The 70307-nt window shown below is 41.6% G+C and overlaps 5 protein-coding genes across 14 annotated transcripts in view; 2 read left to right on the top strand and 3 right to left on the bottom strand.

Moving 5' to 3' along the window:
• prr5a (proline rich 5a (renal)) overlaps window positions 1–8044 on the bottom strand; it is a 10818-nt gene extending 2774 nt beyond the window's left edge. The window contains exons 1-9 of the mRNA XM_044036605.1: window positions 7805–8044; window positions 6100–6230; window positions 3418–3543; window positions 3254–3334; window positions 2897–2945; window positions 2713–2770; window positions 2526–2617; window positions 2284–2424; window positions 833–968 (exon numbers count right to left, since the gene is read on the bottom strand). Coding sequence (XP_043892540.1) covers window positions 833–968; window positions 2284–2424; window positions 2526–2617; window positions 2713–2770; window positions 2897–2945; window positions 3254–3334; window positions 3418–3543; window positions 6100–6230 — 814 coding nt within the window. The 5' untranslated portion in view covers window positions 7805–8044. The remainder of the gene's footprint in view (window positions 1–832; window positions 969–2283; window positions 2425–2525; window positions 2618–2712; window positions 2771–2896; window positions 2946–3253; window positions 3335–3417; window positions 3544–6099; window positions 6231–7804) is intronic.
• Window positions 8045–9687: 1643 nt separating this feature from the next.
• Window positions 9688–14485, top strand: rad52 (RAD52 homolog, DNA repair protein). Its single transcript, XM_044036607.1, has 12 exons — window positions 9688–9892; window positions 10096–10151; window positions 11182–11283; window positions 11450–11543; window positions 11631–11698; window positions 11816–11934; window positions 12024–12099; window positions 12193–12398; window positions 12811–12989; window positions 13147–13218; window positions 13325–13582; window positions 13718–14485. The coding sequence occupies exons 1-12, from the start codon at window positions 9883–9885 to the stop codon at window positions 13783–13785; spliced, it is 1308 nt and encodes a 435-aa protein (XP_043892542.1). The 5' UTR covers window positions 9688–9882; the 3' UTR covers window positions 13786–14485.
• Window positions 14486–16105: 1620 nt separating this feature from the next.
• LOC122776188 (serine/threonine-protein kinase WNK1-like) lies at window positions 16106–42255 on the bottom strand. 7 transcript variants are annotated; one of them, XM_044036592.1, is made up of 29 exons: window positions 42051–42255; window positions 39145–40379; window positions 30827–30999; window positions 30128–30348; window positions 28314–28471; window positions 27029–27117; window positions 26723–26942; window positions 26529–26630; window positions 26013–26376; window positions 25724–25890; window positions 25346–25423; window positions 25049–25084; window positions 24522–24653; window positions 24178–24273; window positions 23164–23240; window positions 22915–23077; window positions 22636–22752; window positions 22355–22468; window positions 21626–21674; window positions 21370–21513; window positions 20305–21281; window positions 20136–20210; window positions 19841–19960; window positions 19378–19702; window positions 19080–19254; window positions 18777–18970; window positions 18518–18658; window positions 18188–18417; window positions 16106–17230 (listed from the first exon to the last, which is right to left on the bottom strand). In XM_044036592.1, exons 2-29 carry the CDS (start codon window positions 39928–39930, stop codon window positions 16844–16846), a joined length of 5910 nt encoding a protein of 1969 aa, XP_043892527.1. In that variant the 5' UTR covers window positions 39931–40379; window positions 42051–42255; the 3' UTR covers window positions 16106–16843. The 7 variants fall into 7 exon arrangements, with proteins under 7 accessions (XP_043892527.1, XP_043892532.1, XP_043892533.1 ...); XM_044036597.1 differs by having other exon boundaries at window positions 18518–18622; XM_044036598.1 differs by having other exon boundaries at window positions 18518–18619.
• A 1330-nt stretch (window positions 42256–43585) lies between these two features.
• LOC122775699 (ELKS/Rab6-interacting/CAST family member 1-like) lies at window positions 43586–63419 on the top strand. 4 transcript variants are annotated; one of them, XM_044035792.1, is made up of 22 exons: window positions 43586–43767; window positions 45254–46011; window positions 46095–46283; window positions 49589–49880; window positions 50515–50642; window positions 50742–50816; window positions 50894–51049; window positions 51146–51313; window positions 51450–51617; window positions 51724–51861; window positions 51951–52091; window positions 52296–52436; window positions 52848–53041; window positions 54176–54187; window positions 55095–55230; window positions 55326–55457; window positions 55712–55768; window positions 56868–57028; window positions 57213–57360; window positions 58627–58722; window positions 60082–60267; window positions 60844–63419. In XM_044035792.1, the coding sequence occupies exons 2-22, from the start codon at window positions 45466–45468 to the stop codon at window positions 60979–60981; spliced, it is 3402 nt and encodes a 1133-aa protein (XP_043891727.1). In that variant the 5' UTR covers window positions 43586–43767; window positions 45254–45465; the 3' UTR covers window positions 60982–63419. The 4 variants fall into 4 exon arrangements, with proteins under 4 accessions (XP_043891727.1, XP_043891728.1, XP_043891729.1 ...); XM_044035793.1 differs by lacking the exon at window positions 55712–55768; XM_044035794.1 differs by lacking the exons at window positions 54176–54187; window positions 55712–55768.
• Window positions 63420–65062: 1643 nt separating this feature from the next.
• LOC122775383 (F-box/LRR-repeat protein 14-like) lies at window positions 65063–67674 on the bottom strand. Its single transcript, XM_044035223.1, has one exon. It carries the CDS (start codon window positions 67086–67088, stop codon window positions 65877–65879), a length of 1212 nt encoding a protein of 403 aa, XP_043891158.1. The 5' UTR covers window positions 67089–67674; the 3' UTR covers window positions 65063–65876.
• Window positions 67675–70307: the final 2633 nt, after the last annotated feature.

The following is a 70307-nucleotide window of genomic DNA, read 5'->3' as shown; positions in this document are numbered from 1 at the left end:
GCTACTGAGACCACACCCCCTACATTCACTGTGCATTCCTCCATCATATGCACAGATGATTTCATGAAACCTTAATGACTGAAGCTACAAGATTGAACCCAAGGACTGAATAAAGTCAAGAAAGTTTTGATTGTATTACAGTATAAGGTGGATATTTGATCTATGGTGGTTTCTTTCTACTCACAAATGAATCTGTGTTTTTTTAATTGTATAATTTTGCATGCATGTCTGCTTATGACAAAACAAAATGTTTATATTTGTAGACACAGTTTCTTTGACTTGTCCACAATTTCCAGTTGTTCCCATAGAAAGGTTCTAATTTTCTGGTCATTTTCATTCCCTTTGCAAACCTCCTTAGGTTAAACAAGTTGGTCAAAATTGTCTTTGTCGACTCTGAACTAAGCTCTGAACCTCCTCCATCCACACAAAGCTCCTGCATCAGTTGGTGAAGAAGAGGATGCATCAACACAAGCGCGGAGCTTTGATTTTTCTTTTCATTTGATTTTTGTCTTCGTTAGAGGTTTAAAAAAAGAACAAAGTACCACGAAAAGACCAAAAACACTTAATGTAGCTCATATGTGGCTCTTAGCTCTCTTAAGTGAGTCTAAATATCAGTCTTGACAAATATACAACAGTTCAACTACATGCACATGTGATTACACATTGCAGAAGAGTGTACATTATGAAAGGACGAGAGTATGCCGTTGATCCCTTTGTCTTTGTTTTCATTCTTTTTCTTAGTTTAATGTGTTAATTCATGGAGTGAAACTGCAGGAAACGTTTTTCCATCACATGGCTGCTTATGGGTCAATGCATACATACAAAATCTCACCCAGAACACAGCATTGTGCCTCTTCACCATCTCCAGAGTAAAGGCCGTGAGTGCCCAGGTACGGTGAGACCACCTTCTGAACCAGAGACTCCAGCCTCAGGTAGTCCTCATTCACACCACGTGACTCGTGGACCCCCTGAAATCAAACCCAGACAGTCATTCTACAACTGTATGTTTCCACCTGAAAACTGGGTTTGTGGATGAAAATTGATTTGCTTCCAAACTAAACTCAGAGTTGATACTAACACACAGAAATAATGGAAAACCATTGAGAAGCAATGGTGAAAAGGAAGAACAAGGGTTTCTGTTACGGGACTGATGATGACTTGAAACTGAGTGTGATGAAAGGTGATGTAAACGCAGCTAACTGTGTCATCATTTTCAGTCCAGATTAATACACAGCCCCAGAATTTTCCACCTTTAGTTTCAGGAATGTAAAACAACAATGACACGTATGTAGCTTTAATGGTTGAGACGTTTTTGTAAAAATACCAAAACATTTTATTTTACAGTTGCACACTTGTGTGCAATGACTATGTGATAACTTACCAATAGCTCAGTGGTAGAGCAAGATGACTTTCAACTGGAAGATTCCACTACAATGTCCTTAGGTGAGACACTACACTAATCCCATACTGCTCCTGACAGCTATGTGTGTAAATGTGTAGGAAAGATATGTGGCAAAACTGTAGTGTAAAGCAGCTTTGAGTGGTCACAAGACTAGAAAAGCAGCATATAAATACAGACCACTGTACAATTCTTTTGGCTGCATTTGTCTATTTGTTTGTCTCATAAATTAAAGACCAGCTTTCCAACATTTTCTGGAGATGTAGATTACAGCCCGAGTGAAGAAATAATAATATATTTGTGCTAACCCAGCAGATCCACATTCAGATCTCACTGTGAGAAGAGATTGTGAATATCTTTATGCTGGCATTAGTTTTCCAAAATGTGCCTCTTCAGAGACCGAACCCACAGTTTGGACTAAACTGTACTAAACCTTTGTTCAAACCCACAGAAAACCTACGTGCAGTGCTTGAAGTGGGCTGGTACTGTCCGGTATGCAGTCCTGGCACACTTATTCTTAAACAGTATCATTCGTTTCCAAGGGTGCACTACGTGACATGAGGTTCACCCGTTCTCACAAGAGTCTCGTGTTTGTTTCTAGTGTCTAGACACATTTGTGTCCCGGAGGACATGACAGGACACTCGATCAAATGGACTCAAATCAAAAGAAATGTTAAGAATAATCTAAATATATACGTTGGCAACATGTGTAACAGAATTTATACGTTTGTGAACATCCCTAACATCTTCTGGTATCTTTTATTGACTGAAAATGTCAATAATTTAGTGTTGAATGATTTAGTAATACAGTCCGCAGTCCACTGCACCTGACTTTTCTTTATTAAAACTAGAAAATAAGGAAGCACACTGGGCTACAGACCTACCTGTAGAATAAGCAGCATCTGTGTGACAGAGGGAGGCACACGAGCCCGGGGTCGAGACAGGGCGTCCTCTAACTTTACACTTAAGACGATGGTGTTCCTGAAGTGAAGCAGAGCCAGCTGTCGCACAGAGGGCTCCTTCCCCTGCACACGGTGAAGACAGACAACACAGCAACCGTGTTTGAGATTCATTGTTTGGCCAACAAACATGAAACACATGCTAGACTCGTCACATGTCTGTGTACCTGAACAGGATAGAAGATGGCCTGCAGCATGGAGAGAACATCACAGAAGAAGAAGTCCCACGTCTCTGCCAGAGAGTCCAGCAACTTCTGACCTGCATCGAACACACAGCAGGAAGAAAAATATGAAGGAGTAAATAAAACTCCCTGCGGCGTGTTATTAAACTGTGTTTTACAGCAGCTACGGTACCTTCATAGAACCTTATTTTGTCCCGGAGGATAACCATGCCTTTTGTCAACAACTGGTTCTATAAAAAGAAGACAACCATTATGCACACGTGAGTGCCTGTCACTGGAGAACATGGAGCGCCTCATGTGTCAGTGAGTTTCATGTATCTGAGGTGAGTTTTCATTTCATGCGAGCGCTGCGTTACCTGAAGGTATTCTGTGAAGAATGACCCCAGCTCAGTCTTCAACAGATGTCTGAGAACACACACACACACACACAGACAAACCAGTTTACTAAAACCAACACCAACATTTCCTTCACTTTAGATATAGAAAGCGAGAGCTTTCTGCGGCTTCTGTGTGCATGGAAATTTTAGTGAGCTATAATAGAGGCTGGAGTGATAGAAGGGGACGGGTCTGGTTTGGTAAGATAATGAGATATCTAGCTGGACCACATGACTCCCCTAGGCCCCCACACACACACACAGCCTCATTTAAAAGAAACTATTCAGTGTGTGATGTCATTTAATGACATCACCAGGTGTTTGTGTGAGTAAACTCACCGAACGCCTTCATTGAGGACGAAGAGTTCATTGTCGGCCAAACCTTTCTTCTGGAAGACTGCGATGACAGCGTTGTGGATGCTGCAACAAATCATTCACAAAAAAGTTTCAAACATGACCGTGTGGTTATGTCAATGCTTTTTCCTCATCTTAATTCAATGTACCTGTTCCAGGTGGCGTTGGCGCCCGCCCTCTTCTGCTTCTCCCCTCTGTCCTCAGGAGAACCTTTGTCACTCTTGCCCAGCTCACTGAGGCTGGGGGAGCTCATCAACTTCAGCCGGTGCAGGGTCCTCATGAGGGAGAGAGGGAGAGAGAAAGAGGGAGGAATAAGTGTGTGCAGTGAAGACCGAAGACAGGAGAGGAAAAGAAGGTCAGGAGATTGAGTTTGACACACACAGACAGAAAAAGCACAATGACAAGACAAAAAGCGTCTGGGCGACAAAGAAGGAGAGAAGTAGGACAGGATGGTGTGTAGGGAGAGAGGACCGGGATGGGCGGAGCCAAAAACCAGAGGTGGGCCACGTTGTCACCAAACTGCCGGAGGTCTCAGAAGAGAGGGAAACAATAGCACATGCACCATTGGGGGGGCAGAGTCTTCCTCCCTCTCTGCCTCTGTGTCAGTACAATCCAGCCATTGACACAAACAAACAAACATTTATGCAGAGCTGAGATGCCACACAAAGTGCAGGGTAAGCAGAGTGAAGCAGGGGAGGGGGGAGGGGCGAGGAGGGGGGACGCGTCCGGCTTATTAACAACAACAAAAACACGGATAGGAAGCGGTGACACAATGCAGGACAGTGAGGAAAGCTTTCCTGTTTTACAGTCGTCTACACAGCTGCTGCGAGAGTAGGAAGTGGTGAAATACATGAGATTGGGATTGGGATTAGACTGTTATTTAAGATATTTCTTAAAGGTATAATTTGATATTTGGGGACTTATGTTTAATTCATTTAAAGAATGATAGTGATCACATGTCTGTTTTGTAAATATAAGAGTAAAACCAGAGGTTTATTCGCTTATCTTAGCAGATACAGGGTTTTTTCTAAACTGGGTAACCGGGGCATCTCCTTGTGTGTCCTCTTACTTTTCTCACGAACATTTTTACCCAAATATTATTTATGTTTTAGTCTGTTATTCTGATTGTTCATAATAATGCACTTTGCGTATATGTTGCATGTTCTGTTATCTGCAGACATTCATTCATTCTCAAAAGGACCTTAAAATGTTGTGTTCTTTGCTATTTAAATTTACTCTTTTACCTTAAAGGTAACAATAATTTCCCTTTAGGGAGCCTTAGAATGCCCCCTTTTCACCTCAAATTTTCCAAAACTCCACAGCACACGCTTCCTCCCCATCAGCGTTGCACTCGTACTATTCCTTTCTAGAAAAAAACCCTGATATGGTCGAGAAAACAAAGAGACCCAAACTGAATAATTACTCTTTCATAGCCATAGTTTGTTAAAAACATACAAAAACCAAATAATCTTTCCCACTGATTTGTGTGCAAAGTGCACACAAATTAAATGTAAAAATGTGAATTACTATGCCACAGTGTTTCGTTTTAGTTATAGTTAGTGTAGTCATCATTTGTAATTAGCTTGGTAATAACAATGGAAAATGTGTGTGAAACATAAGGGAGGATAAATATCCAATAAAAGCATTAAGAGGCCAAATAATTTGGGATTATCATTTCAATTAAGAACATGTAAATGGAAGGATTATTGTGTCCTGTTGTCGTTTGTTTTTTTACTGGATTTGTTTGTTGCTTTTCAACATTTCAGTTCTGATTGTGTGGTATTGTTGTTGATATTCTGAGTTATTCCATTAATTGTCCTGGTGAGGCTAAAAAAAGCATCGAGCTTCAGCCTTTTAACACTTATGTGACAGTATGACACTGTAGTTATGATCATTACCAAGCTATTACCTGGATATTACTATTAATGTACTATTACATTATCTCCTTATTATAAGATGGTACTACCATGACATTACGTTCCTATTACCATACTATTACTATGTTTCCACGGCACTGCAGATGTTATTACAATGTATGAACATTTGCGTTCAGTTTTTAAGGACTGTGAGCATGAAATTAAGTGTGACGTAAAGTGAAAATGAACAAAATAAATATTCTTAAGTAAGTTCCTCAACAATTCAGCCATCTTTTTGGCATTTCACTTCAGATGCTACACTGCTGACAAGTGTACTGGAAAGAATGGTCCTGAAATCAAATGAGTATAAAAGATAACAATGTTTTCACTGTCTCACTATACCGTTATGATCCTGATACAGAAGCCACGATACAATGCATGTTGTGATACACAGTTATTTTAAATAATTATCATATCCTACACACAATTTACTGCGACAGCTGCCTTAGGCGATTGTAACGTCAAGTAACTTCCCTTTCTTCTCAGCCAATAACAAGCCTGATCTTGATCTCCTTAGGAACTGAAATTTGACATGATGTGATATAGAGGACCAAAGACTAGCGTCACAGCATTCGCTGCCATACTGAATCAAACACATCTGAAATGATCTGACAATCTTCTGCAGTATCAGGGTTTTTTTTAGCACAGCCCTAGTGGATCTGGTGAAAATGAGGACACTAGACAAAAAAAGAGTCCTCAAAGTCCTCGTCCACACCCACGCACCCAAAAGTACAATGAACAAGGTCTGATGAGCTGGTCACCTGAAAGTATGAGTCAAGTAAACGTGTCATTCTCACCATGAGATCATTAGGTCAGCAAATGCAAAGCTCCAGCATAAAAGATGATGAGTTCTTTTTTCTTTTTCGTTGCTGCATTTACTCCTTGAACATGTTCATCGCACAAACTGAGGCCTACCTCCTGATTGGATGCTCACTGCTGCCGTCCATGTCCGGGCTCGGGGGAGGAGCAGAAAAGGTGCTGAAGTTGAGGGACAGGGGTCGGGGGGAGGACCGGGAGCCATGCCTCCTCCTGAGTCCATCGAGCATCTGGGCAAAGGGGGGGAGGTCAATGTCCAACATCATTTTTTTACTCATGTGAATTCACATTCAGGATCCTTTTTGTTGAACATTTTCATTAATAACTCCAAGACAAACCTCATATTAGAGGTATTATATGGCTTTATGCTTAAAAATCAGTGCAGCCAAAGACCTACATTTGAGAATAAAATAAAACGGTTTCATAATAACAAACTTGTTGACTAAAGACTTAAACTTAAACCCATGCGCATAAACAAATGATTAAACATGTGGAACAGGAAATCAAAACATTGCTTTATACTTATACCCAAATATTCTGTAATAATTAGCTGATGCCAATTATTACAGATGACAAATGATGTCCCATGTGTCTCATGTGGATGTTTGCACTGACACTGTGGGAAAGTGAGCGGCCCTGGCTGAGGTTGGTGCTCTCTGAGTGATTTCTCTAGTTTCTCACTAATTCATGAGGCATCACAGAGAAATATCTAAAGGCCCTGACACAGTCACGATCCAGCTGCTACTGTTTCATCTGAGACAAGGGACGAAACAAGGAGCGATAAAAAAGGCAAACACACTCATTTAAATGTTAAACTTAGGGGGGTACGAGAAGAAAATCGAGGCGTAATCGTGTGTTTTTCTGTTTCCTGATTCTGTTACTGACTGTTATTTCAACACAACATGGAGTGTTTTGCAATCAAGAGCTCAGCCCACGCTCTAGATTTACTACAATCACACACACAATACATTAGGGAGAGAAAGGAGGGGGACATGCATGTGTGTGCATGTAGGCCACTGTGGATCATTCCAGTAAAAGCCACGTAACCATACACACACACACACACACACACAGTATGACATTACAGTATTACAGTATGTTTGGGTGTCTCCCCATAGAAACACACTGCACTGTAGTGTAGTGTACACGGTGAAGCGTCACCCACTGGTCAGAGGAGGGAACAACAGTCTGGGCTGTCACTCCAGACAAAGACACAACACAAGGCTCCCTGCGCTCAAGTGATAAAGGGGCAACCCGTGTGTTTTGTGGAGGGATTGACCTGCAGCACTTTGATCAGAGCAGGATCACGTCTCTCAGTCACACACACACACACACACATATGCAGAGTGTACACACACACACATACACGGCAGTCTGAGGTATTTGTGCTTTAGCTCGCCCCTCCTCCTTGTCTTCCACGGGCGACCACAGTCATATCGATACCACATGTCATTCACATTGGTGTGTGTGGCTTTTCCAGGGCCCGCGTATGTCTCACTGTACAACCCTGACGTGTTTACTCGACATTAAATCTATAATCAGTCGACAATCCACGCTCACGGCACAGAGGAGACAGAACACGCAGTAGTGCGTACGTGGAGCTTTTTCTTCTTCTTTTTTTTTTTCACCTGTATGGATGAAAAGATGTTCGCGTGTCACTGTAAACACCAGCGTAGACGCGTTGTAAACACACTGGCGCAGAGAGACACCCACGTCCACGCAGGGATTAAACCTGTGTATGTAAATGGCTGTAAAGTTGCCGTGTGTCATGCGCCTCTGGCCGCCCACTGTAGCCCGCACTCACCGTTGCTGTCCTGTTGTTGCTAACGGGATGAAAGGCTCATGTAGAACGGATAGGAAATGTTTAGTGTCCGGGCTCATCAGCGGGACTCGTCCCCGCCTGTCTGCGCTCACACACGGGCATCAGGGACCAAGGTGCGGGCGGAGGAAGGGTCAGAGTCCGACCTGCGGTGCAGTGGAGGGAGAGAGACTCATTCATGAGGCAAGCACCGTCGCTCTATCTCTCTCTCTCTCTCTCTCTCTCTACTGCTCGCCCCCGCTTTGTTTTGACGAGATGCAAAGCGAACCTGAGCCCGTGCACGCGGCCTCAGAGCATCACGTGGACGCGCACCGTGGTTGGAACCCATTATTGGAGAGAGTGCGGGACGCGCCTCCTAGTGGGCTATGAAGATATTAAGGTATAGAAACCAATACGCACATAATAAAAAAAATTACAAAAATGTAATTATTTACAATGTGTGTGAATCTATAGTAATAGTAATACTTTGTTCAAATGTGATTTTCCAGCTGTATATAAAATAAATCATATATATATGCAAATATTTGATGTTGTTGTCTTGTGTATTGATGAATTGTGATTTAAAGGTCCAGTGTGTAATGTTTGAGAGTTGTATTTTGGGGGGCAGAAATTGAATATACCAAGCTGTTTGTCTACATGTAGAATAGCTTTAAAATAAAGATAGTTTGGTTTCCATAATAAGGTAATGTATATGTACTTTGAGCAAGGGCCTTGTCTTAATAAAGTCCACCACCTTGTGCCAATGCACATGGTATTATATGTCCAAACAGAAGTTTATAATGCAAATAAAGAACAATGAGATTTTGAGTATTCAAAGCTCACCGTCATACACTGACAGCTGAGGGGGAGGGGTGTGCATTTGTTGCAATCTGCAGTCTCACCATTAGATATCACTCATTGTGACACACTGGCTCTGTAAGGATTTATTAGGGCGCAGAAGAAAAAGTGGGTGTGGCTGTTGTAGTTGTATGCAAAACCGAGGGTTACACGAAAAGAAACGGTAAAAGCACAGATGTGTATGTGCTCTGGACATGGCTGAGTAAGTTGTACTTGAAATGCTGAACAAAGTTACAGAGTTACAGAGTTCCATGCAGGCCCTTGAACCCTAACGCACAAACATATTCCATAACAAACAAGTCAACAGTGAACTCTGCACTATGCACTTTGAACAATGAAGTGCATACAAGTTTGCAGACACTGGAATCCTGCAGGTATTAATGTGTATGTACATGTTGCTTTGACCAATATAACTACATGTCTAGGGTATGGATGGGACAGTTTTATACTATTATTATCATTAGCAGTAGTAGTTTTTCCATCATTTTTATGCTATGATTAAAATTGATATCAGTTTATTTTTTTATCAACCATCTCTGCTGCTGCTTGTTTAGATGACGCTGTAGTTCTATGAACATGTCTTTACTGACTCAGCACTGTCCTGTCTCAAACTATAACTTAATACAAATGTTATATTTTATTTCTGCTCCTGGTCTCTTACTTCTGTCTTTACCTCACATCCCTCTTTCTCTTTCCCCAACCAGTTGAGGCAGATGGCTGCACATCTTTGAGTCTGGTTCTGTCAGAGAGAATTATTCTTCTGTTAAATGGGAGTTTTTTCTCTCTGCTGCTGCCTAGTGTTTGCTCATTGTGTGAACTGTTCGGTTTCTCTTCTCTCCATGTTGTTGTCTATGTACACTGCCATGACACTTAATGCATGCTGTGACAGTTAATCTGTTGATCTGTAACACTCTTATTGGATGAAAGAAGCCTTCGTTATCACATCAAATCATGGACAGTAAGATGAAGTTCATCTCCCTCCATGTTTACATTCTTTGTGTTCAGAGAAAATAAAATTTCAATTCGAAAATGTTTATATTTGATGTGAGAATACTGTTTAAACCATATATCTATAGTCTATGATAGACGAAGCATTCTTTTTTCCGAGTGGCCCTGAAGGTAGCACCGAGTAAACTCCTCCTTCTCCGGTAGTCAGAGCGGGAAGTTACGAAACTGTAGAAAAAGAGTAACTGTGTGGTTTATTTCATACAAAACACAACACGGGAATGATAAATGGTGAGTTTGTGTTCATTCACACACACTTTTGAGTCGTGTCTTAAGTGGTGTTAACTTAGTTTCGGTTCATTTTAGCTTTCTATGACCAGGGTCACGTGTGTGGAGTGTGTTAAAAAGTGGGTCAGAGCTGCTGACTGTTGTTGTTTTTTAGTTATTACATTACAGCATATTAACATATTTTCATTGTTGCCTGTTTGTTTTAGAGACCATGTCCAGTAACGCAGAGGAGAGCAGCTCCTCTGCGCCCAGGTTTGGACAGGTAAGTGCTGTCTGTGCAGGAACAGGTTTAAGTCGATTGATTAGAGAAAAACAAAGCACTACTGCTCAAGTAATGTGTTGTGTGTGTGTGTGTCCATAGTTGTCTCACAATTAACTGTTGCCTAATACTCAGCGTAATTATCACCATGATAATAAGTCTTTATAGTGCAATAAATTACATTTTGAGGGTTGGCATGAGTTTCATTTTTGGTTTGGGTTTAAATGTCCCAGATAAATGAATGTATGGAAGTCATGATAACTGTGTGCGCACGTGTGTGTGTGTGTGCCTCTTTCTGATAGGGATGCACAATTATTGGACTTCTTGCCGATATCTGATATGCTGATATATCGGGAGTGCTTGGGCTCATAACTGATACCGGTACAATATATACATCTTTCATTTTCCCCAACTGTATTTAGTCTCATCTTTAGTGAAATTATCATAATAGTTTTCATGTTCACGTGGCAGCAGATGTAGGTATAACACGTCATTGTGCAAAGTAAATACATTTTAAAAATAGCTGTAGAGGGCACGAGCATAAAAGTCAAGGAGATATCGGCCTATTCAGCCTACTGTCTTAGTCATGAGCCATGTCGGTAGTTTCTTTACATTTTAAAGCCAATTTCTGCCGATACCGATATTGTGCCGATAATATCTTGCATCCCTACATTTTGTCCTTAGTCTAGGTAACAAAGAATAGAAATATAAAAAACAGGGGATAGCAGCAACTGATATCTGCAAAAATGCCAATATCACTAAAACATTTATTTTGCAATATGAAAATGTATATCTATGTCTGCAACATGAGCATGAAAAATATGTTAATTATATACAGAAGAGACTAAAGCGACCTCTGCAGTTAGGCGCAGGGAATAGTTTATTTCTATCCGTATCAGTGGCGGTTAACAGCCCATGCACTCCTGATATATTAGCTTATCGGATAACGGCAATAAGTCCAATATCATGCATTGATAATAAAAAATATAATACAAACTGTGTTTATTGTGTTTAAACTGTACTGTGTTGACAGTGTACCTACACAGCTGAGGAGTACCAGGCAGTGCACAGCGCACTGCGCCAGAGGCTGGGACCCGAGTACATCAGTAGCAGATTGGCTGGAGGAGGACAGAAGGCAAGTCAATATCTCCTGGCGTTTGTCTGCAGCTGCGAAACAAATGAGCACAATTTAAGTGGACTGGAGAAATTTGAATTTCTATAAATCATCACGATGTTCAAGTCACAAGCAAAATCAGGCAGCAATAAAAACTTTAAGTGGCTGTAATTTGGCTTTTTAACAGGTGTGCTACGTTGAAGGGCATCGCGTCATCAGCCTGGCTAATGAGATGTTTGGATACAACGGATGGTCTCACTCCATTTCTCAGCAGAACGTTGGTATGACTCAGAGCTGTTTTTAACGGAGGACACAGTTTTAATGACATAAGCCACCAGAGTAACAGGTGCTGTGCTTGTGTTTTACAGACTTTGTTGACCTCATCAACGGGAAGTTCTATGTCGGAGTCAGTGCTTTTATCAAAGTGATGCTCAAGGTTTGACGATTGTCATCTTTTCCTCTTCTTCCCTTTCTCTGCTCCTCGTGACATCCATGTGACTGTGTGTGTGACTGTGTGTGTGTGTGTGTGTGTTTATAATGTGCTTTCCCCTAGGATGGTTCATATCATGAGGATGTAGGCTATGGAGTTAGTGAAGGACTGAAGTCTAAAGCTCTGTCACTGGAAAAGGCAAGAAAAGAAGCTGTCACTGATGGCATGAAGAGAGCACTGAAGTACTGGAATTTACTTCTCATAACTATTTTATGAAGGAAAAATGATTTAGAGCACTTTATCTAAAATATATTTGTGTTGTCTTGTTAAGGTGCTTCGGTAACGCCCTTGGAAACTGCATTCTGGATAAGCAATACCTCTTAGCCATAAACAAGATCCCCAAACAGGTCAGATACTGCACACAAACCTCCAGCTTTAAGGTTTTCTTATTCAGAAAGTCTAATGGAAGATGAATCTTGTCACTTCTGTTCCACACAAAGCCTCCTCCTCCTGTTGACCCAGCCCAGACCAAGCGCACAGAGGGGGAACCCTCAGTGGAAAAGGCCCGGATGTCCAGTCTGATCAAAGAGGAAAAACGTGCATCTGCTGTCAGTCTGGCCAGGATACCGTTGGAGCCACAAGTCCTGCACCAGAACCGCAAAAGTTCTGAAGTCCATACTCCTAAGAGTGACCCTGCTCCTGACAGGTAGAGTGAGAACATCAGCTCCAGGTAGACATCACTGGTTTCTCATATCTCTTCTGATATCTACTGACAGATATTTAATCTAATATTCATAATTATGTCCTTATCATTGGTTCGAAAATCACCTGAAATTAAGAGTAAGAGTATTAGAGCTCAATGAGCTCTTTATTTCTACATTTCCTGCACTTTCATGTTTCTATCGTGGCCTAGAATAGACAAACCAAACTGCCTCTAAAAGAGACAGTAGTAGTTTCTCCTCCACACAAGGTGAGGGTTGTTCTCACAATAAAAAAAACTAAATCCTGCACAGTGACTCTTTACTGCCACCAAACAGCTCCTCATCATAGTGACTGTCCGTCATCTCTGATCTCCATCCTTCCTTTCTTCCTCCTCCTCCTCCTCCTCCTCCTCCCAGACCCGGCGTGGACTTGGTGGACGTTGTCGGGTCAGACCCCAAACAGCTGAGAAAGCTCCGGCAGCAGCAGCTGCAGCAGAAGTTCAGGAAAGAGATGGAGGCCAAGAAGCTGCAGCAGGAACAGGATCACACCACGTCTGAGGAGGTGGAGACCGCTTCGCGACCAGGATCCAGTAGAGGTAAGAAAGAAGGATGTCACAATTCTCTGTATAATATTGAACTGTTACGGCGTCCACGGTTCAGTATGTGCTAGTGAATTGTGAAAACAAAAAAAATACACTTTAGTCTCACTGTAGAGACTTATAATTTTTGTATGCATCTCTCTTTGTTCCCCAGATAATGGAGGTGGACCTGTAATGAGTGATGGCACTGATGCTGAACCCAACAACAGGGACGAGCATTTAGCAGGTGCTGTAAGCCACCAGCAGAGGGCGGCAGTATGGTGAGGCAACCTGGCTTCCTCCAGCTTTCACCAGTTGTGTTCACTGAGTTGTGATTTTGTCATCCTCCACAGACGATCCTGAGATGTGGAATTTCACTCTGGATGGGATTGAGGACCTGGACGTCCCCACAGCTCGACCGCCGTCCACAGAGCTGAGGCCCAGCACTCCTGGGAATCACCAGATGCAGACACGCAGTAAGACTCCACAAAGACCTCCAGGCAGACCTCCTGACAAGGGTCCAGCACACAGCAGGGGACAGGATGGGTTTCAGTACTCGGCTCAGTACCAGCACCAGCACCAGCACCGGCACCTGCACAAGGCAACACCAGGTGAACTTTCATTTACAGCGTCGATCATTTGTTAACTGACTCTGTCAGGGAAGATTTAGTGAGATAAGGGACTGCACTGCTTTGTCTTTGTTTGAGTTTCTATTTCTATTTAATCTGTACTTTCTGACTTTACAGGCACAGACAATTCCTTTAGTCCATACAGACAAGGACAGTACATGAAGAAACGTCGACTGGACAGCTGAAGGCTTCTGCAATTCAACCATGTTTTTATTTTTGTGTTCATATAGATTTTATAGTGTATACGTTTTGCTTATTTTTCAGTGATATGATGCAGTTATGTGGATTTGTAAATAAAATAAACTTGCCACATTAGTCAGTTGGCTGGAGTAATATTTTGACAAATTAATTTGTAGAACGAGGAGGAAATAAATCCTGAACAAATGCTCAGTTATTCACTTACAAATAAAGATGGCACATGTGGGTCATTACATTTAATTACACCAGTCTGCATGACAAGTGCTTTAATATTTTTATTTGTTTTTACATTTTGTACAATGTGGAAAAACATACACAAAACGGATGAATCACATGAAGTCCATATGTTGGGATCAGAGTTCAACAGATACTACTGTGTGTTAGTGGCCTCACAGTTCTGGACGGAGGTCAATGACAATGACTGATATTACACGGTAACACATTAGGCTTTGTTGTGAGCTTGTGCTGTACAGTGGCCAGGTTATCATATGTCATTTTAAACACCAGTGAAGCCAGCATGCAGGAATCATGCTGACAATCTGATTTCAAAGTTGCGTCTGTGATTTTGATAAATGGCAATTAAAAGACTTTCAGCAAGGCAAATAATAATAATAAAAAAAAGGGTCACGATTATTTCCAATATCAAAAACACTGAAGTCAGTAACAACCCTCATCAGCATGCAAATGTTTCCATTTCCCCTCAGTCTTATAAAACTTTGAACATTGCATATTCTGCATTGCAGTAACTCATTTTTTCTCTAGAGAAGTTTTACTATTTGTCCAATCTATAAGCAGGCAAAGGAGTCACAATGACGACATGGCACTCGTGTGACGTGGTGACAATAGTTGAGCCAGCGTGAGGGCGTGACAACTTTTTTTTTTTTTTTTTACTTTTATATACAGCTCATTTGCTGCACAAACAAATGCTTCAGTGAAAAACAGTTAAACAATAAATCCACAAAAAACAAATGTCAGCCAAAACCATGTGTAAATGAGCCAAATAGAAATTCACAGCGGATGAACACGACCAACACAAATGTAACTAGAGAGTAAACAAAGTGTTTCCACATTAGTCAGTGTGTGCTCTTTTGCTCTGCAGTCCTGCGGTTCCTCTCGAGTCGGGTGTCGCGTTGTGTTTACGGTCAAGTGAACTGGTTTTTCTGCAGTACAGTCACAGATACAGGACTAAAGGAATCTGGATCTCATCATTAAGGAGGATGCAAGGCACTAAAGTGTTGCTCATGTTTACAGAGTGCGTGTAGAATGGATCACCACAAGCACACTCTTAGTGACTGAGCAATACATGAAAGAAAGCATTTACCTCACGTTAACATATGTACAATAAAATAGAAAAGGGGGGCAGGGCAGTCATAGATATAAGAGCTTAATAAACCACAGGAATTCGCCCTGTGAGCTGAGTAGAATACCAATAACAACAACCCTGCAATTGCACTTTTTTTTATATTCGTTTAACTACATGTTGTTTAACAACCTTTAATAGTAATTACAGTGAGACAACATCAAAATCTGATGGCTGAATACAGGTCCATAAAGAACATTGGTTTTGTCTTATTAAATAACGAATACAAAAACAGACCACAGACAGAAAACCCCAGACACTTGTGAGATAAGTGGTGAAGGCTAAATGTTATAATGTGACTTTACTACGAACCTGTTCATCTAATAATGGATATTATCTGTGTAAACACATTAGGAGGAGGAGTCTGTGCTCCCCACACTCACAAACACTATGAACCAAAACTGTAATTCTTTGTAAGATAAAGACTACAAACTGCTCATGGCTGAGCACTAAGTGGTTTCATGTATTAATGAAGGATTCTCAACAGCTTCATATATTTAAAAAAAAAAATCTACAGCAGCATCACCTCTTCAGTTACAAATTTTGAAAGGCGCTCAACACCAGGACAATGTTTTGTTTTTGTCACAGATTCATCTGCTTGCATGTCAGATGCAAAGAAATCATCAGTAATCAGATTATGATAGACACAACTGAAACACTATGACACCAGACCCTCACAAGGACATAAATATATGCTGAACATGGAATCATAACCCAGTGAAGAAATATCTATGTACAAAGTCGATGTCTCCATGTGTTTGGGGATAAGGCCACGGTTACAGGGGACACTTTATCTACTCTTTGCCATTATTGCATTTTACTTAATAGGTAGCCACTGCGATACTTTCACATCCCAACTGTATCCTTTACACTCCAGACAAACTTACTACGTCTTTCCTCTTGTCACACTTGTCTTCCCCATCTGGAACAAACCAAGGGTGCCCCATCAATTCCCTTAATACAGCGGCTCGCCATGGTCCATCTTTGTTCCCACAGCATTTTTTTTCCCTCTCAGTCCCAGTTCAACAGCTGCATTCAACAACTGCCACAGATCTAATTCTCCAACTGTCCCACTCCAATCCTCCACTTACTAACACTCACAGTCTCAATAACAACACAACCTACCACTCGAACTCACTTAAATAGGTCAATGTTTCGTCAGGACAGTGTGTGTGTGTGTGTGTGTGTGTGTGTGTGTGTGTGTGTATACGTGTGTCTGTTGTTGAGTAATTAACTCAACATTCTTCAGTGCCAGTTCAGCTTTACGTCAGAACCAGCGAGGATATCACCCAGAATCCCTCCCCCACCTCCACCTCTTCTTCAAAAAGGGATCACATGACAATGTCTGCTCTCAAAGAAAAAAAAGCAAGCATCTTTGGCCGATTTTGGTTCTGCGTTTGGGTCGTTACATTAGCAGACACAACCGACTAACTCGTCACAGCTCGGATCCACAGCTAACGGCAGGCTAAGTGGGACACTTTCTGTGCCGTGGATGTGTATTGCACTCTCCCTCCAATAACAGATTTTGTTCTGCCTGAGAGGACACAAGTCCACTCATTACACAAAATAATAAAAGAAATATAATAATAAAAAAAAGAAAAGAAGCATGACACAGCCGGCGAAGCTGTTAAGAGAGCTAGTGGTTTTTCGATCAACGACTGTCCCGTCTCTCCGCTCTGACTGGGCTACGTAGGCCTCAAGTTGGGTCCTCCGTGACTGGCTGATTTCTGAGGTGCAGGCGTGGTTCCCATGTGGTAGCCTTGCTGCATGGACACAGAGGCTGTTGTAGGCGGCTGGTACTGTGATGGTGGCTGTGCAGGGTTAAGCATGCTGACCTGGCTTGTGCCTGTGGGTCCTGCCCACTGAGAAGCACTGTATGGAGCAGCAGCATATCCAAACCCCTGGGGAACAGGGCCCAGAGAGCCTGTACGAGGCCCCATAGAGACGGACGGACTGGCTGAGCTGCTAAGGTGAGTGTTGGTGGTGGATGTGGTGTTGGAAGGTGTGGGAAGTGTCGGGCAAAGGTAACCTGGGGCTGAGAATTTACGCCCCATGTTGGCTGGAGGGATTAGCTGTCATAGAGAGAAAGAAAATCTTTACACTGAATTTGTCATATTAATACAGGTGGTAAGCGGTTAAAGGGACAGTTCAGGATTTTTGAAGTGTGGTTATATGAAGTATTCACACATTATTAAGACCGATTTGTGGACTAATTACACGATTGTTTGACAGGGAAAATTAACTTGTGCTGTGTCTCCACTAAATCCTGGGTTAGGGTTCGCCTCGACTCGCCTCTACGTGGTTTGGTTGATTTTAACATTACAATATAGTACCTCCTCAACGTGGGCGGAGTCATCACTGTATGGCTGCATGAAACTACGGTGACTCTGTTTTACACGCTGCGTTTTTTTCTCACCACGAGACAGAGACGTTTCTGGTTGCACAATTATGTTTGTAAAGCACTCACTCTGAACACAGGAGCTGGAGCTGCTGCTCTACTGTTACCACATTTGGTAACATTTTGTCATTTAAGTGAATCCAACAGAACGACGATGATATTCTGAAGATATATTGAAATTAGGAATGCTCCAGCATAATCTACATTCACTGCCTTGTTGCAATTAAGTGCATATATAAAAAACATCTGTAGTTCGCAGAAGATAATCTATTTAAACCATAAGATACTATTAAATAATACTAGCTAAATTCAAATGTTTCCCATATTGCTCATACTAACATAAATGACTTGTTATCAATTTTTAATCTCTCCTCTCATGGGCCACTTGCAGAGGCTTTGCAGTCTACCAGGGGGCCGCAGCCCACATTCTTGGGAATTACTAGACTTGAGAAGAATGAATTTTTGTTACGTGAGCCTTTTGCAAGACTTCTGCACTTGGCAAAGTCTATGTTGATAATGTATCAAAACCTCATACAACCACACTTTAAAAACCCAGACTATTTCACCAAGTCATCAAATGCTAAAAGAGAAAGATTATGATTATTATTTAAAGAAAACAGTCAATGCTTACATCATGTCCCAGTACCGCCTGTGCTCCAGTTTTAGGACCTCTCTTACACTGGGACAGGTTGATGGCGTCTCTGGCCCAGTTATCCACCAGTTGGTGAAAGTCATCAGTGAAGGTGCCTTTGCCTTTCTGGGTGAGACAGCCAGAAGCAGCAGCTCCAGTCACCTGGGTCAGTGAAGAAGAATGGTTCTGACAGTGACCTGAACCGTTACTGACGCTGGATCCAATTGGTCCTGGGAAACGAGAAGCCAGATGAGATGAGACTGAAGGAAATTTAATCAGGAAATCATTTCAAGAAGCTCACTGAGATAGATCAAGTCCTTTTGCACATACCTGTGGAGCAGCCACTGAGGCTGGGCATGGACGGAGAGGATCGTAGCTGCTGGTCTGATCTGCCAGCTGCTTGTGATGATGCCTCTGTTGCAGTTTCGGAAGCTTCTGATGGAGAGGGGGAACTGTGCTTAGGAGACGATCCTGACCACAGCACAAATTTTGATTCACATTAAAAATTTTAATTCTTCTTAAACAGCTTAGGTATTTGATAAAACGTGAACAAATGAGTTAAAAACTGCTTGCAGGTCAGTGTGTTTACCAGAGTGATTGGGACTGGGTTGGCCACTACTGCGAGCAGATTTATGACTCTTGCTTTTCAGCCTACGTCGACCTCCAGCCATGGCCACAGCAGGGGAGAAGACAGAAGGAGGGGGTGGTTTTCCTATGCGGACAAACAGAGCCTCTATCTCCTCCTTCTGACGAGACTGTAAGACCTGAAGCTCCTTCATATGTCTGAGTGGGAGAGGAGACAACAACTATGTTACAAAATGTCTTCTCAGATGAGAAATACCACCTGAAGTAAAGGTAGAGTCATAAAATGAGTGACTGATGTGTGACATACTTTTCTCTCAGGTGGCTAATTTCTTTCTGCAAGGCATCGTCCTCTGTCTCAGAGTCGTCGTTGTCACTGCTGTAATGGCTGTGAGCATTGTGGGGGTCAGAGGATGAGGATGAGGGCCCGTTCTGCTGAGCAGAATCCTGTGATAGACTAGAGCCTGTCGCTGGAGCTGGAGTTACTGAGGGAAATCAAACACATAATCTCACATGATTTAAATATGTAACGATGATGTCTACATACAGTACATGCTCTGTTTCATGCATAATATGCGTAATGAAGTTGCTGTGAACTTAGCGCACACCTGTGACTGAAAAACGTCCCACTTTGGAGCCAGTGGTGGATTCAGATGTGACGTTACTGCTCGTGGACACTTGGAAACGCCCAATAGTCGTGGGCTGACCGACGGGATCGGCAGAGAAAGACAAAGCTCCATTTATGCAGTCTGTTTCACAAGCAACTTTGGGCAAAGATGACAACCTGTGGAGTGTATTCTCTGGACTCGAGGGTGAGGAAGAGGAAGAGGAGGAAGAGGAAGAGGAGGTAGAGGATGGTGTGAGGGAGGAAGAGGATACCACGTTGCAGGGATCGGGAATGCTGCTGGATGAATCATCTGTTGCAGCAGAAACCTGAGAAAGAAGAACAAGGTTATTTTAATTGAGCCCAGTGAGGTAGTGTAGACAGCAGGTGTTTCAAGAGCAGGATTTAGTTTCCAAACAAAAGCACATGTAGCCCTGCATTAAAAACATGCAGTGTCTAAAACTCACTTGGAAACGTCCCAGAGTGAAACCTGCTCCTGGAGGTTGGACTCTGTTTCCACCCTGAACAGTCTCAGGGCTCAGAGCTCTCCTTAACTGTGCATCCAAATTACCCAGTGGTTGATGTGACTGTGGAGTCACACAAACAGGATTCAAGGAACAGTCTTAAGCTGCATTTCCATCACACAATACAAGGAAACAAAAGGTTACAGCAAACCATTGTTGTGTGCATTTCCACCCCTGTAAAAAAAAACTAGCTAACTACACAAATATGGTACATTTGCAGAGACAATGTAGATCTCACCTGATTTGGTCCAGGAAATGGAGGTATAATTTCCAAGGGAGGTGTAGCAGCTTGATCAAAACCAGTAGGTAAAGTCTGAGAGTAAAAAAAGGGAGGTCAAATTATTAATTGTTGCAATAAACCAGATTTTGCTTAAATTTTTTTCTCAAGTGCTGCAGTTTTCACTAACCTGTGCCCTGGGCTTCATCGGAGGGGTATGTGTATGTCCTGATGGGGTAATACCCTGTCCTGGGGTGGTTGTGCTGCCAAGGACACCTTGAGCCCCAGAGGTGAGGGAAAGGTTTGATGGAGGCACCATGACAGTTCCTGGTGGCGGGGAAGCAGTCCCCGGGGTAGGAGAGGAGGTCCCTGTGCTCTGACTAGGATCCATTGACGCTGAGGATGCAGAGCTCTGGTCTTTGAAGAGAGACCGTAGTTTCTTATCTAGAGCTTGGATGTCATCTCGACCAGCATTCTTTGACTGGAGATCAGCCCCTTCTGACTCTACCGGCTGTCCTTGGACCTGACTCTGATTGGTTGATGGGGCGGGAGGATGGATGGATGCATTCATAGGCTGAGAAGATGTAACAGCACTACTGAAAGGCTGCTGCTCTGAAGCAGGTACAGCACTATAACTACCACTACCACTACCAGAACTAGATGGAGCACCAGATCCAGAAGAAACACTGACAGAGCTACTGTTCGTCTGAGGCCCAGGTACTGCAGGGACGGAGTTTTGCGTGGATGCAGGTGAAATAGTGGTAGTTGAAGGAGGGATACTGGTCGCCGATGGAAGCTGTGAGGGAGGTGTTTCATGGGAAGACTGGGGGGGTGGACTGGGATCATTGATGACTGGAGCAGGTGTTTGGGGCTGAGTGGATAAAGGTGGAGGGGAAACTTTCACAGGTTGTGAGGATGTTACAGTAGACGTGGCAGGAAAGTTTGGGCTAGCAGTGGAAGCTAAAGCTTCCAGAGGAGCCAGGACATTGTTGGAGTTTGGGCCGAGTCCAGGCTCAGTGGACGGGACAGAGCATGGTTCCTGCTCAGCAGCAGAGGGCTCAAGGGTGTTGGCTCTCTCTTCACGAGTCTGCATCTTCATGTTACTTAAAGCCTGCTGGAGGAGCCCAGATGGAGCAGACAGAGAAAGGCCCAACGTTATAGGGGGAGCTAGAAAAAAAAAGAGGAGGAAGAGATTACAGATGTGTCATACAAAAACATCAATAGTTTCCACCTTGAATAATAACTTTTCACTCACCAGGGGCAGAGTCATCTCCAAAGGAGTTATTAGCTGAAGGAGCTCCAAAGAACTGCTCTTTAAGACGAGACTCTGGCACCGGGCTGACGATAAACCTTCGTCCTGCTGAATGCACCACCTGGGCCGTTGTACTGGGAGAAATACCTGACAAAAAGGTCAGAAAAAAGAGTGAGATATGAAGCAGGAGGACATCATACGAGTCTATCACTCCAAGTTGACAATGAACAGTGCATTTTTTGGGGAAAGGCTTGTTCACCTGGCAGCATGGGGATGGACAGCTCAGGCTGCTGTTGAAGGTCACTCAACTGCAAAGAAATAAGTGTAGATGGTTAAATCTTTAGCCACTGAGGATGAATACTGTCATAAGGAGGTAGGTTAGGGGTGGGAAAATGTCATGTCATGTTTTCTTGCATCAACAAAATCATTTGCTGCAAAGATGTGCTTACTTTGTCTTAACAGGCTACACTCAAATCATTAGATCAAGAAATAGTCAAATAAAATACATTTAAACTGATGTGAACTGTTCTTTATTAGCTTTGCCAAATGAATGTTACCATTACCAAGAGAGCAATGACCAGTAAACCTGCTCTGCTCTGCTGAGACATGGAACAACTGCTGACCATTAGCTGATTTAAGTTAGCTTCAATCCTGAGTGACCAAAATTATGATCATTAGCATTATGACAAACATTAGGACAAAAACCAGCATCAGTATGACCTAACCAACACATGCAGCATTACAAGACTTGAATAGAGCAGAGCTTTCAGCCATTTTGACTGAAGTTTCCCCCTTGTGGCACTTCAAAATAACTGCATGTTGTTGAGCTAACCATTTCAAGTTGCTCAAATAAAAACTATGGCCATTATCCCCATTCATATCCATCTAGATAAATGGAAATTCACCACAATAGAATTACTAGTGTTTTTTAGTGCAATCCCACCTTTATTCTGGATATCTAAATAGGAGATGTGAACTTGACAGATACCTGAGGAAAGCCTTCCTTTATCCTCTCTCCCTTCTCATCAGCCATTTCGATGACTTCCCGAACCTGCTCAATGAAGGACTCTCGCTCACACTCCAAGATAAACTCACTCTCAACCTGAAACAAACAACAGAACACATTTACTATAAAAGTGGTCCATAGAATGGCTTTGTAATGGTGACTGCAACTGGCTGAGGTAAGTGCATACAGAGATTTTCTCAAGGAAACAAAGAGGTTATGTTTTTAAAATTGTTTAGTGGCACAAAACAGCAAACAACTACTACCATGATCTGTGCAATCTCCTCTGGATTATCGCCATCTAGGTCAAATCTGAAGGTCACCATCTTCCTGTTGTGAGTTTCCAGCTGGCACTCTGCTACTCTGTCACCCACATTAGAGATCTGCAAAAACATAAATCGAGTTATGTATCAGTGAGATAAATCATTTTCTGCACATACATTAACAAGTTTACTCGTCGTCAGTATAATCATAGTGTGTGTGCGCATTTTATAAATCTACATAATAAATGTTAACCGATGGAAAGAGTATAAAGGATCTCATACACTGAGAACATTCAGCTTGGCCTTTGCAGACTTTTCGTGGCGGGAGCGGCTGCGCACGGATCGCCTCTGGTGGCGCTTTAGCGAGCGCCCCTCGTGGCGACCTCCTGATGTAGAACTTCCATCATTACCGTCACTAAGACCGGAGGCTGCATCTGACAGGCAGCTGTAAGAGACATGAATCCAAGTGAGACATCAGTCAAGTGGAGTGGTGCTCATGAAACCACTCACAACAAAAGGCTTCCCTCTCACCTTTCTACAGACGGTGGCAGCAGAGGTAAAGATCCTGCCAATTGTTCTGGTGTTGACTGAGATACACTCGCAGGAGCCTGGGAAGTCAGAAATCAAGCACTTAATATCAAATGCTAATACACATTTTTAGTTTTTTAACAATTTAGTGACATAAGTCAGATAACTAAAGATTGTTTATATTTTATTGTGGTAATTTATGCTGGCCATCTACTCACAGCAAATGTAATAATTTACCATCCACCAGATGGAGCAATTAATCCTGGTGAAATTTGTTGTATCAGATACAGCAGGAGATGCCATTATTCAGGTCTGAGAATATGCTAAAAATAAAGCTTGTTTTGGTTTGCCATTGGTGTTTGGCCATGTGAAGAACCAGAAAGAAAAAAAAGAAAAGAAACAAAAGGCAGACACCGAAATGTCTTGGTTAGGTTATTGAAAACCAACAGGATCCATCATGTGATTGCCAGAGGAAATGAAACAATGAAAAACAAACCTTACTTCATGTCTTTTTTTCCCCCCATAGTTACATTGACTTAACATGCTCTCACCCAAGAACACGACCACAACTACAGCTTATTAGTGCTGTGTTACGGTCTGTCCTTCCATGTGACCATTTCTCTCTGCAGTGTTTATTTGAATGTTAGTTGTGTTTACACAGGCAACTGCTGTTCTATCACTTTCCACTTGTTGGTATTTTATTTTTTTACTGGGTTAAAAAGCAACAACAACAACATAGCTTATATTCACTGGAGGACTGAAAAGCTGTTTACAGAGGAACCAGAAGGATATAAATGTATATAAGTGTATACAATGCTTTTAAGGCTAAATGTAACAAATGTGAACAAAGCATGTGGTCTACTCTCTGAACTTGGGATGCCTTGTTTTTATGACTCATGTTTACAGGTGCTTTATGGTGCACTAATATAAAGTTGAATGTATAACTACTTTAGGAAGAACAACTGCGTCACACCTGACCTACATACACACACAAAACACTGTTGCTCTGTAGAGTACCTGCACAACAGAGAGGCACGAGGCCTGATAGAGGAAATAAAGATGCTCTGCGTTGAGTGGAGGAGACAGGACAGGACTTGGCTCATTGGCCCAAGACTAAGAGTCAGGCACGAATAAGAAGCATGCAGAAGGGTGTAGAGAAGAAAAAAAGACAGCAGCCACAGCAATAAGAAAGGTCAGAGAAAAGAGATTTTGAAACACACAGAAATGTAAAAAACAGACAGCTCGAAACTGATACTTTCATATGATCAAGAGACAGTGGCATTTTTGAGTTTAACACATTTAGTCTGAAAGAGAGATGCATGCTTGCACATTAATAGGAGCACTGGTGGCGAGCGTCTCACCTGTGGCTGCTGGGCTCCAGTGTGTGACTGCGGTACAGTGGAGCTTTGAACTGTGGAGCTGTTCTCCACCTGTTGCTGCTGGGGTACAGAGGACGACGATAATGGAGGCATCATCACTTGCTGGTTGGAAATCTAAAAGAACAAGGTGGAGTGGCAGAATTTTCAGAATAAAATACAAGGCATGGTGTTGAGATAAAAACTGCCACACATGCAATGACATGATAAAACTAAGGTCTGAATCCTTTGACTTTGTCCCAGAGCCAAATGTACTTACCTGTTTAATACCATGTCTGGAATAACCAGATCCTTTGACATTTAAGTTCTCACACACCACAGTGCATGTGCAAAGTTCTTAATAATACTGGGTCCAATGTTTTGGTGTGAATAACCATCTTCCTATAACCGAGTACAAACTTACCAAAGACCCAATTAAAACATGAAGTTTATTTTGTATCCCAGAACATGATATCTGAAAGCCTGTGGGTGCGTTTAAAAGTGGCAACAGGAAAATGGGACATTTTATCTACCTGAGGGGGGAGCGATGGTTGGTAGTAAACTCCATACTAAAAGAAACAAAACATAACACAGGGTGAGAGAAGAAACTTGAGAATAAAAAAGAAAAGTAAGTCGGGGGGGAAAACTTAGAAGCAGATGCTACACTGTAGTCTTTCAAAGCCAACTTGACACCATCTGAAACCGTGGCTTTGCTGAATCAGACCGATTAAAGTTCATTCACATTCACTGCATTGACATATGCGTGTACTCTTTTGTTTTGTGTTGTGGTTCTCTTTAACGGTTAGTAAGACACATAGGACAACATATACCTGTGTAGGTGCCACAGGAACAGCCTGGCTAGTGGCTGCTGGAACTTCGGGCTGGACACCTTGCATCTGGGACTGACCCTTGTGCACAAGAGACAGAACAAAACATGGTGAAAACAAAGCAAAGGAGAAAATAAATTGATAGAGTGTATTAACCAGCTATGAGAGTCGGCATGTTTAGCATTGGTGAGAGAAGTACTATCTCACCAGGGGCAGATACCATTTTGAGGATGCAACGTATCGAGGATTCAAATCAAGTAGTAAGTAAGTGAGTTAGTAAGGTGCAATTAAACTGCATGTTTAAAATTCTTAGGAACACATGTCACATGTATACAATTTGATTAATACATGGGGTTACGTCCTATATTCATGATAACTCACCACTGACAGTTGCTGCTGTTGCACTTGTTCATTTTGTGTCTGCGCACAAGACACCTGCAGCTGAAGGTGCTGACAGGGAGCAGAGCTGTAGGAAACTCCAGGCTGAAGAGGCTGAGCATCAGGAAGGATGGAGGAACTAGGCAATCTGTCTCCCGTGTAAACAGCTGCTGGGGAATTTAAGTTTTCATTTATGAAAAAGTTCTACATGCACTCAACTTTCAAAACATTTTAATATTAAATATCAGCTGCAGCTGCATGTGTTTCAGATCATAAGTCAACTGATACAAACCTCCTGCAATGTGCTGTAGCTGTTGGTCGGACTCCAGCTCCTCCGACTCTGGCTGGATGGTGGTCACACCTTGTCCCTGAACTTGTCCCGTTGACTGGGGGACATAAGGGACCCCCTGTGCCATGGCAGTCAGTGAGGTTGATTGAGAAGTGTTCGAGTAGTTAGAAGTCTGGAGGCTCTGCTGTGATGCAGGTTGAGCAGACATCTGTGTGCTGTGTTGGTTTGGTTGTGGAGAAATGTAAGGAGCAGGCTGAGGCACTGGCTGAGGCAACTCTGTGCTGGATTGTTGTCCTGGTTGCTGCGCAAGCAGTAACTGACTCTGCATCTCTTCTTCTAACCTTCTCTTCTCTTGATCTTCTCGGACCTTTAAGATAACCAGCATCAAAAGTATTAAAATCTCAGAGATCATTTAAACATTGGAGCACAATTACATAAACCCTATGACTTTAATCGGAATTTAAGTAATATGCAATGGCATACACTACAAGAATAAGATACACAACAATATGGACACACCTGCTGCCACTGAGCTCTCTTGCGGCTGATCAGAGACACCCTGTCCTTAATAGCCTTTGCAATGGTCTTGTGGTCACCTTCGCACACATAACCAGATTCGACCTACAGCAAAGTAGAATGTCAGTGATCGTGATGACCTAGATAACACAAATATCAGTATTAAAAATATTAATATATAAAAAAGTGAAATTCACCATTTCTTGAGCCACATCTTCTGAGACATCTTTGTTGAGGTCAAAAGAAAACTCAATTGCTTCATTGTCTTTGTACTTCCCCTTGAGTTTCTTAATATCCTCAATTCTCAGCCATAACTTAATCGCCTGCATCTCTCCATCATCCTCTTCTGCCAGCTCCACACGCACACCTGTGTCCTCCTGGAAGAATACGTGGTTCAGTAGGTCCTTGATTGAGTACCTAAAGAAAAGAGAGCAGTGAGCAAATATGATCTCCTGGTGACCATGATGACCATTGAGCTGTTAATGTGTTCATAACTTATAGACCTCTCATCTTTGTTCTGGCGAATACACCCCTCGATGATCTCCTTCACTTCAGGGAAGGCCACCTTGTCAAAGCTGCCCGGCTTCACCCCCTACGGGAAACACAGAACCCTAAAATGAGAATGGTTCTTGACCTTTTTCTTCTGGATATTCCTAATTTCTTGAGTCACTTTTAGCTCAGGGAATCTACATGAAAGCCACATGAATATCCAACATACACTCAGTTATTTAACTGCAATCCTCTTTCAAATGTGTTCTAGGTTGTAAGTAGAGCAGGTTGAGGTTAAGACTTTTTTTAACACATTAATTCAATTAATATTCATAGGATGGTATGCATTCTGTCTAGTGGCATTCAAATATTGTATATAATGTGTAAAGTGATGGAAAAGAGAAGGGGACAAGTCGGCTGAGGATGGATGGTGAGAGATAATGAATGGAGCCAATAGCAACAGGAAACTCCCTGGTGCGACAGGAAAATGGATGACGATGAATGAATGAGTGCAGAAGAGCTGAGGTGTAATAGGAAAATAGGAAGAACAGACTATCTCCCCCAGGACTATGACTGAAACTAGAGGATGTCACACTAACTTAATGTATGCTCAGCAACACAATAGCACTTTGTTTCTCAACTGAGTCAACCGTGTCTATTCTAATCTGTAGTACCAATTCTGGGGTGAATATAAAAAAAAGCTCTTTTTTAATGCAAAGCAGTATTTGTGCTTTGCAGTTAATGATAAACTGTGGCACTTCTTAAGATAACAGGTTTCACCTTCCTACCCTATGAGCTGTGAATACATGAATCATGTGTATGAATCATATCACATGTGAATCATATCTGTAAACCATGTATTTAATAAGGTGAGCCAGTATGAACTGTGTGAATGAGACGGAAAAGATGTTTCTTTTCTATGGCCGTCATGATCACAAGACTGACTAATGAAACAACAAGGCTGTACTTGTTTAGGATCTTATCAATCATCCACACCTCTGGTCTGCATGATTGACCAACATATCATACACCATAATCTAGATAGGTAGAAAAACAAAAAAACTATGAAGTGAAGCAAAGAGGCTTGTTGATCTCGTAAAGGTTTTTAAATAGGGCACTGGTAAATCACCCAAGAGAAACAGGAATAAGGGAAATACCTAAAATACTGCAGAAATAACCCTACTAAAGAAGTGACAGCAAGAATAAAAAAGGTTCAAGAGAGGGACACTAGCCTTCTTGGCACATAGGAAGAGGTGAAGGCAGGGCAGAGGAGACATGGGTGGTGAGAGGAACACTTACGCTGGTAACTCTGCGGTAGATCTGTGCAGCATTCTGGCACTCTGAGTAAGGGTACTCTGAGGTGGCCATCTCCAGCATGCACATTCCAAAGGCATACACATCCACTGACTCGTCGTACTTCTCCTCATACATCTCAGGCGCCATGAATTCAGGGGTACCTTAAATCAAAACAACTATTCAGAACTCTCGAACTCCCTTACTGATTGAGTGGGGTTCTCACAACCCATTGCCCCTCAGCTCCTCTAACCCCTGAGGGGTTGAGGAAGAGGAGGTTGAGAAGAGTGACCAGCCTGCAGACATCTCCTGGAGTAGAACCTGTGAGGTGAAAGTTGGAAGAGAGAGAGAAATAAAGAAAAAAGGGAAGGAAAGCAAAAAAAGAGACAGAAAACAAAAAAGGAAGGAGAAGCTGGGCTCAGTGAGACTGTAGAGACGAAGGCACGTGTTTGTCTGTGTAAGACCTTAACATGTTGCAATACAAGAATGTGACTGAGGATACCAATGTGCAGAACACACTTGTTCACCAAAATGAACATTATTATTTTCAATGTTCAAACATTAGATTTAAGTTTACAGAGAGTAATGGCCAGGCCAGTATACAGGGTAATATTTTTGAGGGAATGTCCAAGATTTTCTATGAGAAAAACATGACTAGCTATGGAAATAACTTTTGTCAAGACCTTACCTTACACCCACATTGACATTTACTTTTATAGCAGACTTACCTTTCGAAGTCTGACTTACCGTGTCTTCTTGGCCTGCAGAAGGAAACTGTTATGGTCAAGGCTGAGAGAAGCAGATCCCATAGCTAGTTGTTGAGCAGTGTGTTCATGCACATCAGTCTGTTCCATTAATGGATAATTTTTACATTCAATTTCAGGTCTTACACAGAAAAACTGATTTGGTTATTCAAATGTAAAAGTTCTTTTAAATTGATGTGTGTTACAGCACACTGTCAGACTTACCAGGCCCATAAAACTTCATACTTACTCAATGACCAGCAGTACCCTATTCATTCCAAACAGCAGAATGGGGCACAGCTGAGGCTAGAGCCTACATTTTAAAAACATACCTAAGAATGTGAACGTAAAAAAGAAAATAAAATAAAAAAAACACAAGAAACAAAAGTCTGACAGAGAGAAAAGTGTGACGAGCTCCCTGGACAGAGACGGAGTAAAAACATTCTGCAGTCCTGCAAATACTTTAAAAGACAGTAAGAGACAAACACTAGGGGCAAAAAAACCTGTTGAGGCAAACCCATAGAAAGAGATGTTTAATATTACAGGTGTAACTGGCAAACAGACCACATATTTCCAAACCACAGAACAAAGACCAGTCTAAAACAGAAGTAAGGGCCGGCCATACCTTTAGCCATGGCCACGTTAGCCTGCAAGAAGGCATAACAACTATTATAATGGTAATAATAATAATAATGATGATATTGATGTTTAACAGTGCGAGAAATGTTAGGCGCTACTTACATTCAGTAGGTGCCTGGAAAAAAATCTTTTTGGAGAAACATCGACCAGAAATATTCTGTACAATGATCAAAACTGTGTGAGCACAAAGAGTGAAAGCCTTGTGGTTGTGTGCCTAAAATTATGACATTATCTGGCCTCCATTTGAGCTGTGGTTTGAGAGACAGCTGAAACGCTGTGGTCTGTTTTTTCACCACATCGTCAGCATAACGAGCCAAAGAAAAACACATACTTTAAATAAACACCGTCATTTTTATATAAACAGAATATCACAACTTCAAAGGTACTGAACCAGAGAACGACAGGGACCAGAAAATGAAAATGACTTTAGGTTCATACCTATAACACTCTTGGCAAAGGATGCACGCTTCAGTGTGGCCAGTCCCAGATCTCCAATCTTCACTGATCCTGTTGGGCCAGTGATGAAAATGTTGTCACACTTAAGGTCCCTGTGGATGATGGGGGGAGTCCGAGTATGAAGGAAGTGAAGCCCCTTGAGGATTTGTCGACACCAGCTCCGAAGCACTTTAATTTTCATCACTTTAAAACGCTTTAGGTATCTAAAAGAAAGGAAAACAGACAGTAATTAATGTAAATCCACTATGGCCAAACAATCTAAACTAACATTGAACTAAAAAATAAATATTGCACTTATTCATTTACTGTTATGTCTTCATTCAAATATTACAGCCATAGTGTATATACAAAGAGTTAAGATCACTTTTCAGATCAGTCAATATCCATGATTATGATGATAAAATGTCACAGATAAATACTGATTTTGCTCCAGAGGTAGGGTTGAAGAAACCAGTTAATTTTAGTTTTAAACTCATAGACAGAAAGCAAACACAAATATTGTGCAAAACTGAAGCAAAATAAATTAATCACAATTGTGTTACAAGCATAAACATGATATTGATAAACTGAACCACTGATATATCGATAAGGGAGAAAATTATATCTCAATGTATATTGCTATTGAATTATTGCTCAGCCCTACAATAAATTATTGTTTGTTGGATCTTCCCAGAGACTCACGTTTTGAGTGTGCCAGAAGTCATGAGTTCAGTGACCAGAACAATGCACTTCCTGCCTTTGGAGGGTCCCTCCCAGGAGTCATAAAAGCGGACAATGTTGGGATGCTGCAGTCCCTTTAACATTCCCGCTTCCTCTTTAAAGCGCTGCCTCTCCGTCTTTGACAGCTTACGATCCTGCAGAGGACAAAAAGAAAATATTTGAAAATTTTACACCACACAGGAGAGGAGCAGCACTATTGGTCAGCAGATTTATTCTGAGTAATAAACATATAACGGGCTCTGGGGATGGGTGTCAAACTTTAATTTTTGTGGTATTCACTGTGATCATTGGCATCTGGCAAAATGTCAATGGGTTTAACTTACACAACGTGTGTATATAATGCTCAAGCACGTCTTGAATAACACTGGTGTAATAGACCTCAACATGAAATAGAAGAACAAAGACAGGTTTTGCGTTGCACTCCAGTTTTAAGAGAGCCAGGGTCATGCCATTTCTCAACTATAAGGGAAGGTCAAACTTGTATAAATGTTTCCTGTATTTTCTGGATGTGTTCCAATAAAGTGATAGAGAAATAATTATACTGTATGGTTCATTATAGCACTACTAAGACATCTATTGGAGATCTAAGGCCTCAACAGATCAGGAATGCTGACTCATTGCAGACCTTCATATCACTGATCAAGACCCACCTATTCAAACTAGCATTCCCATAGCTTTGGTGTATTATTATCATTATTTATAAAATGAATGGCTATGTTAAGTTTCATTTTTCTTCAGAGCATCTGAATACATCCATGTATATAAAACAAGCTAATTTGACATTCCAGGTTTGTGTTGATGAAGGTTCAACAGCTCCATCTCCACAGTAGCTCATATATGCTATCTGTGTACACAGATTAGTGCAAAAAGTACATACTACATGTAAAAGTACACAGTCTGAGGAAACAGGGATGTCTACTGTTCTCTCTAGTCGAGGACTCTGAACCAAAAGGTATGCATGCCTAGTTTTATCCCAAGTTCATAGCAAACCAAAAGAGCCACAGCATGATACATCGTTCTGAAGGAGGTTTAAGCAATGTTGGAAAAATACATATACCACATCATGTGTACATGTGTAAACCACCTGAAGCAGTGTTTTGACAATATGAACTATGCAAAAATATGTTCAATTATTTGTTTTTGCATGGTTCATTCCGGATATTCAGACTATATAGGGATTATCTATAGGGACTATATCATAAGGAATATTTCTGCCCTGGCCCTTCAGATACTACATTAGATTATGAAGCCAACATTGTGCTCACCAAGGCCTGTTTAAGAAAAAATAAAAATAAAAAATGCATAATACAATATGACAAATGCCTGGCAGCTGATGGGATAGTCTATCCTGGTAAAATGTATGAAGGCCTGCTAGCAGTTTGCACAGTGGGATTTAACATTCCATGAACTGACAGATGCTGGTAGAAATGCCTTTTGTAGGTTTGGCACATTAACAAAAAATCTGGAATATGTACAACCACCCCTCTCTAGTTCCTTGAATAATCCCAGAGAATGACCCACATTTCCAACATGCATAACTATAGATCAGCTAATCTGTACCAGGCTGGGCAAGTACAGAGAAAACCTTAACCGTCTAGTTTCCTTGAAAATCCCAGAAACCTGGCTATAAGCCAGGTTGTCCAGGAAATTCAGGCCACTGGAGCCCCGTGGAGAGTGTTTGCTTTGTGTGTTTTGTCAGCAGAAGATAGAAAAATTTCCAGTGACTGGCATTGAAAGACAAATATATTGGAGACAGCTGCAGAAAATGAAAAGTTGAAGAGAAATGCGCAAACAATCATAAGCAAGAGAAGGCACACCACTCCATACTTGGACGAACTGACCTACTTTCCAGAGCAGTCATCATGTGGGGTAGTGGCTCCCCTTTTGTCTTTCTGCACACCATGTGGAAAAGTCATGCTAAATATGCACCAGTCATGGCCTCAGATTTCCTAGTAAAAGCTTAGCGCACCAACCCCCCCCACATACTGAACTACTTTATTAATGACAGCATTTCCATTGTCAGCATACTGCCATACTGGCAACCTTTGACAAACAAATGTCTTCCGTTTACAAGCTGAATCCAGTTAAGACTACATTACCTTTAAGATAATAAAATTAAACACAAGTTTAATCTTGGTGTATATTCATAAAAATAAAATGTTTTTATTTGTGAAAACACGTTCTTACATAATATTTGATCTCATATTTCTTTAAGAAAATACAATTGGTGTTTTTTTTCTGCATAGAAAAAAGCAGATTGTACTTGGCAACAGTCACATAATTCAGAAAAAAGAAAAAGGGGGCACACCCTGGTCAGGTCACCAGACCATCAAAGGGCAACATTCAATAACAAACATGCAAAGCTCAGAAGAATTTCCAAAAATTTTATCATTTTTATCTCCCATCAACCTCAAACAGTAACACAGATCTGCGACCATTTATACCTGTGTAGCCACTATTTACGGACAAGAAACGTGAAAAGTATAGTCAAGGCTTGAGTGCCTACAAGGCCTAGACAGTATATAAGGATATGTATATATGTTCAATTATTGCAGTATAGATGCCATTTATACTGTGCTATGAAGCTATGCCCCCAAAAACACCTTAAGATGGCTTTTCTTTTGACTTGCTAACGTGTCTGTTGAAATGACAAAACTATGTCAATCGTCAAGCTTTTCAGGGATTTACAATCTTGCAATCATAAGACACACTTCACCATCTTTAGCTGTCACATGAGTTACAGAGTGATTTGTCCTGTGTCATTTGCGTCACTGGTCACATGTCAATCTCTTACACAGCCACAAATCCAGAATAAATAAGCTTGGTTATTAATTTAAGATTTAGATGAAATTATCTGAATCGACATTTAACAAATAATATGGCTGAAGACATCAAGACAAGCAGGGACAGTCTGGCAGCAAATTAGGAAATCCTCTTATATTATAAAGATGATGTGGTCTTATTATTTTGTATTGTATTCTTAATGTTATCTTGTTCTGCAACACCATTTATAAAGGGAGGGGGACAGCAGCTGCCGTTAAAGCACAGCTGCTTGACTGACTGGTCGACTGTGAGGGACTTTTCCCTTCATTGTGTCATTAGCCATTATTATTATTTTAGGCATCGTTTTCACATGACACTTGTAAGTACACCCTAAAAAAACAATAGCTGTTTCAAGGATAACTGTAAAGACACTGAAAGGATGCAAGATGGCCCTTTCCCCCGTGGCAGTTGCTATAGCAACTAAGGTTGAAGCACAGACCCTACACTTGAAGATATGGTAAACTGGGCCCACGTTTTTTTTCACCCTGTATGAAATGCTCAGTTTTAGCTGCTACCCAGCCTTCCAAAAAGCACATCTGCTCTAACTGGTGAGCTGGTCAACGTTTCTTTTTTTTTTTTTTAAATTGTCAGTTGCTTAGAGGATGTGTCAGCCGTGTCAGCCATGTCATGCATATTTACCCAGCAGCTTCATACCATTACAGAGGTTAAATGTCTGATGTTAAAATAACATTAGGACCACATTGGCAGACTTAGCAGATTTTTCTTTGACCAAGAAAAAAAAACAGGTCTCGCTGCCAGTCAGAGTTGCAGCCCTTATTACACATTTTCTTATTTCATCCATTTTAGATTAAGACACTGTTGCTATGACGAGCTCTCTCAGGCTGCACCCAGCCTGACTCACCTATCAGCTACCGGCCAGAATTAATCCTTGTCTTTCCTGTCTGCCTCTTTGCAACAGACTGCCAAACACAAACACAAGTGTTCTTGTCAACAACCCACAGCCAAAGTAGACAATTGTAGCACAATACAGTCATGGAATCGATTCAGGTCACTGACACACCCTCAATATTTAGCCAGTTGAAAGTCAAGCCTGAATTATCACCATAAACATTGTTGTATTTGATCATTTGGTTTCAATAAATTAGATAAAGAACATAAAAGAGGATACCAGTGCTATCTATGACCAGCCAATGCGACTCGCATCTTAAGTCACTTATCAACAGTATCACCAAAGGAAAGCAGAATATGCCGCTTCTCTACAAAGGCCATCATAAATCACCTAATGCCACTAAGATAGAGTGACTGAAAAGAATCTGTGAGACATCAAGGGCTGCCTCTGTTGGGTTGCTGCTCTATGGTTGAGCACCAAGGGTGAGATGGAGTCAAGGGTTGATAAAGGTTCCAATAACAACAACAAAAGTAATGGTGATATACAGATTCAGTGCAAGTTACACGTGTAGTCCCACAATGATCACTGCATTTTAAACTTCTTTTACAGTTAATGATAAACTGAGGAACTGATAAAAGTATGAAGAGCTGTCGCTTCCTATGAATTCAATCAATAGACAACATGTGCTGGGACTCTAAATAATAACAGACAAGAAATACATCGTTTTGGGTTTATGTGATTTGTAAGAGACATAATTCAAAACGTTCTGGTTCTGGAACTTTACTCTCTAGTCAACAATATTTGACAAGATATTAAACCACTGAATTATAGGTGACAAATTTGTCTAACAAAAAATCTTGTGCTTTAAAGACTACCAATGATGAAAAAGAATTACAGATAGTCATCTGTAAATGCATCATTTTGGATAACTATGACCTGGATGAGAATCTACGTAGACAATTACAAATTACTCATTTGAAATGAGTCACTATTGTACTTGAATAAGCATGTCACATTAATAAGCATGTGTCACCAGCCAGCTGGACGACTAGCTCTAAAAACTTCTAAAGGAAACCTGGGGTTTTCCTCATCTTTTAACCTTTGGCCTCAGCTAGCACTTTAGGGGAGGGAGGTGGGGAGGCAGTGAGTGGAGATGACAGGGTTGAAGATGGACTGGTGAGCAAAAAAGGGGAGGCTCCACCATTTTCCTTCCTTTCTGTGGTGACCTACTTATTGTTCAGGCATGCCTGAAATGTGAGATCCGAGACAAATGTGTGGGTTCAGGGGTGGGTGAAAAAGGGTGGACGCTTAGAAATTCTTAAACGATTGTGGACAGATGGCCCGTCGGGCTAAGCCAGGGCCAATTCATTTACACATTACTTGCTTCAGTTTTTAGCCATGATTTTGACATAGCTTGAATGAAGGGAGTGTGGGCTGGTCAACAGTTAGACACTGGTCCAGAATGAACAGTTTTGAGATTGCTTTCCATACAAGTTTTACAAACTTTAGCTTGAGTACCTTTAGGTAAAACAAGTCACATCACAATTATGTACACTGCATATATGCATCTGCTGGTATGAAAAGGAAGCAGATTTTCAGTTTGTGATTGGGTAAATAACTTGCATTCAACACTGGTAGTCACTGGTAGTGAATAAATTGCATGAAAGTGCAAATAATTAGGAGGTGAATTTTGACACACCTTCACTATATAAGAGGACAGCTTGCTTGATTCTGTAGATTAAACATGATCACTTCAGAAAGGTCTTAAGAATGAAATTTTGAGGAAGGTCCTGGCTGTCCTTGTTTTCTTATCTGAATACTTTTAATATCATTATAAATGCTGAAATAAAAATGGCAATATCACTCAGCTAAATTTAAGCACTAATGCAAAAGCTGCATTGACTGGATACAAGTTGTTCAAAAAAATATAAACGTGTAAATAAATCGCTCTGAAAGGTTTCTGGTGTGTGGAGGTCAACGGAACCCAGAAAATCTCAAACTAAAAAAGCTCCAGCAGTTATATAGTCTATAATTCTCAATTTCAAGGGCTTGAAAACTTGAGTACTGTGGACTCCAGGAGTAAATGTAGTCACGGTTTTCAATTTTAAAGTGGAAAAAAGTGTGTTCTTTGAACTTTGATTAAGAACTTTGGACTGGGGGGCAGCATTACACTTCTCAGTGTACAGCCTTCCAGCAATTAGAAGAGGAACTGAAGAAAAACATTTTAGTGTGGACAGTACCTCACAGGACTGCAGGTGTTGGCCTGGAAAGTTTTGCAATGTTTGAGGGAGATTTAAAGGTTTGAGAGGAAAAACCTGTCAGTCTGGTTTCATTAGCATACAGTTCTGCCGTTACTCCAAGCTGACACCAAAGCCTTATCCACACGGAAACAGAACTTTCCCACCATAACCTTTATCTTTCTCATTCAGAAAATGTTTTCCAGAAACACAGCATAATTTTAAGAAATACTTTCAGCCAGCATTTCGGGGCCCCCAAAATGCTGGTTCTGTGTGAATAAAAAGCTGAAACGATACAAAATTCTTTTGTATTCTTCTAAATGTGTTCTTGAGTGTATGTGCCATAGAAAATGTCTCATAGAAAGAGCCCCTCATATGTTCTACACTACTGCAATCTTACATTTTCTGGGGAAAATGTTTGCATTTTTTTCTACAACAAAATTACAAACAGTAAATATACTTTTACTGTCAAAAGACAACTAGGAGAAATGTCTGTAATTGAATGTAATGTCAAGTCACTGAACAACTGAATAATGAACACACAAATATTAAATTAATAGGTAAAGGAAATATGATAACCCTTGAGTGATCACGGGACAACTTTAAAAAAGCACATGCGAGGGTATTTCAGCTTCTGTGCAGTTGAACTGGTTCCAGTGCTGAGACTCAAAGGGTGATAGAGGAATGAAGCGGAATGGTAGTGTCAGGTTACATGGTCATATTTCAGAACAGACCACAAGCATTTTACACAAATCTGGTTCTCATTCAATGTAATTTCACTTTTCATACTTTCACAGAAATTCACTTTTTATACTGGATTGGTCTCCCAGTAGAAACTGACAATGTTTTGAGGGAATCATTTTCTACAAGCTAAGTGAACAAAGAGATGTGGTAGAATTTGTCTTTTCATTTTTACTTTTCCAAACTGCACAGTCTGTCACAGGAAATCACAAGGATACTTTTCTGTCTGATAACATTCTGATTAATGTCCACATTTTCGGTCAATTGCCATGACTCGCATAACATTTGCTCTAGTAACATGTGATGCCCATCCACAATAATGAGCTATAGCCTTAATACAAGTTAATGAATAGTAATAGGGAGAAGTTTGAACTTCACCACTACCTGACATATCACAACATGCCATTTTGCCATTAATGTAGTCAAATAGGTTAACACAGGCAATCACTGTTAAGTTAAAAAACAAATCTAATTGCAGATAACTTTCTATTCATATTAAAATTAACAGCCAATAAATAAATTGCTTTTACTTCAAAAGCAAATAAGACTGAAGTATGTATACTGATGGAATTAGCAGCTGCTGGAAATGCAATGAGTCAAGAAAGATAGAAAGCTCTGGGGTGGACTGAGAAACAGGCCTTGGCAGGCAACCGGCCTGCTGTGTCTCACACAGGAGATTCCTCTATCAGGAATGTGACCCATTTTACATTCACACAAGCATTCGGAGCAGAAAAAAACTGAGCATGCGCATGCACATGATTTGTTCTGTGTGGGGGGGAGGGGCATGTGCTTTCTATCTTCACATTGTTCTGAAACCACTGTGCATGTGTAGCTCTGGCTGTGTGTGCTGTCATAAGAGGAGGCCTATGTTTCTCATGACAAGGTGAAAGTGTGACTTTTAAAACAAACACACATGTTGTGAATGAGGTCAAATTTTGCTATGGGCAGTGACGCTGAATCAACAGAACGGACAGCAGAGATACATATTTCCAAAAAACATTGCCAGGAAGAGATGCTAAATTAACAAGAAAATGGTTAATTAAAGATTAATGACTTAATCAGAATGGCATTCTAGAGTTTAACAGCATTTACAGGGAGTCATCAATTATGTGCACTCCCAATGCAAAGAAAAAAGTCTACTTCGAATCTAATCCGGGTTACAAATATTTATTCAACAAGCTTTGGTAGTTTTTGTCATTTTGCCAATGTCTTGTGTAGGTGTGTATTACTTTTACTGCAGCTTGCCACAACAATACAAAACGATAAATAAACAAAATAGAAATAAATGTTTTTACGGTTAGGCAGACAAATTCAATGTGAAACAATCAAAGGGGAATGCCAAGCATGTCTCTCATGAGATAGCAGTGGTCGTTTCTCAGGTAACTTGCGCTGAAGGTAATTGTTTTGTTTTATTTTACTCATCATGCTTAGGCCAGGTCAAAGCAGGCCCTAAAAAAAACATTGTGATGAGAACGGCACACTAAAGATGACTCTACCAACAAAAGAAAAAAACAAAAAACAAAAAAAAACACCTGACAGTTACTCATAACTGTTCATGTGTCATGGGACTACGCTGCAATGGTAGTAAGGAAGGGTAAATTATAATAAAGTTTATTCAAATTACATACCTGCAGTTCACACCAAGCCACCTCCACTGTGGTCTCAGTGTCCAAGCCCTTGTAGACGGTCTTGAAGGAGCCACGTCCAATTTCTATATCAAACTTAAGGAAACGCCCATCTGGTGATGTTCCTACTGCTTTGGTCTCTGCTTCTTCAATGTCATCCTCCACTTTTTTCTCAGCTTCTCTCTGCTCTGCCTCTGCTCGTGCCCTGGCTGAATCCTTATCCTCTTCCTCCCCCTCCTCTTCATGATGTACTTTCACTTCAGCAATATTTTCATTCTCTGTTCGACTTGGCAATTCTCTTCCAAGGCATGGTACAGATTTTGACGCTTGTACCACCTCCAAGGTATCTTGTACAATGGCAGGCTCCTGGTCTAAAGGCACTACATCCACCTTGGCTATTTCTATGTCTTTTCTTTCTTCTCCTCTTCCATGATCAATGGACATCTCATTTTGAGTTAAGATTTTATCAGTTCGCAACAAATGAGCAGCAACTGTCTGTTGCCGTTGGGGAGCGGCTTCCTGTAGCTGGACCCATTGAGGTACAGGGATTGGGATCTTGCTGGGTAAAGGGAGGGCCAACGCTGTAGCATTAGAATCACTGATGACACTACGGCGCAAGAAACGGTGTTCAGGGTTACACTTGTCACGCTCCATGGTGTGATGCCGTCGTCTGACCTCTGTCGGTCGGCACTCACTGACCATTGAATCTGACCCAGAGCTGGGGCCATTTCCACTCTTCTGAGGGGGAGCCAGGAACTTCACCATTTTGTCGTCTGGCTTTTCCGACATCCCACCACCCACACTAAGAGTAAGGCGGAACACTTCTTGAAATAATTAAAATAAGGATATTTCCATGTCCATCCCACAGGCTTGTAGATCTATATTTGCCCGTTACTTTAAAAAGATAGAATGTCAACTTCTATCCCTGACTTTTTTTACTGCTCAGGGATTACCTTACATACACACACGGTGCAGAGAGTGAAGGTGTAAGATCGGCGGTGTTCTCTTGTAAATGGGGAAAGATTTTACTCTGCAACGAAACACAGAGTGTTGTTGATGTTGATACGCAAGTCTCTTTAGGTCCACACCATCCATTCTGTCAGACTCTTGGCGCAGGTATTCTTAATCATATGGAACCATCGGTGAGGAACTTATACACACACAACAGGCTCCAAACCTCCTACTGTAGGCAATGGCAGGGCGGCAGGAGAATCCCTGTATGTTCCAGTCCAGTTTCACTGCAACAATAAAGAAAACAAAAGCTGTCTGACTTGTTTCAGAAAGTAACCAGTATTATGTAAAATGTCAACAAGCAGCCTAAGTGCTCACAAATAGAATTTACAGTATACATAGTTTGATTACATTACTTTACACTTGCGCCCATCTGACACATGCTACACATTACACAAGTATACTGCATGTCAGGAACACCATGATTTTGTGACAAACTTTTGATCAGTAAAAATCTGATAAGATTAGGTGTCTTTGGTGTTGAAGGACGTGTCATGCACAGCAGGGTACATGTTTGCCTCTATGATTACGCACTGCAAGTTCAGAATGTTACAGGACTCAGCTGAGCATAATCAATAAAGCATTTCAGTAAATGGTAAGCATTACAGATTTGTCAATAATTAGTGGATAACACAAAGAGCCAATGGGGTAAGTAAAATGAGGGTCGAAAATGCATTTGACAGCACTTAAGAGGAACCCTAACATCTTAATGTCTCACAACAAATAACTGAGCACAGTTGATTGATTCTCAAACTACAGCATTAAGTTTGAATCACATACATTGCTCCATATTAAGTTAATGGACACAAGCTAGAGCTATCATTGAAACGTCTGCATCTCCGTACACTACATGTAAATGCAGCACAAATCTATAACCCTACCACTAGCTACAATTGCTTGATGCACGTTAATATAACAAGTGTTAGTTTGTATGTTTTTATATTATTATTATTACTGATATATGTACCCTGGCATGCATGGGTGCAGCCAGTACCAGCGCAAGAAACCACAATGACAGAACCAAACCAGGCGATGATTGAGGCAATAAAGTATCGTTAAATTGAACAGACGACATCGCAAAATCAAATATATAGATTAAAGCAAACGTACCCACTTCTTTGACGTTTTTAACGTGACACCACAGTCATCTGATGCGCCATCATTGACCATTCAAAGCAAGGAGGAGCAGTGGCTCTTTGTTAGCCTGCTAACGAGCACGGCTAGCATTTAGCGAGTTAGCTGCCATTAGCTGCTCCTTAACCAGTGTGACGTTAACCAGTGATGAATAAATTCCGTTTCACGTCCTCTTATTTTAACATATCATACCCTGTTCCTACAAACGTAGCATACATTTATTTGATGTGGCTACCCAAACATTTCCATTATTACACATCTATTACCATTCACAATGAGCATTTCCTGTTAATTAACATCTCGACCGTATTCAAGTTCAGTTTCCACCCCCGAGTAATTAATAGTATATGCCGGATATGTTCGACCTGTGTGACGCCGGTTGGAAAGCTACCAGGCAGTGACAAATGGCGCCAGTGCTACACAGGCTCGCTATCATTAGCTAAGCGGGTCTTACTGAAGGCCTACAAAACTAGACCCACCTCCCATTTGCCCCCATTCAATTTAACGTTATCTGAAGGGTTAACAACACTGGCGCTTGGTTGGTTACTACGCAGTGTAAAATATATTTGTGGTTTGCTGGTTCTCGACGACTTCTCGTTTCTGACTGACACTCATACTACACAAAATGTATTCGTGAATGACAATGTTTCACCAGTTAAACGCTCTTGGTTGTCGAGAAAGGTTTTGCTAACAGCCTTAGCATTACAGCGACCAAAAGAGAGTCGAGCGGTGCCGGGTGGCAGACAGACAAGACAGGGACCAACCTCAATATTGTATCCACAACACAGCTGACGATCGTCGGCGTTGAAAATGTATCCACGCGGCAGTAAACCGTTTTCGCACTTCTATGAAAACACATGTACATTATCCTAAACTGTGTCTCGAGTACGTCGCCCAGTAGAAGTCATAGTTGGTTTATGTGGGCTCGCTTTCAAACAAGCGGAGCATTAGCTATATATTGACGAAATAACAGGGGGTTTCGAGTGCGCATGCGCCGGGGAAGAATGACCTCATACACACACACACACACACGGCCCCAGTAACTTATTGCTGTCCCCCTCCTCAGTTTAATTCACATTTTAAGACATTCATAAGAGCGTCCATAGCATATATAAATAAATTAACCAGACGATTTGTACATTTCCCGAGATAGTGCAGTTGGGAATGTTGTCACCTGTCAATTCATTTTCAGTGGCTGACCGTGACTCAGGAAACAGGACCGTCAGTAACTCATGAGCATGATGTGAGTGCAATAAGAAAATGATGATCGTCTTCTCTACAGCTTCTCTCAACGCGTAAATCACGTGTTCTCCTGATCAACAGTGTCCTTTTAAATGTGTGACCTTCTATCTTTTCATCTTTGATCGTTGCCAGGGCCCTGCGACTCCCACGCGTCTACTGTGGGTGCGCGCTGGACGGGGACCAGTCAGGAAAATGAACTTTGTGATGTGTACCTTGAATATGGTACATGTCTGTACATGTCTGTAGTTGGCTACCTTTGATTTATGCACACATTAGTGAAAGGCCACCAAGATGCAAGTATATTGAATTTGGTCAACGTCACTCTCATACATCCTGAGTTAGGGGGTGCAGTCTTATTTCAGCAGGGGCCCCACCAAAATTAAGACCGCACCCACTAACTCAGGATTGTAAAATGTGACAAAGACAACATTTTCAGGAGTTACTCTAGAGGCCACCAGATGCAAGTAGAGTGGATTTGGTCAATGCCCCCCTTGGAAATCCTGAGTTAGGGGGTGCAGTCTTATATTACATAAATACTTTGATAAATAAATAAATATCGTTTTGAGAATGTACAAGATATATAGTGCTGTGTAGCACCATATTTTTGTCAGATTCGGAACTATAATCTTATGTTAGACACGTGTTAGACACATGACTAAATGTATTCCATTTTGCTCACTGACAAAAAAAAACAACCAGCAAGGCCTTATTTTTGCAGCAACCATTTCAGAGGTGTTAATTTCTTACAGGTAAGTACTGCCCTCTGCTGGTATTTGTTGTCTATTTCACCACTGAATACTGTGCATGGTGTCTAATAAATCTATGAGTCATCGAATGGAGGAAGATTATTTACAGTGAATAGCAGCAGTAAACCTTCTGTGTGCTGATACCCTTCCCATCATCATACCTGTGTGTCGGCCAGCAGGGCTCGGCCTCGGTCCTCGCACCTTGCTCCCCAACCTCCCTTCGTAAGCTCGTGACCGCGCGTTTAAAATTTGAGCGTGGCGAGGAAGGCTGTCATGAGCGCGCACAGAAGGCTTGACGTCACTGAGGCGTCCTGGCTCTCCTGAGCCGCTGGTACTCACTCACTCACTCACTCACTGCTGAGAAGATGGCTAAACCACATAGACGTATGTCGCCCAATTGATATAAAATGACCGCGTTTGCAACCGATGTCCATCCACTTAACAGAGGATTCAGCACTGACACCGGTTTGAGCTCCAGCCGACAGCGAGACAGGTAGTTTGTGTGGAGTGGTTTTCACTGCTGGCTATTGTGTTAGCGAGGGAAAAAAAGAGAGGTTCTGCTTGACCACATAAATTGGATGAACTAACCCTCATATGTCACGGCGAGCTAACAGTAACCGCGACGTGCATTCGATAGCTCGCTCGCTGACCTTTCATGGGTTGGTAGTATTATGTGTGAATGTGTGAGCAGAGGAAAAGCGTATCTTTATAATGGGAACGGTTCAACAGTGGCGGAGGAGAATGGATGTGGTGTGATATGGGTGTCTCCACAATAGGGTCTGTACGGTGTCGTTGGGATTGAGTAGTACACCTCAATTCTAGCTTTAAATGGCACAGTTTGACGTTGTATTCAATGAATGTAGCACATACGATATTTGGCAGTCGTTTATATTTGTACTGAGCTTTTACTCGCTGTGATTTAACTCCCTCCGCCTTACAATGTCCACCATGGATAACCCCCCTTTGCCTCTCACTAGCTAGTTATAATCCATAACGTCAGCACCTTGGAAAAATGATTCAGGAGTGTCGAATTCAGTCCTCAGAGAAAATATGTTTGCACTTCTCTCAAGCTAAACGACAACTTAATAAAGACAACACGAATTGAAATGTAGAAATGTCAGCTTTTACCGTTAGCCTGTCACGTTAGCTGCTAACAAGGCCACGCAGACACTGCCTAGGAAAAAGCTTTAAACCAGAATAGTCAGACGCATGTCTGCACCCGTTTAATGCTGCACACTTGAACCTCGATTTACCAACAGCTCCAACATGTTGTTGTTATTACCTTTTAACCAGGAAACCCTCATTGGGATTAATAATCTCATACAAGAAGGTCCTAGTTATGATAGACCGCAGCACATTAACACGTTACATTTCGTTTACAATGACTCAGTATGTTAAAATAAAGTAAAATGCAATGAAGTAGAATCATATGCTATCAAAGTGTACATCGTAAACATGTCAGCATTCAGAGTATTCAGAAGTATTCAGAGTTAATTTAAAAGCATCCAAGATTCAGCTGTTTTTGCAAAATATTATGAGCATGGGCAGCGAAATGGAACGGTTTTAGTTTTCTTTCCCCTCCAGTTAAGTATGGACCTTTGAAGCATTTGATAGAAATACATCCTAGTAGCAAGGGCCATAATTTGAATTCATACATGCAAGAATGCACTTAAAATGCCACATCTGTTTCCTCTAGTACAGGTCAATTGTTGAGGGACTCCATTTGAGAAGAAATTGTGTTCTTACTCATGACTTTATACAGTTAGATAACTGTATTTCCTGGCAGAGAAGGTCACCACTCTCATTGTGGTTGTGTCAAAAGCAAACTATAGATAAAATGTAATATTTGTTATTTATTTTATTGGATGCTGATTGAGTTGGGTTTTGATATTTCCACATAAAATGCCCTATTCATTTGTAATGGTTACTTTAAATAAACTATTGCTGTGCTGTTTATGAGGATGGACTTTTCTTTGCAGGTTGGTGTCATAATTCGTTGCATTGGATAGCTGTCATTGAAAGAGGGAAGTCTGTTTTATCATGAGCCTCATGGCGATCACCTCCAGTTGAAGCACCACCACCACGTCCTCACACACTTTTTTTAAGTCACAGCCACAAGATCAGAATTTAAAGGACACTCAACATCAAATCCAGTTTTGTAGTCAGGTCCACTCTTTTTATTGAGCAAAAGATGTACAGTAGTGCCCGCTCTGTTGGCAGAGGGGATGCCAACCATAGTGCAGGACGAGATGGAAGTGGTACTGGTAGTCAGGGATCCGGCCGTTCTCCTCGCCTTCCCCGTTCTCCTCGAATGGGACACCGTCGCACTAACAGCACTGGAGGCAGTGGAGGGGGGCCTGGAGGAGCAGGAGGCAAGACGCTTTCCATGGAGAACATCCAATCCCTCAACGCTGCATATGCCACCTCAGGACCAATGTACCTGAGTGACAATGAGGTGGCCATGGCAGGGGACCACATTCCTAAAAGTGGTGGGACAGTGACAACCATGGGGCGGCAGAGGGTGACGTATGGTTCCAGGGGCAGCAGCAGTGGAGTGGTGGCTGCTAGCACACCCAACATCTCCACCTCAATACCTGCCACTGCTGTGTTGCCAGCAGGCATGATGGCGGGTGATGCTCTTGCTTTTGGGGACCATCACATGGCCTCCACTGTGCCTCATTCTCTGAGGCAGGCCAGAGACAACACCATACTTGACCTGCAGTCGCAACTTAAAGAGGTATTTAGCTACATTCACATTTCATTTCGCCATTTGACCAACCATATACCTGGTATTTACGCTCCATAATCTTGTCTTCTCAGGTTTTGCGTGAGAATGAGATGCTGCGGCGGGAGGTGGAAGTTAAGGAGAGCAAGCTCAGTTCCTCCATGAATTCTATAAAAACCTTCTGGAGCCCAGAGTTAAAGAAAGAGCGAGCTCTTAGGAAAGATGAGGTTTCTAAGATCACTGTCTGGAAGGAACAATACCGTGTCATTCAAGATGAAGCACAGGTGAGTCTTCCCTCATGTTTGCTTAAACAGATTGCAACGTTGACTCAATAATAATGAAGATTTAAATTTGTATGAATGGAGGAATTTTATTTCACACAGTGTGTCCGCATCAATACAAGCATGTTGCTCTCACTCTCACCCACTCTTTCTCTCCTCGCTGCATTGGTTGTAGGCAGTTTTAAACCTCCAGTTAATCCTCTTATACACAGCTATATGCTCACGCTTGATAGATAAAAGAAGCCATAAGTCTAATGGCAGCCACATTAGCATCTCTGTAGGTTTCAGAAATTGCTGGTTGCAGTGAACAGGATGAAACTGTTGAGATTTAAAACGTGAATCTATATATTTGCACCAGTGTTATAACCACAGACAATTGTGTTATGTGCAGCAGTAATAAAAACAAGCACTTGTGAATAGCACTTTTAGTTTAATAGTACAATTATGTGTTTCTCATGGTTTTTACACAGTTGATGGATTTCATGTCAAAGTGAAGTGACTTAAAACCAAATAAAACATGTCCTTCAATACAAATGTGTATCCCGCAAAATGCACCTGAAGCTTCTCACTGATGGGAAGTAATTGCTCAATATGAACACAACATTGTGCTGAAACCAGCCTTGATTTAGATAAAGGCCTAATACAATTTGACCACTTTTTTGTCTTGTTAGTTTGTGTCTGCATGTGTACACAATAAAAACACCGCATGTACTTCATTCTATTTGAATAAGTCAATAAATATAATGGCAAGATCTGTTTTTAAAACCACCAGTATGTTGTGGGAACTGTGCAACCACTAATGAAGACAAATAGTCTTAATCTCAGTGTGATTCATAATGGATGGGCCAGACTGTATAATTTGCAGTTTTCACTCCTGCTGAGTCACAGAATTACACTGTGGATTAATTCCCACTAATGTCCGACTCGAGCAGGGCAAATTAGTGGGTGCTGTAATTTAAAGATGTCTGCTTTTGTATATCAGTCCCCACCTCCCATGATTGCACACATGCAGCAGAAAGCGCATGCACGCACACTAACACACATGTACTCTGAAAGGCATTTGGTTAATTATGGCTTTAGATAAATGCCCTCATTGAACATAGGCCCAACTGACTGTGCCCATGTCTACCGTATGTTTGGTTTTGAAGCTTTTCTATGTTTGCTACTGTGGTGTTTGCACTGGGCACAGTGATTCCAAATCTCAACTTCAAGAAATATCTCTGTCATCATCACATCAAATTATGTGAAATATCTTTGACTTTGCTTTTCTCATTAAGATGTTCAGCTACTCACCTAATAATCATTATTATTGCAATTGTTATTAATGCTTAATAATGCATTCCACATGAGTTACATAGATATAAATATTTTATCAAGAGTGATTAAAAAAGCAAATGTGAATCACACACTGAGCATCTTTAGCATTTTAAAGGGGTAGTTATAAGACACACAACAAAAGACTCGTTATAAGACGAATATAATTTACACCTGCTGGTCTAGAGGAAGACCAAAGAGAAGGTTTATGGATGTAGTGAAAGAGGACATGAAGTTAGTTGGTGTGAGATAGGGGGATACAGAGAACAGGGTTAGATGGAGGAGGTTGATTCGCTGTGGCGACCCCTGAAGGGAGCAGCCGAAAGGAAAAGAAGAAGGTCCGACTCAGTGACCACTGTTTCTGGACTGTGGGAGGAAACCGGAGAACCCGGACAAAACCCATGCACGCAAGGAGAACATGCAAACGCCATGCAGATTGGCCCTTGTTCAAATCGAGCCGCAAACCCGGGTCTTCTTGCTGTAAAGGCAAGAGTTAACTGGTGTAGGAAAACTAAACAAAACAGCAAGTCAACAAACTGATTGTTCCCATGGTGGATGTTATCAGGGAGGTAATGAAAGAGAGACTGGCTGCGTAGGGCAGGTGGGTTTCAAGGATTGTACTAACAACAGCACAGGTCACTATGCACCACCCTGGGATAAAGTCCTGGGGCTGTCACATGAGGAATATGTTTGCTGCTTTCTCTCACTGTTGGATAGCCTTTCCTGCCAGCTAATGGAAGTTTATAAACCTCCTACTCTTTCGCACCAGAATTCATGAGAAATTCTGTCTGTGTTCCTGAATTTTACGTCACGAGACACAGGATTTGTTAATCCTCTTCTGTCACCATCAGTAAACTCAAATATGTTATCTTGTGACTCTAATGTTTAAAGTCTTTCTTCCTGGTTTACATAAGTGGCACAAACTTACCAAATGAGGTAGCAGCAGTAGACCAGCAGCTCCTGTGTCCCTGTGAGCTAAAAACACTGATTTTGTCTACGGACTTTGGTGCAGGAGAGTGAGGGGCTTTACAAACTTCAGTTAACAGCAGGAAAAAGCAGCTAACATTCCTCAGATATCATATGTTTAATCAGGTGTAGATTAGGTGAGGCATCTGCTTTTCCTTCTGTCATTGATAGAAACTGTATAAACCACGCCCCATAAAAACTGAACTTTTTATGGGGTTTGTGTTCACGAGCTTTGACTTCTCTATACTCTGACTTGCTGTTGGAGTCACTTAAGCTTGTGCATTGCTTTGTGATCTCTGAAACACCTGACCTGAACACCTCCTCAGGCAATGACAGTGAGAATATGGGAGGGGAAGGGGGGGGAGGTGTTGGTGCATGCATGTGGCTGTGTGCATGTCAGAGGGTTGATGCAGTCACAGCAGTGAGTCAGCCTTACTCGGGGGGAGGAGAGGGTTATGGAGAAGGAGGGAGAGTGAGGGTAATGGAGGGAGGAGACGGGGTGAGGGCAGGCAAGGTAGATGAATAGTTTGTGAGAAGGAGAATGGCGTGTGCTGGTGGAGGAAGAAGGAGAGAAAAACGAAGGAAAGGGAGGGTGCTGGAGGAGGAGGACGTAGGGAAGTGAAGGCAGACACTGACTTCTCTCTTTGTTCTGTTGTCTGAAAATGGTCTCAGCTGGTTCAGACCAGAGTGTAACATGGCCTTGTGCTACTGTGTCACAGTGACCCTGCCAAGTGTCCGTGGCATCAGATACCACAAACAATGCAATACTATACTGGGCTGATAGTGTTTCACTTGTATTTGTCTGGGCATGAAATGTAACACTGTCCACAGAGCCTGGTTGTTGGGGTTGCATCTGTCACGGCATTGCTATTTTTTCAATCATAATGATTTTAACACAATAAAATGCCAGAATCTAATAATCTATTCCATAAAGTATGGCTGTTGCAGGCTTTGCATAGTTCAAATAATCAATATCTCTCTTCATGTCGTCTAGGCCTGTGGAAATAAACACACTCATTTGTCTGTAGCATCTCCAGATGACTGTTCAGGCTCTTCAGGATGAGCTAAGGATCCAAAGGGATCTCAACCAGCTCCTTCAGCAAGATCCCGCGAACCAAGGCCGGGACCTGGCCCTGACATCTGAACCTACAGAGGAGAATTACCGGCGGCTACATGTTGAGCATGAGAGACAGGCCAAAGAACTCTTCCTCCTGAGGAAGACCCTGGAGGAGATGGAGCTGAGGATTGACACCCAGAAGCAAACCCTGGGAGCCAGAGACGAATCCATTAAGAAACTTCTGGAGATGCTGCAGAGCAAAGGTAGTTTAGAATCTTGGGGGGAGGGACTTGGCACTATTAAGAGTTTGTTGACTTTGTTGTCCTCCACATATAATTTGGACCTCAAAAGTTTTTCATCTCAGGCTCTTGCTTTAAATGGCTGTGGTTACTGCTTTCTTTCCCCCTCATCTCAACCCAAGCTGCCTTCTCTGCTGGCCAAATATGGTTTTCTATTCTCCTTCAATTGATCACAGTGCATTCACTAATACCCCTCAAACCTTCTGAGGCATGATGAAAACCTTTGGACAGGTGTCTCAGTGTTCAGTTTCCCACATTGTCAATAAACTAAAATCTTCCTTGGGCCACCACCCATAAACCCCTAAAATTTTACTCTTTGAGTCATGCTGCTCACAGACAAATGGAAAGAAAATAAACAAAAACCTAATAACTGATGATAATAAATCCATGTTATGCTCTTAGGGGCACAAAAAAGTCAAAAAGTCACATTTAACAAATTTAAATATGTGAAACACAATATACTTAGTTAACCTGTGCAGGTCAATCACATGGCTGATAATAGTAAACGGGGCTGTTTGAATGAGTTAAACCTTAAACTATATAATGTCTTTTCACCTTCATTATTATGGTAATCAGGTCTTTGCTTCTCCTGTGTCAGGGCCATCTGCCAAAGCCTCAGAAGAGGACCAGGAGAGGACCAGGAGGCTGGCTGATGCAGAGATGCACAGACATCACCTTGAGAGTTTACTGGACCAGAGAGACAGAGAGACCGCCGCTCTGAGAGAGGTAATGGCTCCTACAACCACTACAACCAGAGTCTTTTTCTATTGTTTTTACTGTTCATTGTAATTCATAAATACAAACAACTTTCTTTCGACCCAACAGGAGCTGCACCGTCGCTATGAGGGAACCCCAGAGTCGACCAAAACTAAGGCTCTACAGACTGTCATTGACATGAAGGTGGGGATTTGAAAAGACTTGCGTTTGTGTTACACTTGTGCATGGTATGTTTATTGACTCCTCTTCATCAATCATAGGATGCAAAAATCAATTCAATGGAGCGGGGCCTGAGGGACATGGAGGAGGAGCTGCTTATGATGAAATCCAATGGACTTCTGAGCTGTGAGGAGCGTCAGGAAGAGATGAAGCAGATGGAAGTTTACCGCAGCCACACCAAGTTCATGAAGAACAAGGTCAAACATAACATGACATTGAATTTGAGGGAACTGCTGTAATTCAGTGTCACCTCACATAGAAATCTAAATTTAACCGCTTTTCTCTTATGTTAGATGGAGCAGGTGAAGCAGGACCTCTCCAGGAAGGACACGGAGCTGCTTGGTTTGCAGACCAAGCTGGAAACGCTCACCAACCAGTTCTCGGATAGCAAGCAACACATTGAAGTCCTCAAGGAGTCACTCACTGCCAAGGAGCAGCGAGCTGCCATTTTACAGACCGAGGTACAGAAGAGGCATATTTTTGCTGGCAGAGTAAAATGATAAATTGGTTTCATATCATTGTTAACAAAAGTTACAAATTCTAAGATTCTGTCATAGTTTGCAGTTTCTTTAAATAAGTTACCTGCTCCTGTCCCAGGTTGATGCCTTACGCCTGCGTTTGGAGGAAAAAGAAGCAACTCTGAACAAGAAGAGCAAGCAGATACAAGAAGTGTCAGAAGAGAAGGGCACACTTAACGGGGAAATCCACGACCTCAAAGACATGCTGGAGGTTAAGGAGCGCAAAGTTAATGTGCTACAGAAGAAGGTGATTTGAACTAGGAGACATGTGGAATAAATGGTCACAAAGATGCATCCATTGGGTCCTGTTGTTGATGTTGAGTTTGGCTGATGGTTTATCTTGTGTTCTGTAGATTGAGAACCTCCAGGAGCAACTGAGGGACAAGGAGAAGCAGATGAGCAGCCTGAAGGAGAGAGTCAAGTCTTTGCAGGCAGACACGTCCAACACTGACACTGCTCTCACCACGTTAGAGGAGTCTCTCGCAGAAAAGGTACATTTACATCTGCTGCCTGTTGAGTTTCACTCATGTTATACTGTATATTAATGATGATTGTGATTGTTACCTGCACCTTCACGCAGGAACGCATCATCGAGCGTCTAAAGGAGCAGCGGGACAGAGACGACAGGGAGAAGACAGAGGAGCTTGACTGTAACAAGAAGGAACTGAAGGAGCTGAAGGAGAGACTGAGTCTGCTGCAAGGAGATCTGTCAGACAGAGAGGTGAGAAACTAATTCAGGAACACAGACTCGCACTAAAAGTTGTGGGGTTATTTCCCATTAGTCTCACTTTGATGAGCCATGGATGTCACTTTTAGATCTAATGTGTTTTCTGACTCCTCATTCCCATGCTGTTGTGGTTTTAAAAAGATGGAAGCGGTTCATCAATATTTTATGCTGATGCTGTGTGTGTGTGTGTGTGTGTAGACCTCACTGTTGGACTTGAAGGAGCATGCATCATCTCTGGCCTCCTCAGGGCTGAAGAAGGACTCAAAACTCAAGAGTCTTGAGATCGCCTTGGAGCAGAAGAGAGAAGAGTGTCTTAAACTGGAGAATCAGCTTAAGAGGGTAAGATATTTAACATCTTAACAATCAGACATGCTCAACTTAAGATGAATAAACTAAGGAGTAAAATCTATTTTCCGGCAGATATTGCAATTACAATTTTATTTGTGATATGATTATTTTTTATAAAGTCAAGCTTTACTAATGGAGCATTGCCACTACTGAAAATAAACTATAAGCTAATACAAGAATGACAATTTGGATATAAGATATACATTTCTTCCAACATGTATTTTTTTTTTTAATTGACAAAATAAAGAAAAAAAATAACAATAAAAAATGAATAATAATTAATTTGCATCCTTTGCGATTTTGCTTATTGCATTGCTTCCTGTTTTGATTTTGGAAACAATGAATTTGGCTCACTACATTGAACTCCAAACAGCTGATTTCTAGCATCTTGTCCTCTTTCAGGCTCAAAATGCAGCCCTGGAGGCTCAAGCCAACACAGAGCTGGCCGAGCGCATTAAGAACCTCGAGCAGGAAGTTGCCCGCCACAAAGAGGATTCTGGGAAGGCCCAGGCTGAGGTGGACCGCTTGCTTGAGATCCTGCGGGAGATGGAGAACGAGAAGAATGATAAAGATAAAAAGATCAGTGAACTGGAGAGGTGAGTGGAGGCATGTGTGTGATGTGAACCTGCAACATTTGTCCATTTGTATCTTGCCTTTGCCACTCTTTAGTGTTAATGTGTGTTTGTCAGTTGTGTCCGATTGTTAAGACCTTTGCACATCAGTGGTGACACAAATAAACGGCTCAAAATTAAATGTCAACACACACTTATTATTCATCTCAAGCACAACGCAGTTACGTGACAAAATTACAAGCACTACCGCTTTATGAAGGCTGCGGGTCACTGGAGCCAATCCCAGCTGACACAGGGCGAAGGTCAGGGGTTCACCCTGGACACGTCGCCAACCATTCACTCTCACTTTCACACCTAATGCTAATTTAGATTGTCCAAGTAACCTCTGCATGCTTTTGGATCGTGGGAGGAAACCAGAGCACCTGGAGAAAACCCTTTAACTTTATCACCTCAGGACAGACTTTAGCACGTTTGTGAGACAGTTAGAAGATTTGAGGAAAGGTCTTTGAGAAATAAGCTTTCGCTTCTTTGAATATTATTAATGTTGAATCATCAATAATGCACATTCTTATTGGTCAGATGTTTACCCATCAGAAGCTCACATCAACAAGAACCAGGTTAAAAAAAAACACACCTGGTGTGCAAAAGCCTGCAGCCTGCTTTGTGCGTCGCAGTCGCTTTGAATGATTGAGTTGTCTGACATCTGTTTTCATCCTTGTTAGCTTTCACTTGTGACCACTGTTCCTCTTAATTGCTGCAAATGTTTCCTTCACTGACTTCATGTCACCCTGGAGACTGTTGCCCCTGGCACAGTGAATAGTGGATTTTAGTGTCATTTGGCCTCCTGCCATTTGGCATTGAAGCAGTATTGCTTTGAAAGCTGACATGGTGAATGTTACTCGCAGCTCGTTTAATGGATGCAGGTACAGCAACAGTAACTGGCACTGGCAAATCTCCACGTCCATATTGTTTTTTTTCTTTTCCTTTCTACCTGTTGACCTTGTTATACATCAGAGTCAAAGACAGAAAGTAATTCTTGTCCAGATGTGTATATGAGCTCTCGCCTCGTCCTCTCTCTTTTCCTTCATGTTCACTTTGAGCCTGTTTTTCTCTTAACTGCTTCCTTGTCTTTACCCCGGAAATCTCCCACTCCACCAGTTTGGCCTCCAGGTTAGTATTTGCTCTTTTATTCTCTTTCTCTTACTGATGATTTTTTGACTCCTTGTCTTTTTCTCACATGTCTCTCCCTTTGTCCCTTGTCACCTCACCATAGTATGTGGTGCTACAAGCAATTACCCTCTTCTGATATATTAAACTCTTTCTCTTTCGTATGACCACCGTTCATGCTAATTGTTGTCCCTATTGTTTTTACTTACATTCCAAGTCTCATCTGATATTGACAAAAATCTGTGTGTAAAGCTTTGTTTGCTAGCATATTTAAGAGCGGTAGCATTTATCTTCATTAAAAACATTTTAAATTCATTATCACTGCAATATCAACATGGGCAATATACATATTGGAAAATATCTATAACACTTATTGCCAATACTGCCTAGCACAGTATTTCTAAGTCTCATTTCATATTGTAACAAACTCAAACCCCAACTACGAGGGGGGAAGAGAAACGAGAAGACCGTTGCAATGATAGTCATGTACAATTGAACTTGTTTTTACATTTTCATTCATTTATCCCGGTTGTTAGAGATTTGTTTATTTGGTGGAGCAGAATATGTTTTAAGGGGGACATTAAATAAAAAAAGACAAATAAACACGTGTTTGAATGGAAATAATGCAGTTTTTTGTCTTTGCCATTGACCGCAAACCCAAAGTAGAAAGACATTGTTTATTTATAGCAAGTCATATCCTGGGTGTCAGTGGATCCTTAAAAAAATATAGTTCAATTAAATTCACTAGATCAAAATTAAGGCCTTACAACTGTCATTCAAGGGTCTTAAAATATACATATGTATATGTGTGTGTATATATGTATATGTATTTGTATGTGTGTGTGTGTGTGTGTGTGTGTTGTTGATAACATACTATTTAACACCTGTGTATCTCATTGCATCGCTTCAGGCAAATGAAGGACCAGACAAAGAAAGTGGCGTCTCTGAAGCACAAAGAGCAGGTGGAGAAAAGCAGAAATGCTCGGCTCATGGAGGAAGCTAGAAAAAGGGAAGACAACATGTCTGAGAGCTCCCAGCAGGTGAAGGTGGGGCACATGTGTTTGGATCATTTGGACTGCAGATATGTTTCCTTTTTTATTTTTCCTTGCACTGATACAATGTGACCTGGTTTGCACTGAAGGACATTATGCGTCAGAAGTCAGAGCGTATAGAGGAGCTGGAGGAGGCCCTGAGAGAGAGCGTTCAGATCACTGCTGAGAGAGAGATGGTGCTCGCACAGGAGGAGGCTGCCAGATCACTGCAGGAGAGACAGGTACACAATCCCCTCCCCCCAACAAACAAACACAATCATGACAGAGCAAATCATATGTGCATATCTGAACACAACGGATGCCTTCATGAACTAAGTCTATCTCTTCATCATCTTTTTGCTGTCATGGTAGTGTTTCTCCTCTTTCACCTCCCTCCTTTCTGCTCTCCTGTGACTCCTCCTCCTCTCTCTCTCAGTTCTTTTATCTTTGCTTGTCGTTTTCTCTTGTTTTCTCTTTGCTACACACTGCCTCTCAGAAGCACTCACTCAAACCAATGCATGAGTCGAACCTCGCCCACATTAAGTTGTCAAAGGTATGAGCCCAGTATTGTGTAACCTCCATCAGTCAGTATGTTTCCATGCACAGTTAAGTTAGTTGTGGCTTGATTCAGCCAATTAATTAGACAACTGTCCTTGACCCTGAATACAAGCACCAGTGGGGAATCGATGTATTAAATCAATTTAATGAAAGTGTGCCCACCTCTTCTACACTAGGTGGCGATGTGTTAGTATTAGGCCTTTTCGGTTCACCTATTACATCACATGTCAAAACAACTTTAGCTTGTCGCTAGTTGGTAGCATATCTTTAAAAATAAATTCTAAAGTAACAGAGCATTATTCTGTCTCCTCGTCAGTCCAAAAACTCACCGGCCATGTATTTCTCACTGTTGTACCAGCTTTTTCTGCTATTTTCATGTCCAAATCCAGGTGATCACAAACATGCAATTGTAATTCTATTCCCAGCTCCCTGGTTATCTGGGTGTGTTAGTCCAACTTTGAGAAATTCACTTTAAAACACTTCTAGTCAAAAGTCTGGTTTTACTTGGACTGACATAATAATTAGATTTGCTTTTAACAGCATGTAAACGTACTGAGTGAGCATCAATACTTAACACGGGGTGGATGCAACAGCAGCAACATGTCGGCATTTCATACAGTCTCATACAGAAGCCCCTCCATCCACACATTTGTGAATTTTAGGGGGGGCCCTGTATGTTTAATTGAAATTGATCATGTGCAACATGTTGCCGATGATTCCAGCTCATGTCAAGTTTTGTCATTTTGTTTAACCGTTGTTTGCTTATGAAACATGCATCAGTTGAATTGATCACAAATAAAATGACCACCAAAACGGATCATTTGGGGATTAATTATTCTCTCTCTCTCTCTTTTAGTCAAAAGTAAAAGTTAGTGAAGTATATATTTGAATCAAAGCCACTTATGTCTTGGCAGGTAAATCCATTACTGTACTTTTATGGTACCTGTGTTTTACTTCACATCTGGATTGCCCCTGCATTATATGAAAGCAGTTTATATTGGCAAATCCTGAAAGTCATTCTCTGAAGGATTTGTTCGAATTCCTACACCAGTCATGATTGGAATGCTTGTATATGTGTGCGTGTTTGCCCCCAGATGGAGGAGCTGTTGGGGGCCATGGAGAAGGTGAAACAGGAGCTGGAGTCTATGAGAGCCAAGCTGTCATCCACCCAGCAGTCTCTGTGTGAGAAGGAGGCACACCTCACTACCCTGCGAGCTGAGCGCAGGAAACACCTGGAGGAGGTGCTGGAGATGAAGTAAGACACACACAGAGGACTGCGCTCTGGATTATTATTGATTGCCGCCTTCATATTTTCAAATGTCATCCGATTCTGGCCTTCCCCAGCTGGCAGGTTGATTCTGTGCCATGAATTATAAATGATAACTGAGCTATTTACTTTTGTGGTTGGATGTCATGCTGTTTTCTCCCCACCCACACAGGCAGGAGGCACTGTTGGCTGCCATCAGCGAAAAGGATGCTAACATCGCCCTTCTGGAATTGTCCTCCTCCAAGAAGAAGAAGACCCAGGACGAAGTGTCTCTGTTAAAGAGGGAGAAGGACAGACTGGTGCAGCAGCTTAAGCAGCAGGTGAGGAGGGTCATGAAAATTAAATCGACTGACTCCTTTCTCGTTTTATTCTCCAGTGAGTTGTGTGTTTAATGTCATAAAAGGAACCATAGAAAACAACACACTCTTTTTATCCATCTATAAATGTGAATTTATAGCTACAGTATGAATGCTATTGTGTGATTTTGTACAAACAAATAAACTTTGTATAAACCAGACACACTGCTAGGTTGCTTAAGAAATACCAGCAAAAATACAAACGTATTATTTTAAAACCATAGAATTATCTGAACCTTATCTGATTCTTCTACTAACGCTTCACAAAGGGTTTAACTTGTGTTGTTCTTTTCCTAAATACTATAATTTTGTTATCATGATCATTATATAAAGATACAGAAAGCAATCATTTAAACTTTAAATGGCACTGTACTTAAATCTGTATAAAAATTACAAATGAGTACAATGATATAAATATTTACATTATGATATTTCACTGCCAAAATGCACTGAAAAGATAGATAAAACCCAAGAATGTAGCACTTTGCGTTACTGTGAGTGCCGCAAGGCTTTTAGGATTGCATATAATGTATTTGTGTAACTTTTTTAAATTACTGAAAAAATATCTCCATCCATCCAAAGCAAAATAAACTTGCAGTGTTTATGGGGAAAAAAGGTGCTCTGTAACGTAAGCCTGATGTGACTCAAATGCTGACTTAGCATTCCCAGTTCTTATTATTCCAATCTTCTTCTGTCAGCTTATCCCTTCATATACTAATTGTCACTGTAAATAAATGGAAAAAAACTACTAAAAAAAAGCCATATTATTTGAGCATTAAAGCAGATTACTGCTGGATTTTTACCCCAATTTAACAGCGTTGGAGTCATTGTGGTGGTTAAGTGTCTTGTTGTAGGGAGATTGAGGGTTGTCTTCACTGCTCCTACTGTCTGTTAGCAGAAAACCCGCCTGCCGACCCAGAGTCTCCAGAATCAGGAGGTCTCGCGAGAAACATGTAACACACTACGCGCGCACCCTAGCCAGCTACCAGCTATAAGATCAAGACAGTGATACCATTATTTCAGACGTCCATCATGGCAGAGCCAGCGAAAAACGAGCAGTGATGAGTTTTTACAACAGTGAGGATTAAGTGGTAGACAATGGATGTATGGCTGTTTTATGGTGGTGTCGTAAAAATGTGTACTCCTAAACTGTAGGGGGAGCTCTGTAGAGACAAAGGGCTGGAAAAGTGATGTTTTTTTTAATAATCTCTCCTGTTTTTTTACTTACAGACTCAGAACAGGATGAAGCTCATGGCAGACAACTATGAAGACGACCATCTGAAGACTGCCCCTGACCAGACAAATCACAAACCCTCTCCAGATCAGGTAGCTTACCTTAATGCTTCTCTTACATTTCTGCAACTGACCAGTTAACGAGACAACATCTGTTGTTAGGATGTTTCAACTTTAACCTGCTGTCTGAAGGGAATTGTAATTTTGAAAATGTCCTTTTTCCTTTCTAAGTCTTTATTTATTTTATTTATTTTTTGCTCTTTTAACACACTAACCATATGTTCCTTTCTAATGCTGCGATTGGCTTGCGTTGTGGCTAACAGGATGATGAGGAGGGTATTTGGGCGTAGCCAACCATTTGCCCCCCCTCCCCTCTCTCCCTCAGCCATTTTGTTCAGAAGGGTGAGCTTGTATGGGGAAAAAAAAAAGCCTGAGCTGTCGCACGTTTCTCCATCGTCACTCTGCGGCATGTTCTCTCTCTTGTTCCATTTATTTGTGCCGTTCTTGTTTTTGTGTCATTCCTCTCGTTTTAATGCAGACGTGTCATCATTTCTTTGTTTATCTGCGAGAGTCGTCCTCTCCTGCCATTCATCCCATCTTTCACGTTGTTCATTTATTGCCTTTTTGTGGCTCATGGGTTAAAGATCGGCGGCGCTTGTTTATATATTTATTTTTGCATGCAGTAGAGGACGAGGTGATTTTGATGCCCTGCTCAGACCTGGTTTTATCTGTCCTGACTGATCTTATTACAAGTGGACAGTGTTCAAATGCATTCAGGATGCGCTTCCTGTGACGACTTGTGATCGGATTTCACATTTTCAAAAACACACAGACGCCATTTGTGTTTGCAAGAACGAACATTTTGGTTTGAATGTGTCTGTGTACAGTTACTGTACCTTTTTAATAAAAGTGTGGTGATTAGTTTTAATAATCTACAAATAAATCAAACCGAAGTGTCACGGGTCAGAGAATGTGTTGTTAAATTCATCCTCAGGATAGATTGTGTTATTTCATAATCAGAAATGTGCCTCAGACCAACTCAGAGTGTGGAGTATGTGATGAGATTTGCAGGGGAAATCACATCTGAGCTTAAAGTTGTCCACTTGTGATCAGGTCTATTAATACCAGGTCTAAATGGGGTCTTGGTTTAAGTTGTCTCCGTTGCATGTCAGTGCTTTGACATGAATTAACGTCTGCTTATGTTTTGATTCACACAAACGGGTACTGGATAATTGAGTCTCAGTTCCTTAGTAACTCCTGAATATATTGACTCTCGTGTGCTGTTCTTGTTGTTTTTGGCATGCAAATGATGTCTTGTGCTTGGTTCTGTCATTGTGTTCAATCATTGGTGGAATGGTGGCGTATAACTCCTTCCTTGTCAGTGTGTGGCCTGGAGAACATAAGCTTTGTCATCTACTTAGTAGCCCTCTGCCTCTCTTCCTTCCTCTGCAGATGATACCCCCTCTTCTAGCCCTGTCCCAGAACCGCAGTAAGCTCAAGCTCTACATTGCCCACCTGACCGACCTCTGCCATGACCGGGACCCCAGCATTCTTAGCCAGCTCACACCGCCCTCTCACTACCACCACAGCGACCCTGAAGACTGGGAGGAGGATCTCCAGAAGATGACTGTCGAACAGGTACAGGAGGAACTCTACAAAGCACAAACCTCCACCAACGCTGCTCAATTTCCCATAGTATTAGTACAATGGCCATTATGTGTACCTAATAATGTGGCTGGTGTGGTCTTCTGCTGCTTTAAGGTTTGATGTATTATGTGTTTACTCATGTTACTGTTGTCTTTCTATTGTCTTGCACCAGTCTGGTCATTCTCCTCTGACCATTAACGAGGCATTTCCTCCCAGAGAACTGCTACTGGATATTTTCTCTCTGTCAGACCATTCTCTGTGAAAGTCCAGCAGCTTCTGAAACACTCAGACCAGATCTGTGTCACATTCAGAGTCACTTAAATCACATTTCTTCCTCATTCTGATAGACAATTTGAACTTCACCAGCTCGTCTTGACCCTGACCCTTCATGCCTAAATGATGAAGGAGCAGTTGAACTATATAAGGTTCTTTTCAAAGCAGTATTGACATTTTTGTTACTAATATTATTCATGTGCACGTTTTACCTATTTTGTGGGAACTAATTAGTATTTCGTGAAATTTGCTGCTATTTGAAGTGAGACTGAATCCCTGCTTTCTTTCCTCTAGTTGGAACGGGAGCTGGAGGTGTGTGAGAAGGAGAGCGGAGAGCTGCAGGAGTACGCCAACTCTGTTCTCCAGCAGATTGCGGACTATTGCCCCGATATCCTGGAGCAGGTTGTCAATGCTCTGGAGGAGTCGTGCTAACAACAACAACAACAACCCTGACCTCAGACACAAAGCAGCTGACTCTTGGTCCTGGTAAAACCTGTAGCTGAGCCCCAGTGAGGCTCCTGGAAATAATAAGGGAAGGAAGAATGCAGGGGCCTTATCTCAAACCCACCAAGCTCTAATTCTTTGCTCCCCTCATCAACCCTGGAACAAACCTGAGTGCTTTCCTGTCTCATGTGTCTCTAGAGCAGCAGTGATCGAATTAGGGATGTTCACGGTCTTATCATATTGCTCTCAAATATGCCACTTTGAGCAAATATCATATTACTTACTGCAAACTGAGGTCTGATCAATTAATGATGACCACAGCAGATGGTGTACTCACAGATAGAGACGGCTAAACATGTGTCAGGCAGGCAACAGCACAGAAGACCTTCTTTCCACCAAGTGGTATCGTTCAGTTTAGTTTTTGTGTGGTGATTGTCAAAAGCTGTGATGGGTCATTATTGTTCTTAGCATCCTCAGTTGGAGCCGGGTCATACTTCTACTAGGTCTGCTAGGGTCTGCATGACGTTCATTTCTTCCTCCACCCGTTTGCGTGTTGGTCCACGTGGACAAAGTGGCACACACCTCCAGTTTAAATCTGCGCACACGCTGCACACGCTGCACATGCTGTCTTTAGCACAAAGCTTTCCGTTCCAGTCGAGGGTGACCTCTCGTTTTGGTCAAAGGAGACGACAAAGACAATAGTAACCATGGACAGTTTAAAAAATTTGATGTGTATGAAAAGCTAGACTGATGCCGAGTCTCGTTATGGTATGAACAGAACTGCAGGCACATGACGCACATGTGGAAATGCAGAGCAGCTCCACCAGGTCCGTACTGTGTCACATTCTTCTTTTGTTGCATTTATTGGCAGACTTCACTGTGTCACACTGGGGTGAGTAACGTAGCTGACACAGCTCACACACACACACGCACACGCACGCCACTTGGTGGAAACACAAGCTAGATTGGGATTTACCGTTTCACAATGCACTGAACGGAACCGAACTGGTAACACTTGGTGGAAACGCAACTTCAGAAGTTGGTCAGGAAATTAAACATGCAAAATTAAATATATATCTACAGTATATCTATATCTATATCAAAGCACACCTTTAAAGTCTAGGACTGTTGCGTTTGGGAGGGGAAAGACTTCTGCACAAGGGCTTGGACAAACTGCCAACCGTCCTCTCCCTGGACCCCGTCATTCACAGCAGGAATTGCCAGATCCAGCACAGTTACCTCACCGTTTACCTCATAGGTTTGTCTCACAATATTGTTAGAAGAAGGGGGTGACTCTGTTCCCTCACGTGGGGCAGGAAAGCACTTTGAGAACTGGGGAGCTGCTACATCTCGAGGGGATCAGGGAGGAGAAAAGTTTGGTGTGTGAGTCGTGGAGCTCTGTAGACGCTCGTCTTGTATTTTACTCAAAACTCACGAGATGGAAAAACAGCCGCCGGTGGCCGATCGTCACTCTCTTACCAAATAAATGTAGCTGTTGTCCAAATGGTCTCCCAGCTCAGAGTTGTGGATCTGTCTGTGTAGGTAGGATTAAGAACATTTTGATGTGGGTAACTGGCAGGAGAGGGGGAACCAAGACTGGACCTTTGACACTTATCAATGACCAGAATTTAGTTAGAATACGTTTTCAGGAGATGAGAGGGAGGGGGAGAAAAAAAAGCTTTCACTTCTTGTGATGTATTAATTTTTTTTAATTTTTTTTTCTTTAACAAAAAAGGGTTTTGCACACAACGTCCACTTGTCTATAAGGTATGCAATGTTTCTTTTGAGAACGTTCTAGTGGCCTTGGAGCATGCACAGAGATCAGTACTGGACCTAATGCAGGGAAATTTCTTCCTCTGTAATATTGGTGCTACGGCATGATGTAGGGAATTTTCTGATCTGATCCACCGATCATTCAGTTTCATCCAAAGTTTCTATAGATTTTACTTAAAGCCCACCTGACCTTCAGTTTGACAAGAAAATGGCTGAAGAACCCGTGTGACGCCGCCCCCTTTTGTCTCATGTTCGTCAGGTCACTTTAACAAGTGATGCCTCCTTTTCTTGTGTCTTTTGAAATCTTCAGGGCTGAGGTTTTTAATTACTAAGTGCATCTACGTGTACAAGACATGAAAAGTCACTTTTCAGCAGATTTTGACTTTTTAAGTGATCCGTTTGTAAAAAAAAAAAAAGAAGTGATATTTAACACGTACAGTGACTGAAATAAAGGTAATTAAGTGGAAGGTGTTGTGCATTCTTTAAAAAAAATAATAATCACAAGTTCAAAGCAGTGCAGTTGTCTTTTGTGTGTAAATTTGTCATCAGGACAAAATGTGCGTGCGTGCGTGTGACGGTACTGCCATAAATTGCGGAAAGTCATGTTCTATAGAGATATATATATATATATAAATATATATATAAAAAATATAATACATATAAAAATGTTTACTGTATGGATATGCATTGAATGTTTGCACAGAATTTTGAAAGAGCAAGTGGCTCTGAACAAAAAGGCCGTCATGTTGGCGTCTTCAGCACAGACTGGAGATGAGAAGTGTCAAAAAAATAATGAAACAAACTTGTGTCAAAATAATGTGTTGAATACAAAATGTTTTAAAAAACCGTGACCGTGTGATGGAGGGAGAGTACGTTTCTTGCATTTATTTGAAATGATCACTTTTGTTTTCTATCTCTTCACCCCATGGAGATCTGCGTGTATTATCCTGAGATGGTCAGTGTTGTCTGTTTTTTCGTTCTTTTTTATTCTTCTTACCTGTTCTGTCATGGTTGATGTGAACGGCAGATTGATTTAAAAAAAAGAGTTCTCCAACCATTATGTCCCCGCCTGCTGTTGCATAATAGGAACATATGTTACAGAGCAGACACTGCGTCATTATTCATCTAAAAATAAATGAATTTTTTTAACAAATTTCCTGGGTGTGGCTGATTTACAGATACATTTGGGTGGTTGGATTTTTTTTAAGTGGACTAACGGCACTGGTGTTAATTCCATTTTTACTTAGTCTATCAAAGGTTTCCATCCTTCACCAACCCTTAGATTAGCAGCTTTAGAAGAACAAGAAGGCGGTGTGTTTTATTTCCCTTCCATTGGCCTGTGTGTCCCTGCCCTTGCCTTAACGTCTGGTCACTTGTTTTTCTCTTCAGTGAGGAACACGGGCTTCTGTCTGTCTGTTTCTTTCATACAATATATGAGAAAAGTACTGCCTTCTGTCTGTGTTATGGAGCAAACTGTTAAAAAAAAAAAAGAAACACAAAACCAGACATGTTCGTGAATTATTTGGTTTTTGTATGTATGTAAATAAATAAATTATAAGCCTTGGTTTCTTGTATAAGCATGTTGTTTTTGTCTAACTTACCAGAGATAGTTAACATTCAATCTGCTTATTCAAATGACAGAAGAATTAATATCACTTTGTGAAAGGTTAATAGAGCACATCACAACGCGTGTTTTTCAGGAAAGCAGTGTTTGGATCTTGTGTCGTCCAGTGATAATCCAACACTGCACACAGGAGGAAGTGATTTGTTTTATGTCAAGAAAGATGAGAGGCAACAGCAACATTGTGTTATTAAAGTATAAAGGAGTACGACTAAAAACACCAGTGAATTTTACTGCTCATAAATTTCGGTTTAATTTTTTACGAATCAAGATTTGAAAAATGTGGCTGATAATCTGAACACAGCCTCGAGTCCTCAGATTTACTAAAACAGTGTGTTGTAGTCTGAATAACCAATGATACAAATTTGATTTATTACCAGTGAAGAGTGTTACTATATATATATTTAATATATATACCTTTACCTTTTTTTTATTTTAATATATAACTTTTAGTTATATATTAAAAAAAAAAAACACCCTCCAGTGTTGAAATAAGTAGTGTGTGACGGCATAAGCTGCTTTAATTTGAGTCATAAATGTTTTAAATGACCCAAATTAACTCTAGAATTTGTTCAGAGATAACATGACAAATCAAGACACTCAGACATTGAAATGTGAAACTAAGTTGAAAAGGGTTTATCATGAATGAAATAGCTGAAAAAATAAGTGACAAGATTGAAACATATTTGCCATCTTTATTCATAAATATCACTACTGTATGAATATAAAACAATCTTAAATTACTGCTTTTTTTTATACAAATACACTCTGACGCTGTTGTTGGAAGCTCCTCAGGGAAAAGCCACTGATGAACGGTTAAAGGTATTGCATATAGCCTTGGCAGCATGTTAATTACTACGCCTTTTTTATAGTCGCACTGATGAACCTTTGACAGAGAAGCAAACAGGAACATCTGATACATACTTATCTTCCTCAGGAATATCAAACTTAGCCAACTATACATACGTAAACAGGGACAAATAGGGAGTGATCCACCCACTTCAATTTGAAGTACAATTATGTCAACAGTCATTCAATACAAAAAAATACTGGTTAAGCAAGTAAAAATCAGCCAAAACAAAATTAATTAAAACTTCCATCCAAGGCACTCCAGCCTTTCTGTTAAGAATTAAAATGCCTACCTAATATTCTGCAAGGTTTTTCTGGAATATCGAAACCTCCATTGGTACGCGAGTCACAAAAATACGCAAACTATTCTAGTATTAAGCAATAGTAGGCACTCCTGTGTTTAATGGGTGAGGTAGCTAGAAAGTAAGAACTGTCCACTGGCTGACATTAAACACGTGCGCCTTTAAAAGAGAGCACAAAAAACTGAACCAAGGTCAGAGGAGAAGTGGATACTGCAGCATTGGTGAACAATATTCCAGTGATTGATAAGTCCCTCTCCCCGTTTTAGTCACAGTATAGAAAGTAAAATTAAGAAACTGAGCACTATACAAAACAAACTACATGTTTTTCCTCAAACTTTTCACCTCATTCTCTCACTTTCAGTCATCTGCCACAGTCCCAGGTTCAACACTTTAAGGCACGGGAGCTGTGTTATCCTCTCCAGACCCCTCTTTGTGATCTTAGTACAACCGTACAGATCGATCCCTGTCAGCTGCGTCAGGTGGTCAGCTATCAACTCCAACCCTTTGTCTGTGATTCTCACACACTGTCCAATGTTGAGAGTTTTGAGCTGGTGCATCTGGCGCACCATCCTGTTGATGCCATCATCACTTATGTGGCAGGAACAGAGAGACAAGGACTTGAGCTGATACAGGCCCTGAGCAATGTAAGCCAAGCTCTGGTCCCCGATCTTATCACAGAAGGAGACATCGAGTCCAGACAGTCGCAGGGAGCCCATGGCCAGGTGCATGATCCCAGTGTCACTGATGTTGTCACAGGAGCGCAGGTTCAGGCTGCACAGGTGGGTCATGTGTGACAGGTGGATCATCCCAGCGTCCGATATCCCTCCACAGAAGCTAAGGTTCAACACTTTGAGTTTGTTTAGGCCCTTTGCGACATGTTTGAGGGACAGATCCGTCAGCTTCTGACAGTCCTGCAGAGTCAGCTTCTCCAGAGACAGGCAGCCCTCCGCAGCACTGCGGGTCATGCCGGACAAGTGCCCGATGCCCACATCAGACACATGCCTGCAGCTGCGCAGGTTCAGGCTCTTGAGTCGGTGTAAGCCCCAGGCGATGAGCAACAGGCCCGTGTTAGTGATGTTGCTGCAGCCTCCGAGTTCAAGCACCTCCAGGTTTTTCAGGTACTGTGCAATCCTGCCCAGACTGGAGTCTGTGATCTGTTTACACAGGCTGAGATTCAGCACCCGCAGCGATGGGATGTCCTGCACAAAGGCATGTCCGAGTCCGTTGTCTGTGAGGTTGAAACAGCCACACAGGTTAAGGCTTTCGATGTGCGGCATCCCCTGAATCACGTAGCTCAGACTTCGCCTGAGGCTGAGGATCTGAACCTTCTTGATGCCTCTGGTCTGCAGACTGGGGAACAGAGACGGGTTTGCTCTCCGCAGATGGAGCTTGGCTTCCACCCCCCTCCACACAGACTTGTGGTAGGACGCGTCCCTCCAGGCCGCGCACACTTGGGCTACTCTTCCTTTGTCTTTCACATCAAGATAACTGAAAATAATGGCCAGGATCTCAGGGAAAAGGCACGATATATGTGTCTCCGTCTCAAACATGGCTGCGGGTTCCCTGATTTCAGCAACACGGCTTGCTTCTGGGCGACAATACTTCCGTGGTTAGCTTGACGAAACTACTGTGGAAGTTGCTGGCCGGCTCGGCGACGTTAGCTAACGTCAACTAGCTAGCGTGCGGAACTGTAGCTTTGTGTATAACGTAACAAAAAGCCACCCATCTCCCAAGAATGACTCTTCCTGTTACACGTAATAAAATAGATGTGTAGAATATCTTCTAACAGCACATGGTGAAGACGTGGCCACCACGACAGGAAACTCCGAAAGGCAGTCTTATTTACCTAGCGACTCGGGCTAATACCATTAGCAAACGTCGTAGCATTAGCATTAGCTACCTAAACTTGTGAGCTTCAACGGCGAACGAGCTCCTCGTCCACGCAGTCCACGGCAACTTATTCCTCACTCCACCTCACAGCAGAGCGTATCCGGGAACTTTTGCGTTTGTAGAAACCTCCAGCAGTAGAACTGTGTTGTGTTCGTCAGCGGCTACTGCCAGAATCCGTTACCTTCCGAAGCATTTCCAACAGCAGCGGCGGAGCATCACGGTCGAAACTACACCGACTGTAGAGAGTCAAAGCCGACACTGACCAGCGGCTCCTACTGGAAGTACTAGGTACTGCAGTTATTGACACAAAACATCAACACAACAATGAATTACATAAGGTAAAAATTACACTAACAGTGTATAATGAAGATTGTGCTTTACAGTAACTCTCATGACACGAGAGGCAGAGTGACACTGAGTTGTGGGTTATATATATATATATATATATATATACATATACATACATATACATATATATATACATATATACATATGTATATATATATATATATATATATATATATACATATATAAAATATCGGACAACAATACACACATTTTACAGACTGGGACTAAAGCACAAGGCAGCAATCAATTTTTTTATTCTGCATTTAGAATCTTGTGAAGGGATGAGGTTTTCGAGTTTGAGTTTGGACTTAAGATCCTCCTAGTGTGAGTATGACAAACATCTATGACTTTTTTGATGGTTATACCTCTACTTTGGTTGTATTTACTCAGCAGCAACACCAATGAGAGGTTATTATTTATTCACTTCTGCTGCTTCTAATAGTTTAAACTGATTTGAGTTTAATGTTAGTACCATTTACTGTCATTTCCCAGGAAAAGTAAAATATGATTAAATATTTTACTTTTTCTTATCTGCAAGTTATATTGTGAAATATAAAAGGACTAGCCATTTTTGTAGGTACACGTGACACGTAAAAAAAGTGTTTCAAGTCTGGACATGTTACATGTTACTGTTGCCTTTCTATCATTTTCACGCAGTCTGGCTGTTCTCTTCTGACCTCTGCCAGCAACAATCATCAACAACAGCTCACTGGATATTTTCTGTTTTCTGGACCATTCTCTGTGTGTGAGTGAAAACCCCAGTACATCAACAGTTTCTGAAGTACTCAGCGACAACCATGTCATGTTCATTTTAATCAACTCATTCTGATGCTTAGTTTGATCTTCAGCAGGTCGCCTCGGCCAAGTCTACAACCCTGAAAGTGATGGGTTGCTGTCGTGTGAATGGCTGATTAGATATTTGCATGAAAAAGGTAAAAAAAAAGAGTAGGATTTGATAAATACTTTGAGTCACATTTTGTTAATTAATATGCAGTTAATTACATTATGTAATGAGAGGCAGAGATGACATTTTTGTTCTCAGAGACTTGATGAGTGCTGTGTAAAAGTGCGCCAAAACTTAAGTTAAGTTGCCTTTGATAACCTGTTTCATGCATATAATGCACAGTTCATAGATCATTTTCATTTAAAGGTATCAAAGTGTCCTGGAGTGCAGGCACACAATGGTAATTGCGAAGACAGACTCTTAAGTGTTGTTAAGTAAATGTTTGTTTAAAGCATTAAAGCTTTAATTTGTTTTTCTGTCTCTAATGTAATCTTTGGCCCACATCTGGCCAGCAGAGGGCAGTGCTAGACTGACAAAATAATCAATAAAATCAAGCAGAGCTCTCGAGGCACACACATTATTTCCATTTCAAACACACATTTGCATAAACCACAATGAGGATGCCAAACATAGAAAATAAATTTATTTGCGTGTGTGAAGGGAATAAATATAGACAACAGAATCTGAAGTGTTCGGTGAAGAACAAGAGACAAGAGATTGTGTTTTTGTTTTTGTTGTTGTTTTTTGTAGAGAGGAAGACTGAAGACAGAGGGAGGGAAAGCGAGGGATGGTGCCTCCCCTCACGGCCTCCCCTGTGGCTGGACTTGTTTCTGCTAATGACCCTGTCTGCTGGCTCACACAGACAGATGGTGAATTAACTCCAATTAGCCCACTCTCACCAGATCTTCTCTGACAGTTCACCACACACACACACACACACACACACACACTCACACTTTATATTGATGTTCACCTGCCAAAGCTCTTCATATCATGTTTTTTTACCCAATATGTATGAAAAATAGTAAATGAATGGATGGGGGAGGGGGGTCACAACAGCAATGTCTGTTTCATTACCATCATAGAAAATACATGTTGGCATTAACATTTTATTTTTTAAAACCACATTTTGCCTCAGGTTCATATTTAAACTTCTTTGGATATTTTTGTGTGAAAAAATCTTAGAAACTGTAGAATCTTTTTTAGGCACTCCCCCACACACTCCCACCCCACCCCTCTGTCTCTCTCACACACAAACACACATTTGCACAGCAATTCTTCTTGGGACACTGCATTGACCTCTTAATTAACCTCAGGGATTATGCTTAACCGTAACCATAACCAGTTAATGCCAAAACAATTCAAATCTTAGCTAGGTTTTTGTCTCCATGAGGACTACTGGTCCTGACAAGGCCAGTGTTTATAACAGAAAAGGTCCTAAAGAGGTAACAAATAAAAGAATACACACACACACACAGTGTGACTGTGACCTTCTGTCACTGTGTTCAGAGTTAGTGAGGTGTGACCAGTCATCGTTCATACAATGCACAGTCTCTGAGTGAGTGAACTCACGTGACATGTGAAACAGAGCATAGTGTCTGTGTGTGTGTGTGTGTGTGTGTGTCTCCATAGAGCTGCATATCAGTGTGACTGTCACTCACACACACACCCACACTCACAGACAACACACGACACCTATGCGGTCCCACATTTATCACACCGTGAGTTTGTGTTTAACAGGTGTGGT

This window comes from Solea senegalensis, linkage group LG10 (assembly GCF_019176455.1).
Source record: "Solea senegalensis isolate Sse05_10M linkage group LG10, IFAPA_SoseM_1, whole genome shotgun sequence".
Classification (NCBI taxonomy): Eukaryota; Metazoa; Chordata; class Actinopteri; order Pleuronectiformes; family Soleidae; genus Solea; species Solea senegalensis.
The sequence above is the reverse complement of the archived record's forward strand: the minus strand, read 5'-3'. Positions and strand labels throughout refer to the sequence as shown.

What these genes read in the sequence shown, in the direction of transcription:
- rad52 (XM_044036607.1), top strand. An exon ending in TTATCAAAGTGATGCTCAAG is followed by an intron (nt 11,699 to 11,815) that starts GTTTGACGATTG and finishes GCTTTCCCCTAG; the next exon opens with GATGGTTCATATCATGAGGA. An exon ending in GGCATGAAGAGAGCACTGAA is followed by an intron (nt 11,935 to 12,023) that starts GTACTGGAATTT and finishes TGTCTTGTTAAG; the next exon opens with GTGCTTCGGTAACGCCCTTG.
- LOC122776188 (XM_044036592.1), bottom strand. Translation starts at nt 39,930, where the DNA reads ATGTCGGAAAAGCCAGACGACAAAATGGTGAAGTTCCTGGCTCCCCCT. An exon ending in AACCATCGCTCCCCCCTCAG is followed by an intron (nt 24,654 to 25,048) that starts GTAGATAAAATG and finishes TTGTTCTTTTAG; the next exon opens with ATTTCCAACCAGCAAGTGAT. An exon ending in GTCCATCCCCATGCTGCCAG is followed by an intron (nt 21,514 to 21,625) that starts GTGAACAAGCCT and finishes CCTTTTTGTCAG; the next exon opens with GTATTTCTCCCAGTACAACG.
- LOC122775699 (XM_044035792.1), top strand. Translation starts at nt 45,466, where the DNA reads ATGTACAGTAGTGCCCGCTCTGTTGGCAGAGGGGATGCCAACCATAGT. An exon ending in AGACCGCCGCTCTGAGAGAG is followed by an intron (nt 50,643 to 50,741) that starts GTAATGGCTCCT and finishes TCGACCCAACAG; the next exon opens with GAGCTGCACCGTCGCTATGA. An exon ending in GAGATCTGTCAGACAGAGAG is followed by an intron (nt 52,092 to 52,295) that starts GTGAGAAACTAA and finishes GTGTGTGTGTAG; the next exon opens with ACCTCACTGTTGGACTTGAA.
- LOC122775383 (XM_044035223.1), bottom strand. Translation starts at nt 67,088, where the DNA reads ATGTTTGAGACGGAGACACATATATCGTGCCTTTTCCCTGAGATCCTG.